The sequence below is a fragment of the Entelurus aequoreus genome, linkage group LG03 (assembly GCF_033978785.1).
Source record: "Entelurus aequoreus isolate RoL-2023_Sb linkage group LG03, RoL_Eaeq_v1.1, whole genome shotgun sequence".
Lineage (NCBI taxonomy): Eukaryota > Metazoa > Chordata > Actinopteri > Syngnathiformes > Syngnathidae > Entelurus > Entelurus aequoreus.
The window spans coordinates 27,264,477-27,336,565 of record NC_084733.1 but is presented as its reverse complement, the minus strand read 5'-3'; the positions used below and the strand labels follow the sequence as shown (position 1 = coordinate 27,336,565).

The 72,089-nt window shown below is 38.9% G+C and overlaps 2 protein-coding genes across 2 annotated transcripts; one reads left to right on the top strand and one right to left on the bottom strand.

Moving 5' to 3' along the window:
- Nucleotides 1-23,137: 23,137 nt before the first annotated feature.
- On the bottom strand, nucleotides 23,138-25,097 carry LOC133645625 (uncharacterized). The gene is made up of 2 exons (XM_062040476.1): nucleotides 24,020-25,097; nucleotides 23,138-23,198 (listed from the first exon to the last, which is right to left on the bottom strand). Exon 1 carries the CDS (start codon nucleotides 25,039-25,041, stop codon nucleotides 24,319-24,321), a length of 723 nt encoding a protein of 240 aa, XP_061896460.1. The 5' UTR covers nucleotides 25,042-25,097; the 3' UTR covers nucleotides 23,138-23,198; nucleotides 24,020-24,318.
- A 17,083-nt stretch (nucleotides 25,098-42,180) lies between these two features.
- sox11a (SRY-box transcription factor 11a) lies at nucleotides 42,181-43,415 on the top strand. Its single transcript, XM_062041575.1, has one exon. The coding sequence runs from the start codon at nucleotides 42,288-42,290 to the stop codon at nucleotides 43,356-43,358; it is 1,071 nt and encodes a 356-aa protein (XP_061897559.1). The 5' UTR covers nucleotides 42,181-42,287; the 3' UTR covers nucleotides 43,359-43,415.
- The last annotated feature ends 28,674 nt before the right edge of the window (nucleotides 43,416-72,089 follow it).

Sequence of the window (72,089 nt, the reverse complement as noted above, 5' to 3'; positions counted from 1 at the left end):
CCCCTGCTATACAGTATTAGGGTCAAACGGGACTCATTTCTCAAAAAAAATAAAATCAAAATGCATCTTTCAAATGGCACAAATGCTGCCTAGAACCTACACAGTGGACAAAAAAAAACACTATACTACACTTTTTACAAAACAAAACAAAAACGTTTTCTTTTTTAACAACTGTATTTTTATAGACATGACCTTACTTTACATGACAAGAGTGTGCGACCACCCAGGTCTGCATGACTGTTAAAAAAAAAGGGATGTTTTCATTCTAGCCCCCATGATTATGATTATGTTTAAAAAGTTGTGCCGTGTTTACGTGCCACCGCGGGAATGATTGTCCCTTACATCTTTCTCGACTCGCTATCCCTCAACGGGATGGAGCTGTTGGAAGTGCGACTAATTTCTCCTCGGTTTTAGGTGGTTATTTGTCACCATGTGGTTTGAGGAATTGATTTTCTCCCTCCCACTGCATTGATGAAACCCCTCCTGGGGGACTCCTATGGGAATTCATCGTGCGCTGATAACTTTGAGCTATCTTATCTGGTCACTGTTCAAACATGACTGAATGCTCAGATTTGCTTCAGGTGTTTGTCTCTCCGTGAGTTCATTTCTTCTTGTTTTTGTTTTCAAGGTTAAAGCCTGATTGATGCAGCAGATTTGCTCGGCTGTGTGTTACAACTTGACAAAATATCCCCTTTCTTCATCTGTTTTACTGCTTTACAAGGGGCAGTTGTCTCGCGAGCTATAGATTTACTGATTTACAAGCAGGGTTTTCCCAAACATAAGCCACTTTAAAACAAGTCCTGAAAGTGTAGCCCATTAGAGTCGTAAATAAATATGAGATCACATCTAATCATATGTACATTGTTTTCAACACAACGGAGCAAGAGAAGTGAGTCTCTTCCAGCATTACACTTTTTTTTTTTTACAAACGTTGTCCCCCTATGTTACGGCTCTGAGGCAAAAGGCAAATCAACTTTTATCTTCAACACATTTTGTTGTTCATGCAAAAAAAACAGCATAAAGTTGGAAAAAATATAGCTTTTTTTAAAGAGTGTGTGAAAGGGCATTGAAGTCGCGCAACTTTTTCAATACCGTCATTGAATGTTTTTTTGTTTTTTTTAGATAAAGATAATTTTTGTATTTAATATTTGTTTACTTACTTTGATTGATTGATCGATTGAAACTTTTATCAGTAGATTGCACAGTACAGTACATATTCCGTACAATTGACGACTAAATGGTAACACCCGAATAAGTTTTTCAAGTTGTTTAGAAGCCTACTGAAACGATTTTTTTTTATTCAAACGGGGATAGCAGATCCATTTTATGTGTCATACTTGATAATTTCGCGATATTGCCATATTTTTGCTGAAAGGATTTAGTGGAGAACATCGACGATAAAGTTTGCAACTTTTGGTCGCTGATAAAAAAAGCCTTGCCTGTACCGGAAGTAGCGTGACGTCGCAGGTTGAAGGGCTCCTCACATTTCCCCATTGTTTACACCAGCAGCGAGAGCGATTCGGACCGAGAAAGCGATGATTACCCCACTAATTTGAGCGAGGATGAAAGATTTGCGGATGAGCAACGTGAGAGTGAAGGACTAGAGTGCAGTGCAGGACGTATCTTTTTTCGCTCTGACCGTAACTTAGGTACAGGGGTTCATTGGATTCCACACTTTCTCCTTTTTCTATTGTGGATTACGGATTTGTATTTTAAACCACCTGGGATACTATATCCTCTTGAAAATGAGAGTCGAGAACAGTGACTTTTATCTCCACGACAATACATCGGTGAAGCACTTTAGCTACGGAGCTAACGTGATAGCATCGTGCTTAAATGCAGATAGAAACAAAATAAATAAGCCCCTGACTGAAAGGATAGACAGAAGATCAACAATACTACTATCAGGAGACACCGAACCAAACTCTGGACCTATAACCACACGGTTAATGCTGTGCCGCCTGTCGAAGCCTAGCAATGCTGTTGCTAACGACGCCATTGAAAATAACTTAGCTACGGGACCTCGTCAGAGCTATGATAAAAAACATTAGCGCTCCACCTACGCCAGCCCTCATCTGCTCATCAACACCCGTGCTCACCTGCGTTCCAGCGATCGACGGCGCGACGAAGGACTTCACCCGATCATCGATGTGGTCAGTGGCTAGCGTCGGATAGCGCGTCTGCTATCCAACTCAAAGTCTTCCTGGGTGTGTTGCTGCAGCCGGCTGCTAATACACCGATCCCACCTACAGCTTTCTTCTTTGCAGTCTCCATTTTTAATTGAACAAATTGCAAAAGATTCACCAACAAAGATGTCCAGAATACTGTAGAATGTTGCGATGAAAACAGAGCTGTTTGTATTGGGATACAATGGTGTACCAATACTTCCGGTTCAACCATTGATGTTTTTTGAGACTTTTATTAGTAGGTTGCACAGTGAAGTACATATTCCGTACAATTGACCACTAAATGGTAACACCCGAATAAGTTTTTCAACTTGTTTAAGTCGGGGTCCACTTAAATTGATTCATGATACAGATGTATACTATCATATATACTATCATCATAATACAGTCATCACACAAGATAATCACAATTAATTATTTACATTATTTACAATCAGGGGTGTGGAGGGGGGGGTTAGGATATGGACATCAAGTAGTGGACATAGATAGAGAGAGAGAGAGAGAGAGAGAGAGAGAGAGAGAGAGAGAGAGAGAGAGAGAGAGAGAGAGAGAGAGAGAGAGAGAGAGAGAGATCAGAAGGCATAAGAAAAAGTATCTGCATTTGATTGTTTACATTTGATTATTAGCAATACGGGGAGGGTGTTAGTTTAGGGTTGTAGCTGCCTGGAGGTGAACTTTTATTGCGGTTTTGAAGGAGGATAGAGATGCCCTTTCTTTTATACCGGTTGGGAGCGCATTCCACATTGATGTGGCATAGAAAGAGAATGAGTTAAGACCTTTGTTAGTTCGGAATTTGGGTTTAACGTGGTTAGTGGAGCTCCCCCTGGTCTTGTGGTTATGGCGGTCATTTACGTTAAGGAAGTAGTTTGACATGTACTTCGGTATCAGGGAGGTGTAGCGGATTTTATAGACTAGGCTCAGTGCAAGTTGTTTAACTCTGTCGTCCACCTTGAGCCAGCCCACTTTAGAGAAGTGGGTAGGAGTGAGGTGGGATCTGGGGTGGAGGTCTAGCAGTAACCTGACTAGCTTGTTCTGAGATGTTTTGAGTTTAGATTTGAGGGTTTTGGAGGTGCTAGGGTACCAGGAGGTGCATGCGTAATCGAAAAAGGGTTGAACGAGAGTTCCCGTCAGAATCCTCAAGGTGCTTTTGCTGACCAGAGAGGAGATTCTGTAGAGAAATCTCGTTCGTTGGTTAACCTTTTTGATTACCTTGGTTGCCATTTTATCACAGGAAAGGTTAGCCTCTAGAATGGAACCTAGGTAGGTGACCTCATCCTTCCTGGTGATAACAATGTCACCCACTTTTACGGTGAAGTCTTTGACTTTCTTGAGGTTGATGTGGGACCCAAACAGGATGGATTCTGTTTTACCCAAGTGGATGGATAGCTTGTTGTCAGCGGGCCAGGTGCAAGTTCTACAGAGCTCAGCACTGAGGATTTTCTCCACCTGTGACTTGTCAAGGCAGAGTCATCCGCAAACAAAAACAATTCACAGTCGCATGCCGATGACATGTCGTTTATGTATATACAGTAAAGGTCTCAATATACTGCCTTGGGGGACTCCACAGCTCACCGAGAGGGGGGGGGGGACACGGTGCCTTTCACGCGCAAACGTCATCATATCGAAACGTTTTCAGCCGGAAGTTTGCCGGGAAATTTAAAATTGCACTTTATAAGTTAACCCGGCCGTATTGGCATGTGTTGCAATGTTAAGATTTCATCATTGATATATAAACTAGCAGACTGCGTGGTCGGTAGTAGTGGGTTTCAGTAGGCCTTTAAGTTGGGGTCCACGTTAATCAAGTCATGGTACACATATATACTATCAGCATAATACAGTCATCACACAAGTTAATCATCAGAGTATATACATTGAATTATTTACATTATTTACAATCCGGGGGGTGGGATGTGCAGGGGGTTGGGGCGGGGGGGTTAGGTTAAGTTGCTATCAGCATACTTCAGTCATCAACAATTATATCATCTGACAAATGGACTACGGTTTATTATTTATTTATTCACTGTTCTGTTACAGAGAATGGGATACAATTGCTATGGTATGAAAAGGGGTAGGATTAAATAAGCTCAGCTTCTTCCTACTCCTTTTCGGACGTGCTGTAATGAAACAACTGGATATATGTGATGCATTACAATGTATCGTATGCATGTTCGAAATAAACTTAAACTGAACTGAACTGATAGGTTTGTCAACATATAAAGTGATAGCAGCATGCAAAAGTAACATCAATACCGCCTTCTTTTAGTACCATTCGTACTAAAACTGTGCACTTTTTTCCCCGTCAATTTCCGGGGGGCACGAGCACTGAGTCGGCGCCGACTTTGGAAAAAAAAAAATGGTCCAGTGTTTCCTATTGATTCATTTATTTGTGAAAGCCTGTCACAAATGCAGGTTTGGCAGTGTATAATAACTGTAGGTATGGCGCAGGGGTCAGGAACCCGCGGCTCTCGACCCTTCTCAGACGGCAAGAGAACTTTCGAATGTCCAGGTCAGCTGTGATTCTACTTACTGAAAAACGTTGTCCATTTGTCGAAGGAGAGACAACGAGAATGCGGGCTCCTGTGGATGTGATAAAACAAAGTAGCGTGTGCTTTGTATTACCTGGCCGTCGAGACTAACTACGGAAAACGGCGAATGCTTTTGGACTGGCAAAGCAGACTGTATCAGTTATTGTCCGTCATGTATGTCGCGGACTCAACGTCTAGATCCAGAGTATATAAAGTCACCAAAAACGAATGGACAATGAAGGTGAAGGCAAAAGAGTGAGGAGTGTCCTGACCAGATATCTAGATCCCGAGATTGATTGATGTAAAATGTTCTTTATCACATTGTTTACTTTCACGTGTCCAATAAAGATTTGATGAATTTATGATGGCTGAGGTGTGATTCACTACAATCGGGCCCCACAGCACACTGGATTCCAGTTAATTGAAATACCACAACACTGGATATTGTTCAGATAAGTTAAATTTAAGAACTTGCACACAAAGCAACACTGGAGGTGACTATGACGTGTGCATTTTACGCGCATGCGTAATAGGTCGCGTTACTAGGGGGTCTTAAACGACCATTGTGTGTGTGTGGAAAAGGATAAGGTTAAGTGGGATATACCCTGGATAACATTAGCCTAAAATGCTGTATGCTACTCTATTGATCTAAAATGTAGTCTCAAAGAAAGTATTTATTTTGTCTTCTTACAGGACAATTGTGGAGTTTTTTTTTGTTTTGTTTTTAAGTTTAGGAAGGACTGCTTTCATACTTTTCGAGCTCAGAAAGTAAACATTTTATCAAAAGAAAAGGTACCCTAAAAAAAACAACCCGTTGAATTCAATTTCGGGGTCATCCCGGCGACTCATTATGAAGTGATTTGTCCACGGGGCATAGATTCTCAATTTGTCATGCTGCTTTGAACTGTCACTATTCTTGAGATGGTGCAAAGATCATAAACCAGTAAAACTTCAGAGAACAGGATGCTGCTGAGGGTGACTAAGCACAGCGAGCCCCCCCACCACCACCGCCATACACACACACACACACACACACACACACACAACACTAGTCACTAGACACACACACACACACACTGGCCGGCAGTCAACACTATCTTATCTCGGGAAAAGGGGGCAAGTCTGGGCTGGCCAGCAGGAAAGCAAACCCACATGGCCTCAGCGGGAACCTGGCCATTCTTTTTTTTTAGAGCTCAGCTGTGAAATGTGATAAACACATCTTTTTAGCTTTGACTTTTTACAATCATATAATGAACATGGATATTCTGTAAACATTTCGGGATACTTTTTTTTTCTTCAAATGTGTTTGTTTGGCACTTCACAAATACTCTGTCCCTGATTGGCCCTTCAAATTTAATGGCCCAATCATGCAGTACATTTCCATGCACTAAATGTAGTCCGATTTTTTAGATAATTTATTTTTTTCCTATTTTATCACTAACATGTGAAGTCCCAGTTTACATGTTCTATCTCTAATGTGGCTGTTTGTCATATACTGTGTGCCTTTCGTACACTAGTGGGTAATTTTTAGCTTGTTTAGCTGTGTGGGAATGTAAACAGGGGAAGAGTATGTTACATGCTAAGTAACTACAACTGTCCTGTGTAGTGTTGTTAGTGATGTTTCAATTTGTTTAAATGACACTTGTGATTTTTATCATCATCAGAGGTATACGGTTCAAAATGATGGTTATTGTTGTAAACTGCTTTGGCTAATCAATATCAGAATCATCCATCCATCCATCCATCCATCTTCTTCCGCTTATCCTAGGTCGGGTCGCGGGGGCAGCAGCCTAAGCAGGGAAGCCCAGACTTCCCTCTCCCCAGCCACTTCGTCCAGCTCCTCCCGGGGGATCCCGAGGCGTTCCCAGGCCAGCCGGGAGAGATAGTCTTTCCAACGTGTCCTGGGTCTTCCCCGTGGCCTCCTACAGGTCGGACGTGCCCGAAACACCTCCTTAGGGAGGCGTTCGGGTGGCATCCTGACCAGATGCCCGAACCACCTCATCTGGCTCCTCTCGATGTGGAGGAGCAGCGGCTTTACTTTGAGTTCCTCCCGGATGACAGAGCTTCGAATCAGAATCAGAAATTATTTATTAATCCCAAAAGGGAAATTAAGAATTTCAGCACAATCCCATTCAAGAGCAGACAAACATTACAAGGAGACAGAACAGGATCGCTGATGGGTCTGCCAACTTCTAGCGCCCCTTACAAAAAAGGTGAGGCGGGGGTGAGAAAAAAAAAATCAATCGAAGCCTGGGCCCCTGGAGAGGGGATCCAGTATGAGGCTAAGAAGAAGAAAAAACTCATAGCCATAGCACACATAAGCATTTGTGTAAGAGGGAAACATCAAACATCAAAGAACACAAAGGACATTAAAGACATTAAAAGAGCAGAGCTGATGCAACCAGCTATTTCTACATGCAGCTACAAAAGTAAAACAACAACAACAAACGTTTTATAAAAAACATATACACTGTGGTGGCCTCTGCGGTGTGCCACGCCATCGTCTGCTGGGATGAGGGGAGCATGGCCAGAGACAGGAGCAGACCCAACAAAGCAACCAAGCCAGCCGACTCCACCCTCGGCCGCCCACTAACTCTCGGCCAGTGTCCAGTCTGCATGTATGAGCGAGGACGCGTCTAAGGAGACTGAGGTGTCCGATACCTGCTCATTCAGCCAAGACACTGTGAAGTTTGTCCGTCCCGGTGCTCAGCGCTAGCTCTGCAGCCATGTCTCTTTATCCGCATCTCCTCCAGTCTCCCTAAACGGACTCCGGTGTGGCAGAGACCCAGCAGATCCAGAAGTTCACAAAAAAGCACCGCAGAAGTCACGGAAGTGCCACCCCTTGTCGCACAGTCCCAAAGGGTCCCGAACCAAAAGGCATAAAAACCCTGCATGAAAACAAGAGGGAAACATCAGGAACACAAGAGGATGATAGAAGAGCACAGAGCTCCTTCCACTAGCAGCCACTACAGCGGCGCCATCCTGAAAAAAAAAAAAAAAAAAAAAGTGAAGCGTATTATTTTTAATTACTGGTTGATATGTCAATGGCGTTGTCCAAATTGTTGTATGTGGACGTGTAATTCTTAACATCACAAAATACAGAGTGGATAACAATGTTTTGAATGAATACGATCGAGACAGAGATGCTTCATGTGATCTAACGCTATTTATTATTGCTGTCTACTTATCAGTGACTAACGAAACATACAATTATTGTTTTTACTGTGCACTGCAAATAGTCTGTACTTGTCAAAGTATGGCTGTTTACAGTAGCGATAGGCAATACTGAGTATGTTGGTATCAACCCAATACCATGAATTGATTAACGTGGACCCCGACTTAAACAAGTTGAAAAACTTATTCGGGTGTTACCATTTAGTGGTCAATTGTACGGAATATGTACTGTACTGTGCAATCTACTAATAAAAGTTTCAATATTGCCATACTTGCCAACCCTCACGAATTTTCCGGGAGACTCCCGAAATTCAGCGCCTCTCCCGAAAACCTCCCGGGACAAATACTCTCCTGAAAATCTCCCGATTTTCAGCCGGAGCTGGAGGCCCTCCAGCTCCATGCAGACCTGAGTGAGGACAGCCTTTTTTCACATCCGCTTTCCCACGATATAAACATTTTGAAGCTCTCAGAAGCCAAGTTATGTTATATTCCTTAAGATTTATTTATGCAAGTTCGAAGTATCAATTATCTAAACACAGTTGTGTGTGTATATTTTCAGGATGTTTGTATATATATATATATATATATATATATATATATATATATATATATATATATATATATATATATATATATATATATATATATATATATATATATATATATATATATATACATATATATATATATGAAATACTTGACTTGGTGAATTCTAGCTGTAAATATACTCCTCCTGTCTTAACCACGCCCCCCGCCCCCTCCCCCCCACCTCCCGAAATCGGAGGTCTCAAGGTTGGCAAGTATGAGTATTGCCGATACTGATACCGATACTTTGACTTTAAATGAATTATGATCGTTGAATATTTTGTGAATGTGCCTCTAGTTAGCTGAATATTTGTGTGTGATAGCACAGGAACAAGAATGTATTCAATTAAATCTTAATGCAACTATACAAAACAATGCATTAGTATGAAATTAATTAAAAATAATTAAATCAATCAATAAAAGTTTATTTATGTAGCCCTAAATCCCAAGTGTCTGAAAGGGCTGCACAAGCCACAACGACATCCTTGGCTCAGATCCCACAATTTCCCTATGAAGTTCAAATGCACACACTTATTTTTAGACTAGGGGTGTCAAACTCATTTTAGATCGGGGGCCACGAAAAATCTACTCCCAACTGTGGCCGGACTGGTAAAATATCAGCACGATAACTTAAAAATAAAGACAACTTCAGATTGTTTTCTTTATTTAAAAATAGAACAAGCACATTCTGAAATTGTACAAATCATAACGTTTTTTTTGGTTTTTTTTACAGTTAATAGTGTTCTATCTTTATTTGTCGCTATTTATATTTTCTGAATAAATGATGTGATAATGTTCATCATTGGTGTTAATTTTCAATTTATCAAGATAAAAAAAAAGTGTATCAAAATCAAATTACAGTATGTTATTTATGTAGTTTGCTCATTTTCCTCGACTGATGTACTAACATCATGTGGTTTATTTTGTACATATGAGTAGCATCATCTACAAAGATACAAAAAATTGATATTGCGACATCCAGTGGACACATTTAGAACAGCGGTTTCTTTCATTAAACGTTTCAAGTTAATTTTTATACTTAGCAAACTCATCCCATACACTATCCATACACTTGGGTAAAACAGAATCCATCCTGTTTGGGTCCCACATCAAACTTAAGAAAGTCAATGACTTCACCATAAAAGTAGGTGACATTGTTATCACCAGGAAAGATGAGGTCACCTACCTAGGTTCCATTCTAGAGGCTAACCTTTCCTGTGATAAAATGGCAACCAAGGTAATCAAAAAGGTTAACCAACGAACGAGATTTCTCTACAGAATTTCCTCTCTGGTCAACAAAAGCACCTTGAGGATTCTGGCGGGAACTCTCGTTCAACACTTTTTCGATTACGCATGCACCTCCTGGTACCCTAGCACCTCCAAAACACTCAAATCTAAACTCCAAACATCTCAGAACAAGCTAGTCAGGTTACTTCTAGACCTCCACCCCATATACCACCTCACTCCTACCCACTTCTCTAAAGTGGGCTGGCTCAAGGTGGAGGACAGAGTTAAACAACTTGCACTGAGCCTAGTCTATAAAATCCGCTACACCTCCCTGATACCGAAGTACATGTCAAACTACTTCCTTAACGTAAATGACCGCCTTAACCACAACACCAGGGGGTGCTCCACTAACCACGTTAAACCCAGATTCCAAACTAACAAAGGTCTTAACTCATTCTCTTTCTATGCCACATCAATGTGGAATGCGCTCCAAACAGGTATAAAAGAAAGGGCATCTCTATCCTCCTTCAAAACCGCAATAAAAGTTCACCTCCAGGCAGCTACAACCCTAAACTAACACCCTCCCCGGATTGCTAAGAAATCAAATGTAAACAATCAAATGCAGATACTTTTTCTTTTTCTTATGCCTTCTGATCTCTCTCTCTCTCTCTCTCTCTCTCTCTCTCTCTATGTCCACTACTTGATGTCCATATCCCCCCCCCCCCCCCCCCGCACACACACACTCCTGATTGTAAATAATGTAAATAATTCAATGTGATTATCTTATGTGATGACTGTATTATGATGATAGTATATAAGATAGTATATATCTGTATCATGAATCAATTTAAGTGGACCCCGACTTAAACAAGTTGAAAAACTTATTCGGGTGTTACCATTTAGTGGTCAATTGTACGGAATATGTACTTCACTGTGCAACCTACTAATAAAAGTCTCAATCAATCAATCAATCCCGCGGGCCGGATAAAACCTGATCCGTACGTTTGACACCCCTGTTTTAGACAAATAACAACAACATTATAAACATGCAACACTGTATGTAACAATCTAAAAATGTCAACTAAACAACATAAACAACTTCCATTGCAGGCAGATATTTGTTAAAAAAATAAAGTCAGCAGTCAGTGGAGCAGGAAGAGGGAGGGGAAAAGTGTGGCTGTGTGAGGAGTGGAGAGAGAGAGAGAGAGAGAGAGAGAGAGAGAGAGAGAGAGAGAGAGAGAGAGAGAGAGAGAGAGAGAGAAACATGTGATGTTTGCACTGACAGGCCAGGAGAGATGTTGCACTCACATGAACTCTGTGAGGACAATCGAGTCATTTGCTGGACTTACAGACGAAACGTATCGATCTCATCATGCCAGTATCAAACTGATACCAATACTATCACATTTTCAATTGATATGCTTACTCACAGGTATCCCTCCACCGAAATGTGCTCGCAATTTTAAAATGACTTCTTTGAAAACATTGTGACACTTATTAAACGGATAGGTTTTGATTCTATCATATACTTAAAATATTGACTAATTTCAGCTTCTGTAGCTTTAATTTGTGTACTCTCTCAAATGTTCTTGTAATCAGACAATATTTTCGGTATATTAAAGTTAAAGTGCCAATGATCGTCACACACACACACTAAGTGTGGCGAAATTATTCTCTGCATTTGACCCATCACCCTTGATCACCCCCTGGGAGGTGAGGGGAGCAGTGAGCAGCAGCGGTGGCCACGCCCGGGAATCATTTTTGGTGATTTAACCCCCAATTACAACCTTGATGCTGAGTGCCAAGCAGGGAGGTAATGGGTCCCATTTTTATAGTCTTTGGTATGACTCGGCCGGGGTTTGAACTCACAACCTACCGATCTCGGGACCACTAGATGGAATCTTTACCTGACATGTGGTCAGGTGACCCTTCTGAAGAAGACTGCAGATGACAGTCGAAACATGTCAGGTAAAGATTCCATCTAATATACCGAAAATATTGCCTGATTACAAGAACATTTGAAAGAGTATTTATCATTTATTATAATAAGAAGACATAATGAACCCTTTTGAGCAATTTAATTTGTTTTTTTTTTTTTTGGTATAAACAGCTTGGTCTTCTTTTGTGCGCCTGTAAAAAATAAATGTTTACACGTGTAGTAAAATTATTATTTTGAGTCATTCTATGCAAATAATTTGGTTTTCTGTAATGCATGTAAATTAGGGGTGTAACGATTAATCAATTTATATTCCTTAGATTCAACTACATCAATCTGTGCTCGGCAAGTTTGCCTTTCGGAAGATATCGATCAAAGGTAAAGGTAAATGGTAAATGGGTTATACTTGTATAGCGCTATTCTACCTTCAAGGTACTCTAAGCGCTTTGACACTATTTCCACATTTACCCATTCACACACACATTCACACACTGATGGCGGGAGCTGCCATGCAAGGCGCTAACCACAACACATCAGGAGCAAGGGTGAAGTGTCTTGCTCAAGGACACAACGGACATGACTAGGTTGGTAAAAGCTAAATTCCTTGCAATAGCTCGTTGAGAAATGTTGTTCTTAAACTGTTCGACAATTTGCTCACGCATTTGTTCACAAAGTGGTGACCCGTCAGACCACAGAACACTTTTCCCCTTTGCATCAGTCCATCTTAGATGAGCTCGGGCCCAGCGAAGCCGGCGGCGTTTCTGGGTGTTGTTGATAAGTGGCTATCGCATTGCATAGTAGAGTTTTAACTTTCACTTACAGATGTAGCGACAAACTGTAGTTACTGACAGTGGTTTTCTGAAGTGCGCCTGAGCCCATGTGGTGATATCCTTTACACACTGATGTCGGTTTTTGATGCAGTACCGCCTGAGGGATCGAAGGTCACGGGCATCCAATGTTGGTTTTCGGCCTTGCGGCTTACGTGCAGTGATTTCTCTAGATTCTCTGAACCTTTTGATGATATTACTGACTGTAGATGGTGAAATCCCTAAATTCCTTGCAAGAGCTGGTTGAGAAATGTTGTTCTTAAACTGTTTGACAATTTGCTCACGCATTTGTTCACAAAGTGGTGACCCTTGCCCCATCCTTGTTTGTGAATGACTGAGCATTTCATGGAAGCTGCTTTTATACCCAATCATGGCACCCACCTGTTCCCAATTTTCCTGTTCACCTGTGGGATGTTCCAAACAAGTGTTTGATGAGCATTCCTCAACTTTCTCAGTCTTTTTTGCCACTCGTGCCAGCTTTTTTGAAACATGTTGCAGGCATCAAATTCCAAATGAGTTAATATTTGCAGAACAATAACAAAGTTTTCCAGTTTGAACGTTAAATATCTTGTCTTTGCAGTCTATTCGATTGAATACAGGTTGAAATGGATTTGCAAATCATTGTATTTTGTTTTTATTTATGATTTACACAGTGTTTTTGTAGAAAATGTGAAAGTAGGGAAACAGATCAATAGTTTGTAAACTGGTGTGTGTCTCCAGTCCTATAAACTGGCACTACTTCGGCTATTTTAATTTTGTTTGGGAATTTACTTGCACCTTCTACTTTGTTCCGTCTTTTATTAACATGCAAATGATCTTGTGTTGGTCTGACAGACATCTGATACACTTGCAAATGCGACTTTTCCCTCACTTCCCCCTCCTTCCTTCCTCCGTCGCGTCCTCTGGTGTGCTAAAGAGCGCAAGACCGGACCTGCAGCCATACGATCCATCAGCATTAGTCCCACACAGTCTCCAGACTAAACACACTCTCATTACAGAGGCTGCCAGCGCCTGGAGGGCTTCTACTCTACAAGTTTATTAACACAAGACACAATTGTAGACCCTAGGAGCGCTGGACTCATACAGTAAACAACATGTTTCCATGCAGCCGCTATTGCTGCTGTTGCTGCTATATAATTAAAGGATTTAAACGGGCATGGCTCAGGGATGACACGGCAATATGATTACTATGGAACAAGCTGTACGGCGTAAGCTCTAAGGATGATGTCATCTCTCTCAGGCCAATACACTGTGCTTTTTGGGTCAGTGTCTACCAGGACAGAAACACTGGAAATACTTTTCATACTTTCTCACAGGACAGTCAAACGCCAGCGACTTGAAAGCAAACTGGGTTGTCCAAAGTGTCCCAGCGAGGGCTGCATATAGAACAATTGCGGAGGACCACTTTTATATATTTTTGTGCATTACTGTAACCCAGTGGTCCCCAAACTACGGCCCGCGGGCCACATCCGGCCCGCCAGCGTCCAAAATCCGGCCCGCTGAAAGTCTCAAGTTAAAAGAAAAAAATAAATACAAATAATTATATATACTGTATATCTATATATATACATATTTACATTTTTTATTTTATTTTTTATTTATTTATTTATTTATTTTTTTAAATTAATTTATTAAATGTGTCCTTTCTAATCCATTTTACTACCGCTTGTTACTCTCAGTGTCTCCTAGCAGCATAGGCAAATCATAATGTCTAAAAATGCATTTTCATATATGTACATATACGTATAAATATATATATATATATATATATATATATATATATATATATATATATATATATATATATATATATATATATATATATATATATATATATACATATATATATATAAATATACATATATATATATATATATATTTATATATATATATATATATATATATATATATATATATATATATATATATATATATATATATATATATATATATATATATATATATGTATATGTATATGTATATATATATATATATATATATATATATATATATATGTATATGTATATGTATATATATATATATATATATATATATATATATATATATATATATATATATATATATATATATATATATATATATATATATATATATATATATATAGTCGAGGTTTCTGTGGTTTATCCGTTATACAGTGCTCAATACTGGGGTCAATACTGGAGTAGAGCGGAATACACGTTAGTCAGAAAAAACACAGAGGCTATATCATCCCTACAAGCCTGTTTTGCAGGTTTCCTTGCTCGTCAGGGGATTTTTATATATATATATATATATATATATATATATATATATATATATATATATATATATATATATATATATTTATATATACATATATATTTTTTTTATTTATTTTATTTATTTATTTATTTTAATTAACTTTTCTACCGCTTGTTACCCTCAGTGTCTCCTAGCCGTATAGGCAAATCATATTGTCTAACAATGAATTTTCATATATATATATATATATATATATATATATATATATATATATATATATATATATATATATATATATATATATATATATATATACACAGCCCACAGCCCGGCCCCCAGCCACATTTTTTTAACCCAATGCGGCCCCCGAGTCAAAAAGTTTGGGGACCTCTGCTGTAACCAATCCAATGTAGCATGGTAGTTTAAGCATCAGTACTATGCAAACGTTTTACATCAGTAATAGTTGTAATCTAATACTGCAGTACCTCAATTTTCAAGTTTAATTGGTTAGTTGAAGGAGCTCTTAACTCAAAACACGTGTATGTCAAATCAACATCTCCCATTCATGAAGTTGATTAAAAAACAATTGAATTGTGGCTTAGCCCCCCGCACCAAACAGAACAATTTAAACATGTAGCATGCCCTTTATAAAGAAAAACAACTTTCATATAAGAAATATTGTTATAAAACAATACAACAGAATATAATACAAGCAACTGCATTAGTTTTATAAAGTAATGTCATCATAATGTACAGTAGGGGTGCCCAAACTACAGGTAGGTCCCAAGTTTTAAAAAAAATTAAATCGTATTTATTTATTTATTTTTTTTAATTTTAAAAAATCTGTCCTTTCTAATCCATGTTCTACAGTTTGTTAGTCTCGGTGTCTACTAGCCACTCAGGCAAATCATATTGTCTAAAAATGCATTTTCCCATCGATAAAGTGACATTGTGCTCAGAATGTATATATATATATATATATATATATATATATATATATATATATATATATATATATATATATATATATATATATATATATATATATATATATATATATATATATATATATATATATATATATGTATATAAATACATATATATATATATCAGTGGCGTGCAGTCACTAGAGGCAGGGGAGGCGGGGCCTCACCTGCCATCATGGAAAGAAAAAAAAAGAAAAAAAAAAACATTAAATTGTTATATGTATCCAGTGATTATACTAAAGTTATCTTCCATTTAACTTCACCAGTTTTAGATTATTTTTATTTTTATTTTCACATTTGCCGTTCAAATACTGAGAAGAGACGGTGCGGTGTCAGCAGCCAGTTGAGGCACGTCACTCAGTTGTGCCTCAACATGGATTGTGCACAATGACTCGGCTAACTGCTGGCCTGCTGTGCAGTGAGACTGTATTGCTATATGAATTATATTATACATTTCCATAGTTTAGTTAGCTGAGGTATATAATGTACAGTGTATTTTGTCAACAACTGTATGTGTGTAACCTATTTTTAGTGCTGAGCATTCATAAAACTGCTGCCAAGACACACTGTGTGAGGCTCGTATCATAACCCCGCCTCCTGGTGCCGGTTAACACTCCCGCCGTAGAATGCATCGCCCGACGGGAGCGCCACACCAACCAAAGCCCACACCCAAACCCTCCACGTGCAAGACCGAATCCACCCAAAAAAAGTCACTTAACAAGAAGCCAAAAAGTGCAAAAACAACAAGGAGGAGCCGTGAACAGGGACACAACATTAGGTACACCTGCAGAATGCAGCGCGGGTTTCATATTTCATTCATTCACAACGCTCCCGCATTTATAAGTAAAGGTAAGACCATAATAACGTTTTTTTAATCAAATGTGCTTTATTGTGTGCTACAGTTTGTAAGTGTAAAGTTAAAGTTAGGTTAAAGTAGCAATGATAGTCACACACACCCTAGGTGTGGTGAAATTTGTACTCTGCATTTGACCCATCCCCTTGTTCACCCCCTGGGAGGTGAGGGGAGCAGTGGGCAGCAGCGGCGCCGTGCCTGGGAATAATTTTTGGTGATTTAACCCCCAATTCCAACCCTTGATGCTGAGTGCCAAGCAGGGAAGAATGCTGGTATGAGCTTTTAAACATAACCCGTTAACTGCTGCCAATCAAATGGTGAATAAGATACTCTTTAGGGTTCATATGTTTGTAAATCTGACTGTGATGAAGTCAGTGCCTCACCTGACATGAACGTCACATATATATATATGTATATATATATATATATATATATATATATATATATATATACAACACGGCCCCTGGCCACATTTTTTTAACCCAATGCGGCCCCCGAGTCAAAAAGGGACCCCTGATGTACAACATTCTTTTTGGATAGTAGACTTCTACAGTATCTCTTTCGAGTTGCTTCCCAGTCACACACACCATCAACAGCATCTCCATATTTTCATGGATAAATGTCCACCCTTTAAGATATTATTTCAATATCCTTAGCATTAAATTCCCCCTCCTTCAGTATGATGCAGACCAGCAGTGACACGCCCCAACTGCTTCACCCAGTTGGCTATGCGCTCGGTCATGTTTTTGATGATTTATTTCTTCAATTAAATGAATGTCATCCACTTCTTCTTCTCACCACTGTCCTTCACACTCACTGTCTTCCTTACCATGGATGGAAAACAAAGTTATGTAAATCACTAGCTAAAAGTTAATGCTCGCGAGTAAGACCAGATGATTTAGTCGGAACTTATGACGTTTACTGTGGCCTTTGCTATGCCAACTAATGGCGGGATGCTTGTAAGCCAAATTTGTTAAAGCCTAACGATTAGCTGAGAAGCTGCTCTTGTCTCAAAACACTCTTGAATTGGGACATTCTTAAGTTGAAGTACCACTGCAGTCAACCTCGAATTGTGTTAGTCATTCCGAATAAAAGGAAAACTGAATCTATTTTCCTATGATAAATCATGTAAATCCATTGTATACGTTCCAGACCCCCAAAATATTAACAACAAACATAGTTTTATGCAGATGAATTAAAGTTTCACATGACATGCATGACCAATTAAAAGGATACATTGTGTTGAATGGATAAACATTTCACGTTACTTTTACCTTATAATCTTGTTGGCAAAGACAGGGGAGATACAAACAGACTTATTTCTTTAATTTAAAAGCTGCTTAATCAAAGTGCTAGCACTCTCAATTTTTTTTGGCCCTTTGGTGGCCCAATTGTGTGAATGTGAGTGTGAATGTTGTCTGTCTATCTGTGTTGGCCCTGCGATGAGGTGGCGACTTGTCCAGGGTGTACCCCGCCTTCCACCCGATTGTAGCTGAGATAGGCTCCAGCGCCCCCCGCGACCCCGAAGGGAATAAGCGGTAGAAAATGGATGGATGGATAGATGGTGGCCCAATTTGTAGTTGTGCTCAATTGAAAAAAAGAAAAAGCAGCACAGAGACTGAGTCATCAATGTGTAGATTTATTTTCTCAAGAAATCGATTCTGCGGAATTATATAGCTTATTACCGTATGTACAACTTCAACGTTTGACTACAATTACGGAGACGGTAATTTTTTTTTCATCAGCGACATATATAAAAAATATAACTCAAGCAGTGATTTGTAAAAAAATAATAATTAGATATCAAGTTCTCAATAGTAATTAAATTCAGTGGGGTTGAAGGAATGATTTCCCCTAAAGCAGGGGTCGGCAACCCAAAACGTTGAAAGAGTCATATTGGACCAGAAATACAAAAATAAATCTGTCTGGATCCGCAAAAAATAAAAAGCTGTATATATGTGTTATAATGAGGGCAACGCATGACGTAAGTGTCTATATTAGCTATAATAGCCTACTATCAAAATGACTATGTGTCGCAGGCTGAAGCAAATCTTCGTTGACAGAAATGTTGAAATTTAATATTTATTCTACACATTTTTACAACATTATAAACCATTAGTTTATCTCCTCAGAATGTGAGTTAACTCCTGGAAATTACTGGCTTTTAATGGCCAAAGGTATAGATGTGTGTGTCCAAGTTAAAGGAAACTGCAGGCTGCCTTCTTTTAATAGATTTATTACAACCTTTGGCAAGCTAGGTAATATTTGCTGTGGTCTGGAACAACATGGCACACAAACAACTATCTGAAATGTGTCATATACAAAGAGGATATTAAATGAGCTCAAATATACCTACAAATGAGGCATAATGATGCAATATGTACATACAGCTAGCCTAAATAACATGATAGCATTGATTAGCTTGCAGTCATGCACTGTCCAAAATGCCTGATTAGCACTCCAACAAGTCAATAACATCTACAAAGCGCACAGTATAAAACTTGTGGTGGACAAAATGAGACAAAGAAGGGGTGGAATATTTTACATGTAAACAAACTATTGCGTCACAGTCCACACTGTGGTGAGTTCAAGAATCGCCGAAATTAGTAGGACAAAACGATGTTCACCAAATACTCATATTCAACATATTAAACAGTGGACTTTCTAAAAATTGGGAAGGTTTGTGTCATGTTTGTCCTCAAACAAAAAATATGCTAAAACAAAACAATGATTTTCCTTTTTTAAAAAGGCTCCAGGGAGCCGCGGGTTGCTGGCCCCTGTCTAAAGCGATCATGACTGAAAATAATTGAGAACCATTGGGTTGGACTGTGGTTGCACCCTCCTCTGTTGATGTGAAGAAAACGTAAGTTTAGTGGCAGGTGAGGCCTGATTTCGAGCAGTTTAGGTGTGATTGTATTTGGCCGCAGATCACACGCTGTGCAATGGCCTCGCGATCCATGGGAGTACCGTTCTTTACGAATAAAAGCAGGTAAAATGTCAATAAATAATTGACTAAGTGCTTCATTTGTTCAAATTTACTGCAAACATATTCCTAGCCCCTTCCTTCTCAATTATGGTGTTCCTCAAGGTTTAGTACTTGGTCCTCAACACTTCAATATTTATTTCTCTTGCCTTAGCAACATTTTTCGTCACTTTGGCTTCCACTGCTACGTTGACGTCACTTAACTGTATATTGCTACTAAGCCCTCCTCAACATCACAGAATTCAATACAAAATCCTCTTTTTAACTTTTAAAACTTTCCATAAGCTGCCTCCCATACTTATTACTTGACCTCCCCTCATAACCCGTCACAAATACCACTCTGTTCCTCCTCTGCTGCCCTGCTGACAATGCCTTGTTACAAATCACCACCCAAAACATACTTCTTCAAATGTGCTTAATTATATTCACTACTGTTTTTAATTTTTGATTGTTCCATCTGATTATTACTGCCTTATTTTACAGTGAATTATGTAAATGCCTATAAGGTGACCTTATGTGTTATATGTTTTCATTGTCAATTCATGTTTACCCTATATTTTTGGGCTGTGGAGCGTACTGGTATTTTAGAAGAATAAAACGTTGTTTTTTTGGGTTTTTTTTTTTTTGCATATAATATATAAACAAATTTGCATTTTCAGAAAAAGCATTCATGTACATTCCAGATTATGTCCAGGTCACTGAAATTAGGGAACACAACAACAGATAGCATACAATCTATAAACATAATTACACTTTCAAAATAAGCCTTTGAGGACTTCCCATCGTTTTTTATGTTTTTTGGCATCATTATTGTTTTCAACCATGTAACTTTCTAAAGTTAAAAAATACTGAATAAATGTTTTAAAGAAAGTAATACTAAGTGAATATCTGTTATTGGCCTTAAAAATAAACATTTTACCGAGTACTATAATTAAATTGATTAATGAATAAAACGTTATTAGCCGCACCAAACTATAAGCTATACCAGTACGATAGATATGGTAAATGTTTATTTACATACCTTAAATGCGTTAAAATGTAATATCGGAAATTATCGGTATCGTTTTTTTAATTATCGGTATCGTTTTTTTTTGTTTGTTTTTTTTGTTTTGTTTTTATTAAATCAACATAAAAAACACAAGATACACTTACAATTAATGCACCAACCCAAAAAACCTCCCTCCTCATTCACACAAAAGGGTTGTTTCTTTCTGTTATTAATATTCTGGTTCCTACATTATATATCAATATATATCAATACAGTCTGCAAGGAATACAGTCCGTAAGCACACATGATTGTACGTGCTGCTGGTCCACTAATAGTACTAACCTTTAACAGTTAATGTTACTCATTTTCATTAATTACTAGTTTCTATGTAACTGTTTTTATATTGTTTTACTTTCTTTTTTATTCAAGAAAATGTTTTTAATTTATTTATCTTATTTTATAATTTTTTTTTAAAAGTACCTTATCTTCACCATACCTGGTTGTCCAAATTAGACATAATAATGTGTTAATTCCACGACTGTATACATCACTTGATATCGGTATCGGTTGATATCAGTATCGGTAATTAAAGAGTTGGACAATATCGGAATATCGGATATCGGCAAAAAGCCATTATCGGACATCCCTACATACCTTAATTGTTTACAAACGGTTCCTGTAACACGGCAGCAAAACGGCTGATCAAAGAAAACAGAAGTCAAGCTCGCTCTCCAATCAGCTACACTGGGACGGCGTGGATCCGATGGTTGTGCCAGCAACTTGAGAATTCCAGGTTCGATTCCAGTTTCCGCCATCTTAGTCACTTCCGTTGTGTCCTTGGGCAAGACACTTCACACACCGTGCTCCCCGTGCCACCCACACTGGTTTAAATGTAGTTTAAAGATGTAGATAATGGGTTTCACAATGTAAAGCGCTTTGAGTATTTAGAGAAAAAGCGTTATATAAATATAATTCAATTCACTTCACTTCACAGACTCAATAACTCCACGGTGACGTTTTGGGGACTCTACGAAACTGAAACAATACTGTGGGGACGTGTGGCCGGCAGACCGACAGCGAGGCAGGGCACGCCGGGGCCGACTCCAAGATGGCGGCGAGGAGACGTGGCCGGCGCGCTAGCGGCGAGGCGGGGCACACCATTATCGACGCCGTGATAAATGTCAGGTGCGTGGATCGCCCACCTGGCCACAATTATATAATCTCCTCTCAATGAATAAAAGGGCGGCAGCCGAGAACGACGACAGAGAAGGAGTTGGAAAGCCAGCAACACATGCAGCGCGGAGGAGCCAGAGAGCGAGAGGCAGACGAAGACGACGCGGCAGGCTGAAAAGCGTACCTACGAGCGAGCAGGGAAAAGTAGCTAAAAAGCGACCCGACGAGACTGAGTATTGTTGAAAAATAAACGAAGTCAAACTGCTCGACGTCATGCCTGTCCTTGGTGGTCCATGGAACCCGGACGACAGCGGAAGACTTTCACAAATACAACAAAAGAATGCCATTGTAAATTAATAATACCAACACACACACACTTGTAAACATGCTAGCATATTTGCTAATGCTATCGACGCGAGCTTGATTAGATTACGGAAGCATGTACAAATATGCATGAAAACTCTACACTTGAGGCAGTTTAGTATGTGTGACTTGTTTTAGTTATATTGTAAAACTTATAAACTTTGCTTGGAGCGATGAATGAAGAATCATTTTGAGCAGAAATGCCTTGGACGGTTTTATGTCCGGTTCAAGGCACCACACCGGAAGTATATTTTTAACCCGCAGCACCTGCATTGAGCGAGTTCGTCCAAAAAAGATGCACACACAATAACACACCTTTTGAGGGTCTCTGTCTGTGTAATATTTAAACTGTTTGTTGAATACAAAACATTATCAATCCAATCAATCCAATCCACTTTATTTATATAGCACATTTAAACAACAAGAATGTTTCCAAAGTGCTGCACAGCCATGTTAAAAACAATATTAAAAACAATATTAAAAAACAATATGATGCTCCACCAATGACTGAATAAAAACAAAAAATAAATAAAAATAAAAACAATATAAAAACAACATAAAAATAAATCTGATTAAAAATTATTTTAAAGGGTAAAACCAATTAAAACAGTAAATAGATATCAAAATGTATTAAAAAAAAACACAGAGGACAACAGAGGACAGAAGACCACACGACTCACGTAGTGTTAAAAGCCAAAGAAAAAAGTGGGTCTTAAGACGAGAGACTTAATTATGGCCGTTGCGAAGACAAATCCATAGATTAACCGCACCGGTTTATAAACCGCAGGGTTCAAAGCATTGGGAAAAAAGTAACAGTTTGTAGTCTGAAAAATACAGATACAAATTAACTTTTAAACAATTTTCTTTCCAAGAATTGTTTTTAGTGATTAACATGCATCAAAGGAAATTCAAGTTACCGTATTTTTCGGACTGTAAGTCGCAGTTTTTTCATAGTTTGGCCGTGGGTGCGACGTATACTCCGGAGCGACTTATGTGTGAAATTTTTAACACATTACCTGTCAAGTTCCACTTATTGACTCCGTAAAGGACACCAGGACAACTCGGATTTCCAATTGATCAACTTTATTTATCCAACTTTTTGGCTTTGTTGGTTTCTTTTCTGTTGATCTTCATTCAATCAGGTTGTTAACCTTCGAACACAAAGAAACAAATGGAAAAACAATATATGTACAGGTATTTACAAAAAGGTTCAAATTCAACTGACTCAAACAGGTATTATTTTTAAAGTTAAATTTGCAAACTTTTAAATACCATTGTTTAAACTTTTAAATTATCTAACATTACTTTTCAAAAGGACTCTAGACACTTAGATTAAATGCATGTGAATGCACTGTCAAATTAACCAGTTTCAGTAAAAATGAAACAAGTAAATCAGAAAAGTAGTTTTAGTCACTTTAAAGAAGTCAAAATTAATTGATCATTTAATTTAATCAATCAATCGTTTAATTACTTAATCGTTCACTCAATTAATCATTTAACTAATCATGCAATTAAGTAATCAATCATGTAAATTCATTACCATGATGGAACTGAGTAAATCCACCAAACGGAGTAAAGGTAAGTAAAAGGTAAGTATAATTAGCTTAATTAATAAGGTAGCTTAATTAGTAAGGTAAGTATAAAGGTAAGTATAATTAGCTTAACTTTAAGCAAAAGTTTTAACATTTTTATCCTTCAACTTTGCTTTTATCTTTATTACTTTTAACTTTGAACCATAATCTTTGACTTTTTATCCCTTTAAATTGAGCTTATTTAACAATTCAATTAACTCAAGCTTTTTAATTATCAAACAGTAAGAAAATACCCAGATGCAATCAATGCTCAAGGTTGGAGTAAATTTGCTGTGGTTCAAACTAAAAACAATTTAAGACAGGTAAGTAAACCAACATGTCAAGGTGAGTTTTAACAAATAAGCATTTCAGCATATTGCAAAGTGGGTATATTCACCGACCATTGGTGTGTTGGAAGTCTTTTAAAGATGGATCTTGTAGATTTTTGCGTCTTGCCGCTCTGCTTGCTTGCATGAAATGAGACAGCACCACCATTCCTTAACAGCTGCCTTGAATCAGCCAATTGGTGGCCATCTTGACCTTGGTGTTCTGGGAAATGTAGTTCTTTCTGGTACTTCACCAAGGAGTAAGATTAAGGAGGAGACAGCTCCTTACTTCCAGGGCAGGGACACTTCATTCACACTGAGTTTCAACTCCACACCTCCCACTTGGCCCTCATGGTTTTCAAAACCCAATGGGGTCACACAGGTCCTTCCTTCCTTTGTTCTTCAATGGGAATTAGAATGATGAGGCGTCTGACATCCCTATGCAGGATTGTTGCTGGGATTTGATGTCTGAGCCTCTTGGTTTTCGTGGTCGGTTTTTCTTTGTCGCTTGTCTTCTTGATGGGGACAGGATAGCTGGGAAAGGTCCTCACAAGCACGTCTCTTACGATGCCTTTGCTGTCCGTATTGGCTCTGACTACTCTGGCCAGCTTGTACTGTCCTCTCAGGGCATTTTGGTCAGCCAACCAGACCACATCTCCGACAGAAACATTTCGCTCTTTGGTGTGCCATTTGTTTCTTATGAAGAGGTTGGGTCCAGCTAGTTGGCTCCATTTCTTCCAGAATTTGGTGACTTCAGCTTGAATTACTTGCAGTCTTTTATAAGGATAGCGATCAAACTGGAAGTCTCCAGGATCTCCCTTAGGGTTGGCACGCCCTAGGAGCAGAGAGTTCGGGGTGATGTATTCCACACAGTCTTCCCTGCTTTGAGTTCTTGCATCGATTGGTCGCTCATTTGCAAGGTTGGCAGCCATGTAGAGGAAGGTTTGAAATTCACCCCAGGTGAAGACACCATCTCCGCCGACATTGGTCAGGGCCCGTTTGACCACTCTGACAGCCGCTTCTGCAGCACCATTTCTGTGGGGAGAATCCGCAGGGTGGATCTTCCAGGACCATTCTGTTCCATGGTTGGCAGCCATGTCTTCGACTTGAGACTTGTCCAGTCGGTCAAGGAATGTGTACAGCTGTTCCAGAGCAGGTTTGGCTCCCACAAAATTTGTGCCGGGGTCTGACCAGAGCTTCCTGGGATGTCCTCTGAGTGACGTGAACCTCTGATAGGCGAGGAGGAAGCCTTGGGATGACTGGTCACTCACTAGTTCAGTGTGTATGGCACGGGAGGCCATGCAACTGAAGACGATTCCCCACACTTTCAGTCTGGTTCTTTTCTTGACTTCATCCTTCACTTCATAAGGGCCGAATAGGTCCATGGTTGTGAATTCAAAAGGAGCAGCTGGGGTGGTTCGCTCTGGAGGTAAGTCTGCCATGATTTGTTGACACTTCTTTGCTCTGTTCTTTCTGCAAACTATGCAGCTGTCAACTACTTTCTTGGCAATTCTCCGGCCCTTTATTATCCACGCTGTCTTCCTCATCCGTAGAAGGGTTCCTGCTACCCCCTCGTGGTTAGCGTCATGGGATTCTTGTGCCAGCAATGTTGACACCCATGCTTCAAATGGCAAGACTGGCACGGCTGTCTCATCTTCGTTAAATATCTGGATCCTCCCTTCTTGAGCTGCGAGGAAGACGTCTTCACGTGCACCTTCTAGTTCAGTGCCAGCCAATCCAGCCTGCTTGGGTGTTGCCTCCCACTTTGGTTGTCCTGGGTTCGACCTCCTCTTCAGCCACTGCTCGGCAGCTCGTCGTGTCCAGGCAACAACTCTGATCAGTTTTGTCAGGCTACTGAACCTTTTTACAACCACAAGATGTTTCACCCAGCTAGTGGGTTTTCTTCTTGGCATAATAGGTTTCGATTCTTCACAGGGACTTTCCTTTTCCGGAGTGGCCAGTGGGTCTTCTTTTTGCCGACTCATCTTAGCTTGAGCTCTGGTCAGTGCAGCAGAGAATGCCTTTCTTTGAAGCTTGTTTACACTCTCCCTGGCCTGGGCTGCAACTTCTCCAGCTGACTGAATAGGCCACTCCTCCACTGGCCACTTCAGGAACTCTGGTCCGTTTTGCCATGTGGATTCCTCATTTAAGTCTTTGGGATTGCCTCCTCTTGTTATTAAGTCAGCAATGTTCAGATCTCCTCTGGTCCACCACCAGTCTTGCACTGGCCCGGACATCTGGATTTCGCCCACTCTGTTGGCGAAGAAGGTTTGGTATCCGTATGATTCTCGTTGGATGGCCCCGAGGACTGTTTGACTGTCCAGTAGGTGGAACCATTTCTCAATCTTCATACGGGCATGTTTCTCCACGTACTTCCGAATTCTGGCAGCAAAGACTGCGCCACAGATTTCTGCTTTTACAGCATCTCCCTTTTGGTCCAGGGGTGTCAGTTTGGCCTTTGCTTCCACGAATCGAACTTCAGTTCCGTGACTTGTCTCCCATCTGACGTACATCACAGCACCATAGGTTTTGTCACTTCCATCAGAAAATGTGATGCCGTAGGGTTTCCCTTTCCAGTCGGGCGGTGTGAGGCTCCTGTGGAATTTCACCTGTCCAAGCTGGGCATATTCCTCGAAGAGCTGTATGGCTTCTTCCCTGAGTCTTTCTGAAAGAGGTTGATCCCAGGTTTCTTGGGTCAGCTTGCCACCCCCTCCTTCTTGGAATGCTTTACGGACGAGAATTGCTCCCTTCTGCTTGACCGGTGCAACTAGGCCGATTGGGTCGTACAGTGCAGCAACTTGGCTTAGGAGAGCTCTCCTCGTCAGTGGGTTAGGCGTTTCAGCTCTCACCTCCTCTTCAAGAAGATCTTTGCCAACTCTCATCTTTTTCTTCCTATTGGAAAAGTTAACCGCCGTCAGCATGTACAGTTTGTCTTTGTCCACCTGGTAGCCGATGCCCAGGGCTTTGTTCTCTCCTTCTCTTATTTGGTTTGGAAGAATCAAGGTGTTTCCTTGCTCTGGCTTTAGGACATCCGCTTCAGTTTCTTTCCTCCCACTTTGCCCTGACCTGACCCATGGTTTGAGGAAGAAGCCTCCAGCCTTTAGGACCTCTTCAACTCCAGCTGTGATTTGGTCAAGTCTGGTCAGGTCATTGTGGGAGGTCAACAGGTCATCCACGTAGCTGTCTTCTTCAATGACTCTGCGTTCATCCTGCAGGTGAGTGAAGTTGGGCAGACTTGCAGTTTCCCTCATGGCCAATTGAGCAATGCAGCCAGCAGGTTTGTCACCCATATTGACTCTGGTGACGGCATACTCACTGATTTCCTCTTCTGGGCTGTCTCTCCACAGGAACCTGTGCAGATGCATCTCTCGCTCTTCCAACCAGACAGTGTTATACATCTTTCTGATGTCGCCCAGAGCTGCGTTCACTCCTTCTCTGAATCGGAGCAGGACAGCTCTGATGGGGTTGAGAACATCTGGTCCTTTTAGGAGAAGATCATTCCTGCTCACTCCGTTGTATTTTTGGCTGCTGTTCCAGACAATACGAACTGGTGTAGTCACTGAATGGGGATTTGGCGCCACCAAGTGGCTGACATACCAAACTGGTCCTTTCCACTTCTCCATGACTTCATTGGTGAGTTTTATGGCTGCGCCTCTTTGGACCATTTCATGGATCTGGGTGGAATATGCAACTTTCCAGTCTGGGTCTTTGCTCAGTTGCTTTTCCATTCTCAAGAAGCAAGCTTGGACTGCTCTTTTGTTGTTGGGGAGAGAGGCTGGATTTTCAGTCCAGGGATATTTGGCATCCCAGTGTGGAGTTGAGGAGTGAGAGTCCTCCATCTTGTAGGTGAGTCCTCCTTTAATGATCTCAAACTCCCTCTCCTCCGCCAGGGTCATGTCCTTTCCTCCTGGAGGACAGTTTCCACACCGGCAGCTTCCACATTTCGGCTCACATGCAGCTCCGATGCTGTCCCAGTGCCACCAATCAAGAAATTCACGGTTACTGGCAGATGTAGTTGCGTGGGCCACATCGTCCTGCTGTAGCCGGCCTGGCTCAGACGCTGGGACTGTGATCTCTTGGTATCGGACAGCAGCGGTTCTCATGGAGCGGGCAAAGTGGGTTCTTGACTCATATGCTGCCACCTCCACTTCTTCGAGCAAGTCAGGGTGTGCTCCACCGACTGTTTTGCCCAGGGGGCTCTCCCATAGGACAAGGTCACCGATGACTTTTAGTCTTTGGGGTGCGAGTCGTCCCTCGCGATGGCTTATGAGGAGCTCGACTTCCTCTGGTCTTTCTAACTCCTCAAGCTGGACATCTGGGAAGAAGCTTTTCAACTTTTCGGGTTCAGTTGCTTGATGGACCTTTGCAATTTGCTCCAGGCCATAGCAGACCAGTTGATGTGCTCGCTCAGTCCCCTTGGGAGTCTTGACTCGGACCTTCAGGAGGTACCTTTTCGTCCTGACTTTCATTGTCATGCCTCCAACTCCATGTACGACCAGCGCTATGTCTTCACTTCTCAGGCCAAGTCTTTCGGCAGCTTTGTGAGTGATGTAATTTGTGTCGGATGCCAGGTCTATAAGTGTGCCAATCTTCTGACCTGCGTTAGCTGTGACCATCATCAACATCATCATCACTGGTAACTCAGCCAGCCCAGTTTCCTTCAGCAGTTCAGACTGGCCCGCTGATTTGAGAGTCATTGAGGCTCGGTTTGAGAATGCCTTTCTGCCCTTCTCTGCCAGTTCTGGGGCAAGTTGTGACAAGAAGGCCTCCTGTTCCTCAGTGAATTTACCTTTTCCTTCTTTTCCTCCTTTTGCACCTTTGCTTCCTTCTCTTCTGGCCTCTGCTGTTGGGCATAGGAAGTAGTGGTGGTCAGGTGTGCCGCTTGCCCTTTTGCAGTCTTGGTTTCCGCATAGGAAGGTGTCTCTGCAGTAGCCACCTGCGTCGTGATACCCAAGACACTTCCTGCACGCTCCCAGCTTCTTCAGGGCCATTTTCTTCTCGTGTAGCTTCAAGCCTTTAAACTTCTTGCAAAAGTAGATCTTGTTGGTGTGCCCACCACCACCACAAATGCCACAGACCTCGTCACCATCTTTACTCGTAGCCCTGGTAGATGCAAACTTTCTTTCTGGCTTCTTCCTGTCTGCTTCTTCCGCTTTGTCCACCAGCTTTAGTTGCTCGAGTCGTTCCAGTATTTCCTCCTGGCTCTTTAGGAACTTTAGGAGCATATCAAAATGGTTGTCTGGGGTTACACGGTTGGTGGGCTCAACCATATACATCAGCCAGTCTCTTTTTATGAAATCTGGTAACTTGCTTTCAATCGACCTGATGACGAGGGGGTTTCTGATGGCTCCAGAGTTTCCTAGCTCCGTCAGGTCAGCCAGGGCCTTCTCCACAGCTTGTATTAGGTCAATGACCTTCCTGGGCTGGTTCCCCTTGACTTGTGCCATCTTGTCCAGCGCTTCCAAGATTTCGACTGTGATCGTTGATTTGTTGCCGTACCTGTTTTCGAGGACCCTGAAGATATCTGTTGCTGTGGTGTAGGTGGACAGTCTTAGTTCCTTGGCAATGGAATCACTGACGCTCTCCAACAGCTGGATCTTCTTTACCTCTGGTGATCCAGTCGGCTCCCCTTGTTTCTGGAGGCTCTCCCAATCCTTCTTCCACCTGTGAAAGTCTATTTTGCTCCCATGGAAGACTGGTAGGGATGTAGGCTTTATCCTCACAATGGGATGTGTTGGTTGGCCAGGTCGTCCTCCTGCACCTTGATCAGCCAGCCTCCTGGATGTGGCGAATTCAGCTTTCCTCAACTTGAGCCTGTAGTGAGCTGCTTTCACTTGTGTTAGTTTGTCATCCATCTCGTCCTTTAAGTGCTGAGGGATCCATTTCTCCCAATGGGCCATGGTATGGATGGTAACACTCACCGTCTCATTCAGCAGGGTGAGGTAAACGTCATAGCCTTCCACGTTGTTGCTTTCAACTGCTACATTTTCAGCCCTTTGAATGGCGTCCTCTGCCTCGGAAATCGCTGCCTTCAGCTCAGTCTTCCCGTATCTTCCCCACAGGTTGGTCTGGACAATGTCCTTGATTTCTGCCATCTTATCTTCGGCATCTTTTATAGTTGCTCGGATGTCATCCTCCTGCTGTTTCTCGAGCTCCCCATCTGGGTCATCCTTCTTGACGTCAGCCTCCAGGCCAATCTTGAAGTCCTCGTTGGCATCCAGCAGTGATGTGAAACGGTCGGCAAACTTGGCAAACTCCTCTTTTAGTTCGGATTGCAGCATGGTGCCTGCTCCTCTGGAGATCAGGTTGGCCACTCTGGTCAGGTTCCTCTTGGCTGTCGTCCTCTCCTGCTTGAGGATCACGGCAGTCTTCCCCAATACCTCTTCGGCCATCTTTATCCCGTTTTCTCCGGCGTCCACAGCTCCCCTGGGTCTTGAGGCCTTTGATCTTCACTGTCCAGGGCTGGTCCGTGGTTAACAACTGTCAAGTTCCACTTATTGACTCCGTAAAGGACACCAGGACAACTCGGATTTCCAATTGATCAACTTTATTTATCCAACTTTTTGGCTTTGTTGGTTTCTTTTCTGTTGATCTTCATTCAATCAGGTTGTTAACCTTCGAACACAAAGAAACAAATGGAAAAACAATATATGTACAGGTATTTACAAAAAGGTTCAAATTCAACTGACTCAAACAGGTATTATTTTTAAAGTTAAATTTGCAAACTTTTAAATACCATTGTTTAAACTTTTAAATTATCTAACATTACTTTTCAAAAGGACTCTAGACACTTAGATTAAATGCATGTGAATGCACTGTCAAATTAACCAGTTTCAGTAAAATGAAACAAGTAAATCAGAAAAGTAGTTTTAGTCACTTTAAAGAAGTCAAAATTAATTGATCATTTAATTTAATCAATCAATCGTTTAATTACTTAATCGTTCACTCAATTAATCATTTAACTAATCATGCAATTAAGTAATCAATCATGTAAATTCATTACCATGATGGAACTGAGTAAATCCACCAAACGGAGTAAAGGTAAGTAAAAGGTAAGTATAATTAGCTTAATTAATAAGGTAGCTTAATTAGTAAGGTAAGTATAAAGGTAAGTATAATTAGCTTAACTTTAAGCAAAAGTTTTAACATTTTTATCCTTCAACTTTGCTTTTATCTTTATTACTTTTAACTTTGAACCATAATCTTTGACTTTTTATCCCTTTAAATTGAGCTTATTTAACAATTCAATTAACTCAAGCTTTTTAATTATCAAACAGTAAGAAAATACCCAGATGCAATCAATGCTCAAGGTTGGAGTAAATTTGCTGTGGTTCAAACTAAAAACAATTTAAGACAGGTAAGTAAACCAACATGTCAAGGTGAGTTTTAACAAATAAGCATTTCAGCATATTGCAAAGTGGGTATATTCACCGACCATTGGTGTGTTGGAAGTCTTTTAAAGATGGATCTTGTAGATTTTTGCGTCTTGCCGCTCTGCTTGCTTGCATGAAATGAGACAGCACCACCATTCCTTAACAGCTGCCTTGAATCAGCCAATTGGTGGCCATCTTGACCTTGGTGTTCTGGGAAATGTAGTTCTTTCTGGTACTTCACCAAGGAGTAAGATTAAGGAGGAGACAGCTCCTTACTTCCAGGGCAGGGACACTTCATTCACACTGAGTTTCAACTCCACATTACCGTGAAATATCAAATAATATTATTTATCTCATTCGCATGAGCGACGAAGCAAATGGCAGCCATCGCCACACACACGTCAGCAATCGTCACTCACACGCCAACCAGTAAGAATTCGGCGGGGCGGGTCACGGCAGAAGTGCATTGTGGGTTTTGGAATGCTAACTGCTATATGCTATACGCTACTGCCGGAGCTATTAAAATGGATCACATCAACATTGGTGGTAACTTATAAAAACTGAGAAGGACTGAACTAAAATGGCACCAAAAAGGAAATCATATACTGCAGATTTAAAGCTGGACATAGTGAAATATGCAGCAGAAAACGGCGATCGAGCAGCAGAAAGAATGGACGCTAGCGGGGCATACCAGGAGCGACACCGAGGAGGAAGATTTCATGTTATTTAGCGATCGGGAGTGACAGATTGTTTGGTAAACGTATAGCTTGTTCTATATGTTATAGTTATTTGAATGACTCTTACCATAATATGTTACGTTAACATACCAGGCACGTTCTCAGTTGGTTATTTATGCGTCATATAACGTACACTTATTCAGCCTGTTGTTCACTATTCTTTATTTATTTTAAATTGCCTTTCAAATGTCTATTCTTGGTGTTGGGTTTTATCAAATAAATTTCCCCCAAAAATGCGACTTATACTCCAGTGCGACGTATATATGTTTTTTTCCTTCTTTATTGTGCTTTTTCGGCCGGTGCGACTTATACTCCGGAGCGATTTATAGTCCGAAAAATACGGTAGATTAAAAAGGTATAAAAAATGTTTCAAAAACGTGCAAAAATGTTGTAAAGGTGTGGGGGATATAATAAAATTCAGTTTGGATCCTCAATTTAGCCCCTGCGTGGGACAAACATTCCAGCACAGTGTTCAAGCATCAGCTGTTTACATTCACAACAAGATACTCCAGTCTCAAGTATCTGCTAAGCATCAGACTTTGGAGACACAGAGGCCACATCAAGGAGGTCAACAAAGAACCTGACACCTGGGAGACACATTTGCATTGAATCACCCATGCAAAGCAACAACTGGGTGGGGAGAGGTGGCCATTAAAAATGGGCCTTGAGGCTGCAAACACTCAACAAGCTCCCAACTGCTCCTCCTCGTCTTATCTGGAGCAGGCGGGAGGAGAGGAAGACGGCGGGAGGAGAGGAAGACGGCGTGACGCGTGAGGAATGAGATCGTATAGCGACAGGCAGGCCGCGGAGCAAATTGCGACGAGCGGCTGACAAAGCGGGTTTTAGTGTCATCTCGCAAGGCGAAGACGCGGGCCCAAGTGGTGGCGACTGCCTTGTGAACTGTAAATCATCGCATTTATAAGGAGAGATTAGGTTTCCCTGTATACACGGGAACACTTTAGGTCTTTAAAACTTCTGGAACTTGTTAGATAAATCCAAACACGTGGCGAGCGTAAGTGCGCCCACTATACGATGGGCTTGAGAAAAAGGCACTTGTAAACATTGTAACTCGGGCATGGGCGGGATGGTCAACAATGTGAAGTGAAACAAAAAAAAGTTCCTTCGCGCCCCCCTCTCCTCGCCCATTGTGAGGCCATCAGATAGCGGCTTGCAGGAGCCCACGCCTGTCTCAGGGCTATGCAGAAGAGATGGATCCGTGCATTTTCAGTGTCAGATAGCATCCAGCCAGGGCTAGTATTGATCTAACGCTGCACGGTGCTCTTTGTGAATGCCCCAGCTGCTTTGGGGGGCTTTTAGATAAGCAATGCAATGGGAATTGTTTTGCAGGGTTTTATTCTGCCTAAAAGCCTCTTTCAGTGTTCCTACGTGAAAACCATCACTTAATTCAACACTCCATCGCTCAGGAATGAAAAGTCCTTTCCCTTGACGCAAGGCGGCAAATAAGCATTAAAACATCCGTCTTGGGGGGGGGGGGGGGGGGGGGGAAGCGAAGTTTGCTGTGGTACTGTGGAGTATTAGGAATCAAATTGTGAAAATATAATAGCAGCACTCTGGGTTCTGTGTGTTATTTATTTATGTGGAATCTCTGGGGTGAAAATTAAAAACATGGTTTAGTATTCGTGTTACTCTTCCTATCACCCTGATCAGCATGATGCAGACATGGCAATGAAACATGTATCGGCCCCTCCAGGAATGTTGGCGCTCAAGCGTGCACATAAACAGTCTAATAAAACGTATATTTATTTCTAGTGTAGACGTAGCAGAAACAGCAACGTGTAACAAATATAATAACTCTTTATTGCTGTCATCTTGCCGCGTAGCTAAGACCTACTTCCAGTTCCTGTCTACAGCGAAGTATTCTGGGTGATGTGTATAAAAACATCCTTGTGTTTTCCGGACTATTAGGCGCACTTAAAATCCCTTTTTTTTCCTCAAAACTCGACAGTACGCCTTATAACCCGGTGCGCCTAATGTAAGGAATGAGTTTGGTTGAGCTTACCCACCTCAAAGCTATTTTGTTTGGTACATGGTGTAATGATAAGTGTGACCAGTAGATGGCAGTCAAACATAAGAGATATGTGTAGGCTGCACTATGATGACAATATGTCTCAAGTAAACAACACCAATATTTTAAATGTTCCATTGAAAATATAGAACATTACACACGGCGCTCAAAAATCTATCAAAATGTTTTAGTACGACTTTGGTAAGATATGAAACTGCACCGCTTGGAGGATTGTCGGAGCATTAAACAGATTAGTATTATTATGGTGTGTGAATAAGGTACAACATATTATCTGGCGTTGTGTTTCACAATATTGTGCAAAACCAACTTTTCTTACCTTCTGGTACCTTCTGATGTGTATATGGGATCTGCGTAAATCCTGAAAAATGACACACAAAGTCGATAATCTTCTTCTTTTTCTCTATCTTCTTGTTATGGGACATTCATTGCAATTTCTAATATAAAGTAGTGTAAAGGTCTTACTTATATCTGTCAGTAAACTCGCCATGAAAGCGCTAAAACATACCGGTGTAGTGAGTTTACATTATTCACCCAAGGAACTTTAGTTATTAGAGTTCCGGTCGGACGGTTTTTCACGGGACACATTACCGGTGTGTTTGTTTCCGGATGAGGAGATGCTGCTCTGTTATTGATTGAAGTAAAGTCTGAATGTCATTAAAACAGTTAGCTCCATCTTTTGACACTTCTTCCACTCCCGTCCTTGCATGCTACACCGCTACAACATAGATGACAGGGAGAAGATGCTGCCGAAGGTGAGCCAAGTAAATAAGACCGCCCACAAAACGATGCATCCGGAAGCGACCGTCAGAAAGCGGCTTGAAGATGATCTGTAAAACATAATCTATGCAACATTTTGACCAAAGAACTACCATTACATGTTATGTAGACCAGTGTTGTTCAACCTTTTTTGAGCCAAGGCACATTTTTTGCTTTGAAAAAATGCAGAGGCACACCACCAGCAGAAATCATTAAAAAAACGAAACTCAGTTGACAGTAAAAAGTTGTTGTCGCAATTGTTGGATATGACTTTAAGCCATAACCAAGCATGCATCAATATAGCTCTTGTCTCAAAGTAGGTGTACTGTCACGCCCTGTCACATCACGCCCTGAATTATTTGGAGTTTATTGCTGTTTTCTTGTGTGTAGTGTTTTACTTCTTGTCTTGCGCTCCTATTTTGGTGGCTTTTTCTCTTTTTCTGGTATTTTCCTGTCACAGTTTCATGTCTTCCTTTGAGCGATAATTCCCGCATCTACTTGGTTTTAGCAATCAAGAATATTTCAGTTGTTTTTATCCTTTTTTGTGGGGACATTGTTGATTGTCATGTCATGTTCGGACGTACATTGTCCTTGCTCCACAGTAAGTCTTTGCTGTCGCCCAGCATTCGGTTTTTGTTTACTTTGTAAGCCAGTTCAGTTTTAGTTTCGTTCTGCATAGCCTTACCTAAGCTTCAATGCCTTTTTTGGGGGGCACTCACCTTTTGTTTATTTTTGGTTTAAGCATTAGACACCTTTTTACCTGCACGCTGCCTCCCGCTGTTTCCGACATCTACAAAGCAATTAGCTACCGGCTGCCACCTACTGATATGGAAGAGTATAATGTGGTAAATCTGCCGATCTCAAGACAGTATAGAAACTCAACAACAACACATCATTTGCAGACTATAATTACTGGTGAAACTAGATAATCTCCCACGGCACACCAGACAGTGGTTGAAAAACACTGATGTAGACCACAATGAAGTGTTTTACATTTAGAAAAAAAAAATTATAGTATGACTCCTTTAATGCGCCCTATAATCCGGTGTGCCTAATGAAATGAAAAAACATCCAAAACAGACCATTCATCGGCAGTCCGCCTTAAAATCCGGTGCGCCCTATGGTCCGGAAAATACGGTACCAGAAGCTATAATCTTCCTGAGAGATCATAAAATTGGTTGAAAAATTTGGCAGGAGTCTTTAATCAAATAATACGTTATTAAATACATTAATACATAATGCTGCAGTGTTACATATGTAAAAATGTAACTATTTTATATTTTGAGGTGCATTGCATACATATTTTATGTTGTACTGTACTGCTCTATAATTACGTACTGCATGTGCAGTGAATTACAATGCAAAATGGGAATCGGCGCTCCTGCAAGCGTGTTTCAGTTAAGCACCGACTCTCCCCTTTATGCTAATCATGAGCCAGTCAGGTGGGTGAAGCATCAGACAGAAGCGAGGGGTGGGGGTTGCTCTGTGTGTGAGGGAGACATGGCGATGGGCCCCTCCCTAAAATGACTCATAGGCTGCATGGGCTGACACCACACCTCATTCACAGGCAATAATGAGCAATGCTAATGAGCTGGACAGCCACCCTGCATGCTCATCATTAGGCAGGAGTCGTGATACATGTCCGGCCTGGAAGCATCATCAAGAGATAAGGATGGGAAGCATTATGCACAGATCACTAAAAAGGCCCTTTTTTTTTTTTTTTGCCTAATCCATATCTTTCTGGGATATTTATTAGGAATATATATTTTGTGTAATTCAAAGACAAAAACACAGTTTCATATATTTTACCCCCAAATATAAAACATAACATAATGTGAAATTAAACATGTATGTGTACTGCATTCACCAGCCTTCTGCCGGGCACATCAGATAAAGCTTAATCAGCATGCAGGGTTATGATGTTGCATTTCAGTCCTATCTCTGTCTGAGAGCTAGACAAAAAAACAAAACAAAAAAAAAGCATATATCTCCTATGCAGCGGTCTCCCCCTTTTTTTTTTGCACCACCCCCTTCGTCTTCTTCCTAAGCCCCAGCTGGGGGAAAAAAGAAGGTTGCAGGGTGTATGTGGGGGGAAGGGCTGCAGAGGAGTAAGTGATTGCCCTCTAGGGGACGAAGCAGGAGAGAAAAAGAGAAGGGCGCCTTATCGGCCCCCAGCCTCCTCCGGCAATGCTGACTACCACCCAGTGCCAGGGGTGTGTGGGGGGCTGGGGGGTGCAGGGTTGCCTGATGTGGGTGCACCGAAAGCGACCAACTGCATGATGCTGCTTCTTCAGCCTGCTGGTATGGCGGGGTTTATTTAAAATGAGTCAACCATTACTGTTTGTTTTGTTTATTGGCAAGATTACACATGCACAAATATAAGCAACTGTATCGGTGAATAATGCATTTATTTTACATTTTTGGCCTTGGTGGAGGTATTTTATTTATTTATTTTGTCACTTTTATTTTAAATTATATATTATTTTAAAATGGGTTTTCATTATTTTTCTGAAATTGCCTTCCACTTTAAAAACTGAATCTTTAAACTATTCTGCAAGTTTAGTTCTTACACTTTATTTAATTTGTATCTTGCAAGTAATTACTGCCCGATTTTTCATGATAAAATGTGTACATTGGTCCAAAGGCAAAGGTCTTACAGTGTTTAGTGAGTATCATTGTTGTTACAACCATGCTCTAAACCACAAGTATCAAACTCAAAGCCCGGGGGCCAGACGTGGCCCGCCACTTCATATTATTTGGCCATCGAAAGCCTGGAAATAATATGTATCAATAAAGTACTGTAACTTTTCTTACTAAATGTATTATTTATTTCTATTTTGGGAGAAAAAAAATATATGTACTCCATGTAATCGCAAATTATGTTAACTTAAATGTTGTCTAATTATGCAAAAATATATGATAAAAATTTCAAACCATTATTTTTATAGAAATAAATAGTAATAATAATGATTTCAAAGCAAGTTATCCATCAAATTGTGCAATGTAAAAAAATCAGCAATAGATTTCATGGTAAAATTGTGAAACGTACTGTGGTTTTTACAGCATTTTTCTCTAAATTAAAAAAACAGTACTTTTTTTACTGTAATATACTGTGGTGTCATACACTGAAAAATTTGCGGTAAAAACAAATGAATAAACTGGCAGCTCAGGTGCCAAAATTTTACTGTAGAATTGCCTTTGTTTTATTTACAGTAAAAAACAAATGTACATTTTACAGTAAAATTCTGGCAACTGAGCTGCCTTTTTTTTTTAACATAAAAACAGCAGCACTTTTTTTCCACTTACAGTAATATACACTACATTTTGAGGTGACATTTTTGCAATTTACCATATTTTTTTTACATTTTAGTTTAAAAAAAATCTACCAATAAAATGCATTAAAACATTGTGTAACAATAGTATTCACTGTTAGAAGCGGCCCTCTAGGGCGAAACATAACTGAGATAAGGACCTCAGTGAAAATGACTTTGACACCTCTGCTCTAAACAAATGTGAATCCTAGCATTTATCAATTAGAATTTGATTGACCAACATGTTCCCTTTATCACTGTATGCCATCATTGCCGCTTCATGTTTATTCAGTAAATAAAGCCCAGTCTAAGTGGGAAAAAATGCAACCATATCCATTTGTTATCGCTGTAAAACTGTGCAATGATTCAAATTAGGAATAATTGGGGAACGTCTGTATCAAATTTGATTTTTTGGCACGTTTTTTTAAATCAGTCACTTTCATTTTCCATAACGTCTCAGCGAATTTGATATAAAAACCTAATAAGAGATTCTATCAACTGCTGTGTTTACATCAGGGTCTCAAACCTAATTTATCTAGGGGCCCACTCGAGGTAGATTATTTAGAATCATGTTTTAATCATGTGACTAAATGCGTCAGCTACTCCTACCAGCAGCTATAGTGACCCTGAGCTATGGTAGGCTTTAAGTCATTACACGTATGGAATTGAAGGAAAAACATGTTTATATTTTGACACCAATTGGTTCCACGTGGGATGGTCTGAGACTCTACCGCTTGCTTATAGGAAGTTGCTTCGTGTGTTGCGCAACGTGTGTTTTTTGTGCTGTCATGTTGTGTTTGTTATTGGAGTTGGATTATTTCCTGGTAAACACATTATGTAACATTACGTTGCTATTTGTACCCAAGCTAACATTTAGCAATGTTGAACTTAATTATTCTGCGAAGAACTTGAAAAACCATAAACATAACACATTTACATGTTTTGTTTTTTTTTACCTTTCAACGAAAATGTAAATCAACGCCTTCCATCCCACATATTTATTTGTCGTGAGTTTAAACCTCGGCCGAGTCATACCAAAGACTATAAAAATGGCACCCATTACCTCCCTGCTTGGCACTCAGCATCAAGGGTTTGAATTGGGGGTTAAATCATCAAAATGATTTCCGGGCGCGGCCACTGCTCCCCTCACCTCCCAGGGGGTGGAACAAGGGGATGGGTCAAATGCATAGGGTACTTTCACCACACCTAGTCTGTGCATGACTAACAGTGGCACTTTAACTTTTTAACTTCAGAAGCAAAATAAATTAACCTTTTACATTGTTATGGTATGGTTAGATTAAGCTTTGACAATTTATAATATAACAAATCTTGATAATTAAATCCTAGAAAAAAAACCTTTTACAGCTTCAAATCACCCGCTGACCCATATTTGAAAGCACATTTCATAATTATCCTGCGAAGAACTTAAAAAAACCTTAAACATAACACATATACAAGCTTTTTTTTTTTTTAACTTTTCGACAAAGACGTAAATCGACCCCTTCCATCCCTCGTATTTATTTGACCCACATTCGTTTTGATTAGCATTGTGCAAAATAAAATGGTACACGCGGTTATGCAGCTTTAAAAAAATGCTGTACTACTGACCTTCTTGCTGCTCAGTAGCCTTGTGGTTAGAGTGTCCGCCCTGGGATCGGTAGGTCGTGAGTTCAAACCGAGTCATACCAAAATGGGACCCATTACCTACCTGCTTGGTACTCAGCATCAATGGTTGAAATTGGGGGTTAAACCACCAAAATGATTCCCGGGCGTGGCCACCGCTGCTGCTCACTGCTCCCCTCACCTCCCAGGGGGTGGAACAAGGGGATGGGTCAAATGCAGAGGGTACTTTCACCACACCTAGTGTGTACGAGACTATCAGTGGCACTTTAACTTTTTAACTTCAGAAGCAAAATATATTAACCTTTTACATTGGTATGGTATGGATAGATTAAGCTTTGACAATTATAAAATCATCTAATCTTGATAATTAAATCCTATAAAAAACCTATTACAGCTTCAAATCACTCGCTGACCCATATTTGAAAGCACGTTTCATAATTATCCTGCCAAGAACTTAAAACATCTTTAAACATAACACATTTACATGCTTTTTTTTTCTTAACCTTTCGACGAAGACGTAAATCGACCCCTTCCATCCCTCGTATTTATTTGACCCACATTCGTTTTGATTAGCATTGTGCAAAATAGAATGGCACACGTGGTTATGCAGCTTTAAAAAAATGATGTACTACTGACCTGCTTGCTGCTCAGTGGCCCTGTGGTTCGAGTGTCCACCCTGAGATCGGTAGGCCGTGAGTTCAAACCCCGGCCGAGTCATACCAAAGACTATAAAAATGGGACCCATTTCCTCCCTGCTTGGCACTCAGCATCAAGGGTTGGAATTGGGGTTTAAATCACCAAAATGATTTCCGGGCGCGGCCACCGCTCCTGCTCACTGCTCCCCTCACCTCCCAGGGGGTGGAACAAGGGGATGGGTCAAATGCAGAGGGTCATTTCACCACACCTAGTGTGTGTGTGGCTATCAGTGGCACTTTAACTTTTTAACTTCAGAAGCAAAATAAATTAACCTTTTACATTGTTATGGTATAGATAGACTAAGCTTTGGCAATTATAAAATCATCTAATCTTGATAATTAAATCCTATAAAAAACCTATTACAGCTTCAAATCACACACTGACACATATTTGAAAGCACGTTTCATAATTATCCTGTGAAGAACTTAAAAAACCCTAAACATAACACATTTACAAGCGTTTTGCTTTTTTTTTAACCTTTCGACGAAGATGTAAATTGATGCCTTCCATCCCTTGTATTTATTTGACCCACATTGTTTTAATTAGCACTGTGCAAAATAGGATGTTACACGTGGTTTTGCAACTTTAAAAAATGCTGTACTACTGACCTGCTTGCTGCTCAGTAGCCTTGTGGTTAAAGTGTCCACCCTGCTGCTCACTGCTCCCCTCACCTCCCAGGGGGTGGAACAAGGGGATGGGTCAAATGCAGAGGGTACTTTAAACACACCTAGTGTGTGTGTGACTATCAGTGGCACTTTAACGTTTTTACTTCAGAAGCAAAACATATTAACCTTTTACATTGTTATGGTATGGATTGATTAAGTTTGGCAATTTATAATATAATATAATCTTGATAATTAAATCCTAAAAAAAATCCTTTTACAGCTTCAATTCACCCGCTGACCCATATTTGAAAGCACGTTTCATAATTATGCTGCGAATAACTTAAAAAAAAAACCTTAAACATAACACATTTACATGCTTTTTTTCTTTCTTTCTTTCTTTTTTTTTTTTTTACCTTTCCACGAAGATGTAAATCGGCGCCTTCTATTTATTCGACCCACATTCGTTTTAATTAGCATTGTGCAAAATAGGGATGTTACACGCGGTTATGCAGCTTTTAAAAAAAAAAAAAAAAAAAAAAAAAAAAATTGCTGTACCACTGACCTACTTCTTTTAGTCTGATGCACACATGCGCGCGCACGCACACAGACCAAATACAAAATAGCTTGGCGGGGGCACAATAACACGTCTGCAACAGTGTCCAAGCGCCACCTTCAGTATCCAACCTGAGGGGAAGGGGGAAAAAAACGCAAATAATCACCCCTTTTTTTTTTTTTTTTTTTTTTTTTTTTTTTTTTTTTCATGCAATGTAAAACCATGGTGGGCATTTGCGCATTTTACGCGCCGTAATGCGTAAATGTGTTTTTATTATTATTCATATTAAATTATTTTTGGTGTGTTTATTATGATCGTCTCTGGCTGCCCCAGACACTAGTGTGTGTGTGTGTGTGTGTGTGTGTGTGTGTGTGTGTGTGTGTGTGTGTGTGTGTGTGTGTGTGTGTGTGTAAGGAGGGAGGGTGGGGGGTTGGACTAAAGGGGTTAAGAGGAGTCTTGGATGGAGTGCAAGCAACCTGATTGGACGTCGCGTCGTGACGCAGGGGACGCGATAACTAGTTAAGAAGGGCAGTTTGGAAGTCTGCGAAAAGAGTGCAGACGAGCTTGGGGAAAGAGGCAAAACAACGGAGAAAAAAAGCAGAAGTAGAAAAAAGGGGTTTCGAGAACCACGAGGTGGCACCCATGGTGCAACACACCGACACCAGCGAGACGGACGGCGGCATGTCGCGGGAGGCGACGGACTCGGAGGAGAGTGAATTCACGGCGTGCAGCCCCGTCGCCATCAACCCGGACTGGTGCAAGACGGCCACCGGCCACATCAAGCGGCCCATGAACGCCTTCATGGTGTGGTCCAAGATCGAGCGGAGAAAGATCATGGAGCAGTCGCCGGACATGCACAACGCCGAGATCTCCAAGCGGCTCGGCAAGCGCTGGAAGATGCTGAAGGACGGCGAGAAGATCCCGTTCATACGCGAGGCGGAGCGGCTCCGGCTCAAACACATGGCCGACTACCCCGACTACAAGTACCGGCCCAAGAAGAAGCCCAAGCTGGACGGCGCCAAGTCCGCCTCGGCGGCGCCGTCGCCGGAGAAGTGCGGCAAAAAGACCCCCGGCAAGAAGTGCTCCAAGATGAAAAAGAAGCCCTACGCGGACGAGTACCCGGCTTTTAAAGTCGCCAAGGTGGTGAAAAGCGAGCCGAGCGACGACGACGATGACGACGACGACGACTACGAGGAGGACTATAACCGCCATCACCACCACCACCACCACCATCACCACCACCACCACCGCAAGGAGGAGCGGCTGCGGCCGTGCAGCGTCGCCAAGGTGCCGGCCAGCCCCACGCTCAGCTCCTCGGCCGAGTCGGAGAGCATGTACGAGGAGGTGAGAACCGGGAACAGACTCTTCTACAACATCAAGAACATCTCCAAGCAGGGCGCGTTGCACGCCGCTTCCTCACCAGCATCCTCCCGGTCCGTCTCCACATCCTCCTGCTCATCCTCCTCCTCCTCAGGCGAGGACGCGGACGATTTGCTCTTTGACTTCAGTTTGAATTTCGCCCCCAGCGCCTCCGGCTCGGAGAATTCAGGGAACCTGTCGCTGTCCCTTGTGGATAAAGACCTGGACTCGTTCAGCGAGGGCAGCCTGGGCTCTCACTTTGAGTTCCCCGACTATTGCACGCCTGAACTCAGTGAGATGATCGCGGGAGACTGGCTGGAGGCGAACTTTTCCGACCTGGTCTTTACATACTGATTTGAAGAAGAGAAGAAGATGAAGAAGAAAAAAAAAAAAGAAAGAAAAAAAACAAAACATGTCCTGATCAAGTTTGCCTCCTTTGTGTGAAAAAAAAGGAGGTTTGAGATGCTTATGAAGCCGGTGGTAGCAAAAAATGTACAAAAAAAAAAACACTATTTTTTTTTTTTTAATATTTGGCAGCATGACAGGGTTTTATGGATTTTCCCCTGCATGGGGGAGGAGAAAAAAAACACTTCTATGCATCTTATCCTCTTTTAGACAAACTGCAGGGAGATGGAAGTCAATCTGTGAACTGTTCAGGATGCTAAGTATTTTTTTTTTTGTTTTTTTTTTTGTAAACCGATTCCTTTTACCTCCTCCGTCCCCCGTCTTCAGCAGCAATGTGCGGAGAGAGGAAAAAACAAACAAAAAGAACACATTTTGATACATAACAGACCTCATCTTTTTAAAAGAAAAGATATTTTCAGGCATATTTTTGTACAGTCCAAAGGGAATGTTCTTACTGGGCTTTCAGTGAGTTTCAGGCACTTCTTCCCTTTATTATGATTTTTTTTATTTTTTTTAACGCATGCAAGGGAGTCCTGGTTTGAAGGATTAAGTTAAATTAAAATCTTGCATCAAAAATTGCCTTGTGATTTTCAACTGGGTTCTTTTTGTACAGTTGTAGAGCAGATTTGTCGAGTATTTGTAGACACATTAAGGCGTCATGGGGGAACACATACCTCAGAGCTGGAACTAGTTTCAAGATTGTATATGTACTGTATTATAGTAAAAGTTAGGAGTTTATGTATATCATACTCGTGATATGTGGATGGGTCCCGATCGCAGGTGTGAAACTGGATTTTTTAACGGCACATACTGTCTTTTTTTTTTTTTTGCCCCCCTTTTTTTCTCTCTCTTTCTCTCTCTCTCTTTTTTTGTGCAATATAATACTCTTCCTTAAAGATACAGACCATCAACAATTGTAGCAAGTGATGGAGAATTTGAGCAGACTTGTGCACTGTCAACATTGTTTTGATGCTGAAAGCCTGTCCGGGCTGCAGAGAAATAATAAAACAAATCAGCTGGAACTGATGCAAAAGTTTAATATGGCCTGATGTGATGTGACGATACATGCATACACATTGATGTCCCTGTTTTTTTTTGGAATGTTATCGGGAATATTATGGGAACTAGTTGACTGATCATTCTGCAAAAAAAAACAAAAGGGCATGATGTGATAACAGTGGTGGTCAAGCAAGCAAAAAAGTACATTCCATAATCTTGTTTCATTAAATGAAACTTTATTTTAAAACAGAAGACTGCCTTCTTTTTTTTCTTTTTTTTATCATAAACCATAAACCTGTATTTTTATTTCTTGCACTTGAAAAAGCAGTTTATTTTTTATGTGGGTCTCACATACTGTTTGATAACAAAATAACGGGCAGTATAGTTACTACACAATCCTGAGTGTGAACCTGTCATCTTCACAAAAGTAAATAATTAAACGAGAACCTACCACCCATCCACTGTCCTTTTCAGTTTGTGAATATATGTACACAACTGTGTGATTTGTTTGGGGGGGAAAAAAAGTCTGATGCCTATTTTGTATTAGGCGGCTACTCTTTGAGAAATGGATGGGCTCAAACTAACATGTGAATTCACATTTAATAAAAAAAAGGAGAAAGAAACTAACTGCCAGTGTTGATTTACTACCACAAAAGCGGACGCTGCGTCTTTAAGGAATTGAATCGCCCGCTCTGCCGGCGCCGGGCGTTGTGATTGGTCGAGCCGGCCGGTTCCCTTGGCGACCGGGATGGAAACAGGAGCCGCTTCCCCCCTCCTCCATTCTCCCTTGTCTCTCTCGATCCCTTCCTCCTTCCCTCCCCAGCATGTGGGAGCACTCAGTGTGTCTGGCTCCCATTCAGAAAAGTAGCTCCATGCTCAGCACTGAGCGGCTTGAGAGGTGGGTGGGGGGTGGGGAAGAAGAAGAAAAAAAGCACTGCATGTGACATATGTTGAATCTGTGATGAACGCATATTCCAGGCAGATCCAGTGGTTTTCAAACTGTTTTTTTTTACCAATTATCACCTAAGAAAACTCTTCAAGTACCACCATAATGACCAGCATTAACATACAGTAGCGCAGTAGGCCTAAGTATTCATTAAAAAAAGGCAGAGGTTTTATTTCACAATAATATTTGATATTTTTGGCCACTGTACTATTGCACACATTGCACAAAAATAGTCAACAATGATACTCCATATAGAGTACGCATTTACAGACTTCTTCGGCGCACCACTGGTGTAATCTATGAAAATGTGTTGTTGGCATCATAATTATACTGTAGAAATAATCACTATGGAGGGTAGCGACTGATTTAATATGTGGCCTGCAGCACATTCCCTCTTTAGATGGCTGATAGAAGATATTATGAACTAATAAAACACTATGATTAGATAGTGAGGAGCATTAGAGCTGCGCTGGAAATTATGATATTGCACATGACGTTATGGGAATAAAGACACGTTTTCTGTTCAAGCCTGTTTCTTTCTGTAAACATAATAATAATAATAATAATACCTGGGATTTATATAGCGCTTTTCTAAGTACCCAAATTCGCTTTACATGTTAAAAACCCTTGCGAGAATAAAGAAGCATATGGCAATAGTTGTCTTTTTATGATTTAAAAACCAAAATACATGTTTAGAGTTTAGGAATTAAAATCCAAAATAGAATGAAAAAACACTTGAAAAAAATATAAAACAATATATAACCAGAAAATGCTAAAAGACATTTTATTGTATGTGAATAACATTTTTTTATATAATTGTATTACACATTTTAATCAAAAACAAATCATTATAGTAAGAATAAAACAATATTTTAATTCCAAGAAAAACTATTGATCCTCTTAGAATTAAGTCATTTTTAAATATTTATGTATGTTTTCATTATTATATATCTCTACACCAAAAAAATCCTAATGTTACAAAATAACGCTGTATTTTTTTCCAAGGAAAAAATCCCAATCCTATGAAAATAAAATAAACATTCTGAATGCATACATCCTATTTTGATGTTAAATAATCCCATTGTGACAATAATGAAGTTGTATTATTTCAATGAAAACAACTGCAAATATAATGCGTAAATATACATAAACTAAAGCATTACTTTTTCAAATTATACATATTTTACATTCATTATATGACAAAAAAATCCTGATCTTACAAGTATGTTTTTTCCAAGAAAAAAAGTTTAATGTCTTGAGAATAATACAACAATATATAATAATAATAATAATACATATTATTATTACAATAATTTATATTTGTAATTAATTTGAGAAAAAAACACATTGTTACAATAATAAAGTAGAATTTTTTTCAAAGATAAATCAAATAATCCTAAGAAAATAAATACATGTAAAAAATATATTATATATATATATATATATATATATATATATATATATATATATATATATATATATATATATATATATATATATATACACACTGTATATACTGTATATACTGTATATATATATATATATATATATATATATACACATGTATGTGTGTGTGTATATATATATATATATATATATATATATATATATATATATATATATATATATATATATATTAAAAAAATATAAATAAAAAATATATATATATAAATATATATATATATATATATATATATATATATAAATGTATTACATGTATTAATCATTTCAAATCATGTGTATTTTGGCGCACCACAGTTTGAGAATCTTGTCTATTTTGTCTGGAAAAAGATGGAATTAAGTAGTATTTCTTTGAGAATACAGTATTATCAGGACAATTATTTATTTATATATTTATTAAAAATTAGTTATCTTAAAAGAGAAAAGTTGTAATTTTACCAAAGACAAATGTATTTATTTATCATTTATTTTTTTTGATAAAATATCTTCTGGGAGAACTATCTGTTTTTTTCGTTGTTTTTTTAAATACATCAAAAAAGTGTTAACTTAGAAGAAAAAAAAGACATTTACAGGGGGAAAAACAACTTTTTTATTTAATTACAATGAGACTAAAGTTATTAAGAGTTGTATTTTTTGGGATCCTGTTCTTGCAAGATTCTCATTTTTTCTTACAATATTTTGACTGGGTTCCAGCACCACGTATCTTGTATTCTCTTGCAGTTTTCCTATTTTCATTGTACCCTTAATACTTCTTCATCGTGAAACATCTATAAAGTGGTAAGCATTAAAAGTATTGCAGTGCATCATAAATGTGCATAGCTACTGTATAACATAATCCCACAGCAGGGCCAATTATTTGAGTTGAAGCATGTTGTCATCGGTGAAACTCACTTGTAACGAAACAACCTGTAAGTGATATCACACATTGGTACGTCAAATAATGTAGAATTATGAACTTTTAAGTGATTACGTCTTGCATTTTTTTTGGTGTCCAGCGAGGCGTGGCTAAAGAGGTCCACCTCTCATAGATCATATGAGCCACACATCTGCAGGGCCAAACCAAAGAGAGATTTGTGTTCATTACAGCAATAGGATCTCATGATTAATATTTGCCATGCATGGCCGCACAGGTACTAGCCCCCCCATTAAGTCCGTTTGCAAATCTGTAATAAAACATTTATCTAGCTATTACTTTAGCTGACCTATTGGTCAAAGTTGCTAATGGGTTCCTGGGTTATTCCCTGCAGAATCTCAACATTGATTTTGTGCTCCTCTGAAATATCTGCTCAGGGCTAATGCCACGGCTACATGTTGAAATGAAATTAGTGACCCTTTGAAATGCGCTTCTATTTCCTCTTTGAATAATAAAAAATAAAAAAAAGAAGTGGGGTTGGGAATGCTAGAAAATCATTTTCCATTCTGTGACCATTGCAATCCTTCATCCATTTTAACTCTAAGGCAAAGGTATATTTACCTAAATTATTTTGGAAGCCACATTTCCAGAAAGTCTTCTCTCCAGTATTTGATTTCTGGTCGACTTGTTTGGTCAGAGTTGCAGGAGATCTCTTATGTTTTAAGAATCTGCAAACACATTACTCTCTTGCAAGTTTTTGGAACTGAATTCACTGGCCACCAATTAAATAGCCCACATGATGAAAAAAAGAGCACTTAAAATGGAACCTTGAGGGACACCACTACTATCCATCCATCCATTTTATACCGCTTGTCCCTTTTGGGGTCGCGGGGGGTGCTGGAGCCTATCTCAGCTGCTGACGGCATCTGAAGTAAACAAGTTAAACCAACACCTTAGTTACATAAATAACATTACAAAAAATAACTGTCAAAAAGGAGAGGACTTCAAGGGGTTCCTTCAGGAGCGCCTCGGTTTTCTTAGCCACAAGTTTATACCCCAGTGTTCTATGTTGGCGAGCAAGGTTAAAATGTCAATGCAAGGATCTGCCAATGTTTTCACAGTGGTCCAAGTTCCTTTACAGGAGGGTTGCATGTGACGTCACATCTGTATACCTTCTTTGCGGCTTAATTCACACGATGGTCCAGCAGCTAGAAGGTAGTGTTAACCTCTAAAGGCCTTAGTGGCCACATGAGTGGACAGCACCTTCTAGCTCTTATTTCCAAAATGGTGTACACTACTGAATTGGGGACTTATGCCGACATATGGACACTTATACTGCTATCTGGTGGTGTCAGAAGAGTATAACATACAATGGAATTCGGAAAAAAAAGTGTAAAAAAAAAAATTTGTATGTCACTACACATGAAGTACACGTTTGTGTACTTATGGACTAAGTACATCATATAAAAAATATGATTTTTAGTTTTTATTCTAATTAGGGTCCAATAAGCCCAAATAGCAAAGAGAAATAAAAAATCATGTAAACAAACAGCTTGGGCCTTAAGAGATTAAAACAAAGTGAGAGTGAGTGTAGAGTTTGATCAGAAAATGCTGTATTGCTGTTCTTTTCTTAGGTGTCCCAGTGTTTTAAATAGAGAGATAGGAAAAAGCTTTCATAGAGTCCCAAAAAAAGTGGTTCATGAAGGCAATAAAGTCGGGAAAAACGAAAGTGCGTCGAAGAAAATGGCTCTTTAAAAAAAATAATTTTCACCATCTTGTGGAACACGATCGGACCATGCTCGTGTCTACAGTGATCACTTTGTAAAATGTTTGTTTTAACATTTGATTTGTTTGAGAAACTGTCTGTGATGATTCTCTACTATATAGTTAGTGTTTGAGATCAGAACTAAATGTAAAAAAGGACAAGAGATTGCATTAGTTTGTGTCCTTAAGTGGTTACTATGCCTAACTATGACTACCAAGAGCTGGTTGTGCAAATAAACTAACGTCATGTTAAGTCCTAGTAATAAATATTGTGATTGTTGGTCCAATCCACCATATTTTCATGGTCGATTTTCATAACAGAATCTAAAAGCTGAGCTGTTGTTGTTGTGCAGGAAAACCAAGTGCTTTATTTAACACTGACAACCACATTATAGCGTCTTTGGTGATATTTGTTAGGATCAAGAAAATATCTTTAATAGTATTAATAAACTAGATGAATACATCTCTCGTAGGCTCAACAGCATATACTGAATGTTGATATCGCTCACAAACATTGAACAACAGGGACATCTATAGCTAAATAATGAGACAAAATATGAACTTCACACCATAAAAACCACTACAGACATGAATTGTAAATGAGACTAATATTCATAGCAGGAAATCAACTTCAAACAAACTTATCCTTTTTTCTCATTAGCGTCACGATCACAGCAGCACCGCGCTCGTTATGTCAATCAAATACGTTACTTAGCGATGCACAAATAAATCCAACTTTGTCTTTCACAAATTAATGCTAAATCTGTGCACCCCTCCAGATGTGAAGACATTATGTGCCTCCAATTCTTTGTTCTCTAAATACCGTAAGTGTCAAGTGAAGTGAGGTAGCAGTTACGGTGATGATAAATGGTTTAAATCTTTAAAAAATATATTTTTCTTAAGAGTGTAAAAATCGATCTCATTTTTAAAATATTTTTTCATGATCCCTTTTATATTTGCCTCTAAAACTTTCCAAAATAAGCCTAAATCTGCACAGATTCAGGTGAATAAACGGTACCCTAATGGGGCTTTGACCCTTGTGGGTGCCTCGAGGTCAGTGTTTTTCAACCTTTTCTGAGCCAAGGCACATTTTTTTCAGAGAAAAAATGTGGAGGGACACCACCAGCAGAAAACATAAAAAAATGAAACTCAGCAGCCGATATTGACAGTAAAAAGTCGTTCTCGCAATTGTTGTATATTAATTCAAACCATAACCAACCATGCATCACTATAGCTCTTGTCTCAAAGTAGGTGTGCTGTCACAACCTGTCACATCACGCCGTGACTTATTTTGAAGTTTTTGGTGTTTTCCTTTGTGTAGTGTTTTAGTTCTTGTCTTGCGCTCCTACTTTTGGTGGCTTTCCCTGTTTTGTTGGTACTTTCCTGTAGCAGTTTCATGTCTTCCTTGAACGCTATTCCCCGCACCTGCTTTGTTTTCGCAATCAAGACTATTTAAGTTGTGCGGACGCTATCCTTCTTTGTGGGGACATTGTTGATAGTCATGTCATGTACGGATGTACTTTGTGGACACCGTCTACTTCACACACTGTAAGTCTTTGCTGTTGTCCAGCATTCTGTTTTTGTTTACTTTGCAGCCAGTTCAGTTTTAGTTGCATTTTGCATAACCATCCCTAAGCTTCAATGGCTTTTCTTAGCGGCACTGGCCTTTTGTTTATTTTTGGTTTAAGCGTTAGATACATTTTTACCTGCACGCTGCCTCCCGCTGTCGTCTGCATATTGTGATCAGGACAAACATCTACAAAGCCATTAGCTACCTACTGATATGGAAGAGTATTACATGGTTACGCTGCCGAGCTCTAGACAGTGCAGACAGTCAACAACGGCACATTTGCGGATTATAATTACTGGTTTGCAAAAAAATATTTTTAACCCAATTAGATGAAATTACATAATCTCCCACGGCACACTAGACTGTATTCCACAGTGGTTGCAACCCACCTATACAACAGGAGCACTCTAGTCTTTTTTTAGGAATTTGCCTGCAAAAATGTTTGTCTCCCAAGTTTTGAAATGAACTCGGGGGCCCATATGGTGTCATTCTAGGGCAGTATTTGGCCCCTCGGCCACCATTTGAAAAAGCACTGCTCTCAAGGTTGCGTAAAGCGAAACATATCCGAACGCAAACGTCTTTTTTATCTTCTTTGTATTAAACCCAAAGCCTGTTATGGTTTCCTCACATCTTCATATAACATCACCCCCCCCCCCCCCCCCACCCCCCACCCCTTGCTGACTCTCATCCGGTGAGCTCAGATGCATTACATCATGCTTAAGCATATGCCGCTGCGCAGTAAGATTCCATGTTGTGTCATCGTTGATCCACGTAGGCTCCTCTTTCTTACCCCTAGAGGGAGGCTTGTCTAATATTGCTTTGGGAATACTGGAGCCTTTCATAACGACAACAACAACGCCTATATTTCAACATGCTGGCTGTCTGTTAATTGACCAGTCGCTTGATTTACGCACTTTAACAGGTAAATACGCTGTTTGGACTGCATATCATTAATTAGATCTGCGCGACGATCACCATGGTGCTCTTTGCTGATAGTCAGTATGATTGCCTGCCTGATCTTAGTCCCTGTGTCCTCCATTGTTGGCCACCCCCTGGGGTGACTCCTCCCCCTCCTGCTGCCGCTGCTATTGATGGCTATCCATTTGGTGTGGTCTCCTTGCGTATGGGGCTGGGAGGTAGAGAGGGAGCCCCATCTGCCATGCTGATATCTACTATCCCTTCACATTTGTGAGACAGAAGCACCCCCAACGGTGCTTCAGCAGGCTGTTAGAAAGCCGTATGCACATGTGCATGTGCTGTAAATGGCATTTGTGGCGCCCTCTATAGGTTACGCTCAAAACGCGTTGGACAACTTGCTAAAATACATGCAACATAGTACATAACCTCAAAGTTATATAATCATTAGACCAGGGGTGTCAAACTCATTTTAGCTCGGGGGCCGCATGCAGGGAAGTCTATTCCCAAGAGAGCCGGAATGGTAAAATCATGGCATGATAACTTAAAAATAAAGACAACTCCAGGTTGTTTTCTTTGTTTTACTTTAGCAAAAAATAGAACAAGCACATTCTGAAAACGTACTAATCACAACTTGTCACAAGGGGGTTTTGCGGCTCACTGCGAGGTCGTTCTCCCGGGAATGCAGAACGGACAGCTCCAGACGACAGCGTGAGGTAGGAGATGATTTTAATCTTCTCAAGAAATCTTGGCAGGGCATGAGGTAAACAAACAAACTATGGCGTGGAACAAACACGAAACTGTGGCATGAAACAAACAGCATAAACTATGGCATGGAACAAACACAAAACTGTGGCATGAAACAAACAGCATAAACTATGGCTTGGATCAAACACGAAACTGTGGCATGAAATAAACACGACTTACGTGGACACGGCAAGAATCGAACAATGACGCCAGGCCGACTGACTGGCAAAGGCAGGCTTAAATAATGCCTCTGATTAGTGCTCGCGAAGCAGGTGAGCGGGAAAACACTAACCAGAGCCATGACACAACTAATCCTCTGCACAAAACACTTCAAATTAGTTGAAAATTCAGAGGAAATTGGTGCAGTTTCAAAAACACAATGAGCTTAGACTTAGTCTCAGTGAATCTACAAAGCCAGGATTGAACTTTAAGTCAAAGTCTTTCTGGGATTGAACAAAAACACGTGTAAACTCTTCTAGGTATCAAATACCTCCTTTGTCATATCCACATATCAATCCAGAGCTAACTCAACAAACCGTAAGAAACAGAGGTAAAGACTATTGAAAAGGGTTAAGTTCACTTCTCTCGTGTTTGACAGAGATATTATGGGGGAGAAAGGGTGCCAAATGAACATGTGTTCGAAGCAGAAGACATAAAACGGCAGGTTTTAATTTTCATGCGGGTCGAGGAGGAGTAGCCACAGTCCCCCCTAAACCGTTTGCTTGCCTAACATAATTGCTATTGTGACATCCAGTGGACACATTTAGAACAGCAGTTTCCTTTGTTCAAAACAAAAAGTAGCTAATTTTTATACTTGGCAAACTCATCACGCGGGCCGTGATTAGACAAAACGTATGGCCAAATGGTTGCTGAGTCCTGCATGCCCGTGCAACCACAAATACATTTTTACTTGATGATGGTGAAGTTTTTGAACCAGTTTTGCTCAAATTTCACGCACATGTGCGTATTAGTGCCCTGAAGTTGTATATTCAATTCAGTGGTAATTCGGCTGAAACTTTAAGCTAAAAGACCCATAGGGTCCAGTTGACCAAAATTTCCCTACAAAGTTATTATTTATTGCTCCTGAAAATTAATCTGGCAGTCATTTCGCATAATATCAATTATTTCCATCACCAGACTCGATACACCGCGCCCTCTTAGTGTAACGTCATCCACAGAACTGGGGATTTCCCCACAGACAATGTGGAAAAAAGACATGTAAAACTGTTATTTGGATCACTTAATTGCATGCTTTTCAAAAATCATTCAAAATCAATACGTTTAGCATTTTGAGTAAAAAATAAAAATCAAAGAATCGTCATTTACGGACATCCCTGCCATTCCAACTCTTCTCCCATAGAAACCATAGCCTGTGTTTCCTCATGCTATTTCAGCATTTCCTCAAACATATTGAGGAAACATCAGTAGAAGAGGACACGACATAGAATACTAGCAGCTTACCGTCTTTTTCTCTGGTTTTTGAGCTCTGGATCTGCTCTTCATCCTCTGTTTGTTTTCAAGTTATGACTTTGTCTTTCTCTCTTCGAGGGTGCTCCTGATTTTGGGGATCACATTTTGAGTCTTTTCATCTTCTTAGATCCAAATTTTGACCAGAACCCTTCTTCTTCAAAGTCCGAAACATTAAAATGATGACTGAAAATTACGCTCTTCTCGCTTGGATTGTCCCCTTTTGCAAAAACCAGTTTGACTAGAGAGGTTCATACATTGCAAGTGGCGTCATTTGGAAACAAATGCAGGCGGATCCCTTCTTTAGTTGTATTGCTACAACCTGCAACACTGCATCTGGCAGGCATATTTGATAATTCCTATCGAATTCCTATATAATTATTTGAAAATTAGAACATTTGAAAATATCATGATTCGAGATGAAGATACTACCAAAACACATACTACACAATTTTAAATTGCCTCCAGCCTTATGTGAGGGACGTCAGCAGGCTGATGCTATGGGGTGGTCAATGTAAAAGTCCAGTCACTTTTCTCAGATTTAGCAAATTTTCATAACATTTAGGTTTAAATTAAATGTTGACACTAAATATTGTATCTAAATGTTAAATCTAAACCTAAATCTTAAATGTAAACCTATATGCTAAATGTATTTCTGTTAAGGCCCTGTGATGAGGTGGCGACTTGTCCAGGGTGTACCCCGCCTTCCGCCCGATTGTAGCTGAGATAGGCTCCGGCGTCCCCCGCGACCCCAAAGGGAATAAGCGGTAGAAAATGGATGGATGGATGGATTTCTGTTAAATCTAAATCTGAATGTGAGCGCTAAATGTCAAATCTAAACCTAAAGTGCTTAATTTAAACCTAAATCTTGAATCTAAAGGTGAGCACTAATTGTTAAAATGTAAACACAAATGTTAAATGTAAACCTAAATCTTAAATCAAAATCAAAATCTAAATGTGAGCGCTAAATCCAAGTGTAAAAGTGAATCTTTATAGCAGGGGTCCCCAAACTAAGGCCGGATCCGGCCCGCCAGGGTCCAAAATCCGGCTCGCGGGAAGTCCCAAATGTTATAGGTCACACTCCTGCTGCTTCTCCTCCTGCTGTGCGCTCTGCTGAGTACGGCGCTTACCACACCCACGGGCGTTTCCTCTCAGCTGCGGGCTCGCCTCCACGCGGCTGCAAACAGTCAGCAATCAACACACCTGGCCGTGATGAGCGACCAGCCTTCATAAGCCAGCGCGTCTTGAGATCCTGTGCCAGAACGTGGCTTCTCGTACCCCGTACAATAAGCCAACACGTCTCCAGTTTACCATGAATTGATTAACATGGACCTCGACTTAAACAAGTTGAAAAACTTACACTACCGTTCAAAAGTTTGGAGTCACCCAAACAATTTTGTGGAATAGCCATCATTTCTAAGAACAAGAATAGACTGTCGAGTTTCAAATGAAAGTTCTCTTTTTTTGGCCATTTTGAGCGTTTAATTGACCCCACAAATGTGATGCTCCAGAAACTCAATCTGCTCAAAGGAAGGTCAGTTTTGTAGCTTCTGTAACGAGCTAAACTGTTTTCAGATGTGTAAACTTTATTGCACAAGGGTTTTCTAATCATCAATTAGCCTTCTGAGCCAATGAGCAAACACATTGTACCATTAGAACACTGGAGTGATAGTTGCTGGAAATGGGCCTCTATACACCTATGTAGATATTGCACCAAAAAGCAGACATTTGCAGCTAGAATAGTCATTTACCACATTAGCAATATATAGAGTGTATTTCTTTAAAGTTAAGACTAGTTTAAAGTTATCTTCATTGAAAAGTGCAGTGCTTTTCCTTCAAAAATAAGGACATTTCAATGTGACCCCAAACTTTTGAACGGTAGTGTATTTGGGTGTTACCATTTAGTGGTCAATTGTACGGAATATGTACTGTACTGTGTAAACTGTACTGTTTCATATAATGTATTCTCTTCCTTTGCAACCTACTAATAAGAGTTTCAATCAATCAATCAAGCATTCTAGCAAGTCCATTCTCTCTGCCTGTGTTCCCTCCCCGTCGTGTTCATTGTCTCTCCTGTTGTGTTGTCCTCCAGCTTCCTGTCACCCTTCCTCGTTGTCGAGCTGTGTCTCTCGTCTCCCTGGACCCCCTGTGGATTTCCTCTTGCCTTTCTGGACTTTGACCTCACGCCTGCGCACTGACCACGACGCCTCTCTCCTGTCCTTGACCATCCGCCTGCCTTCCGACTCCCGAGCCTGCTTTGCCCTTTTTGGACTTCCGCCTCGATCTCAACACGCATCCTCAATACCCTCTGGTAACCACACTCATACAATACTCACACATAGTCACACTACATATATTTGGGTTGATCACACACAGCACTCACATATTGTGCTGTCAATAAAAACGCTGACAGCTAACAATGTCATCGACTCTCTGCCGTCTTCTTCCGCTGCACCGTCACACCAAGTTTAAAAATATATATCTTTTTTAAAAATCTGTCCTTTCTCATCCATTTTCTACCGCTTGTTACTCTGAGTGCAGGCAAATCATATTGTCTAAAAATGCATTTTCTCATCGATGACGTGACATCATCATGCTCGGAATATATATATATATATGTATATATATATATATATATATATATATATATATATATATATATATATATATATATATATATATATATATATATATATATATATATATATATATATATATATATATATACTTACAGCCCGTCCCCCGGCCAATTTTTTTTAACCCAATGTGGCCCCTGAGTCAAAAAATTTGAGGACCCCTGCTTTATAGGATGTCAACAATCCGACGCCTCTAATCCGTGCCCACATCTCGACGCTCCTACGTCTTTCTTACTATGGAAGAACGAAAATGACAGCTGCTTAATGACTAATAATGCCAACAAAGTTGCATATTTTAAAAAATGTTATCTCCAAACGTGTGAGTGTGCATGGTGTGTTGCATAAAGACAATTAGGCACTCAAACACGTTGACGCTGCACTTCCGCGTTTGTCAATGACTGGAATTGATTCTCATACCGAAGGATGCAGTCTGTTGGAATACACATATTTCTATTTGTATGGGTCTTTCATCATTTCGCTGCGCTCTTACTTCAGGATTGTGTGGCATATGAACTGTACTATCGCTGTAAACAACACGGTCACTGTCATATAAGTGTGATGCAAGCAGCAGCCGCTGACAAAATGACTTTGGATCGGTTCGAAAGAATATTTCTTAATTGTGAGCTAAATGGTAACAACATGATCATAGTGGATGTGACTTAAAGTCATCTTTCCTTCATTTTACTTCCTCTTGAATGACGCATCTCGGCTCAATCAGACAGTGGTGCTGCGAGGAGCAGGGAGATGGAAAATGAGCATGTTAAAAGGCGAATACCGACATGTGCCAGTTCTAAACCTCTGACCAAATGATGACGTCACACTCACTATTAGGGATAGAAATCGAAAACCGGTTCTTGTTCAGAACCGGTTCCCAGTAGATCAGTGGTCCCCAACCATTTTGTAGCTGTGGACCGGTCAACGCTTGAAAATTTGTCCCACGGACCGGTCGGGGGGAAGAGGGGATGGTATTTTTTTGTTTTGTTTTTTTGTTTTTTGTCATAAAAAAATACAATCATGTGTGCTTACGGACTGTATCCCTGCAGACTGTATTGATATATATTGATATATAATGTAGGAACCAGAAATATTAACAACAGAACGAAACAACCCTATTGTGCGAATGAGTGTTAATGAGTGTAAATGGGGGAGGGAGGATTTTTGGGTTGGTGCTCTAATTGTAAGTGTATCTTGTGTTTTCTATATTGATTTAATTAAAAAAAAAAAAAAAAAAAAAAAAAAAGTATTTTTTTATTTAATTTTTTTCTTGTGCGCCCCGGTACCAATCGATCCACAGACCGGTACCGGGCCGCAACCTTATGGTTGGGGACCACTGCAGTAGATCAATTCCTTGGAATCGCTTGCCATTTTTTTTTCAAACAGTTCCCTTAACTATTTTTCTGGGTGGGGATGTCGTCATTATGCAATGTGCGTAGTGACGTCAGATTGTGAAATGGCCGTGCCCGGGCGCAACAAATGCTCTAAAGTTGACTACATTTTACAAGAAAAGATTGCAACAGCGCTACGCGGAGAGGCGTCAATTGTTTCAATATTGACATCCTATAAATATTAATTTTTACTCTTGGCGAGAGATTTAGCGCTCACATTTAGATTTAACATTTGGGTTGAGATTTAACATTTAGGTTTAAATTTAACGTTTAGCGCTCACATTTAGTTTAGTATTAGATTTAATATTTAGGTTGAGATTTAACATTTAGTGGTCACATTTAAATTTAGGTTTAACATTTTGCACTCACATTTAGATTTAGGTTTAGATTTAACATTTAGGTTTAGATTTAACCATTAGCGCTCACATTTAAATTTAGATTTAAGATTTAAGATTTAAGATTTAGGTTTGGATTTAACATTTAGGACTCGCATTTAGATTTAGATTTTAGATTTAGCACTCACATTTAGATTTAGATTTAAGATTTAACATTTAGGTTTTAATTTAACATTTAGCGCTCACATTTAGATTTTGATTTAACCTTTAACATTTAGGTTTCAATTTAACATTTAGCACTCACATTTTGATTTAGATTTAACATTTAGGTTTGGATTTAACATTTAGCAGTCACATTTAGATTTAGATTTAAGATTTAAAATGTAGGTTTCAATTTAACATTTAGCGCTCACAATTAGATTTAGATTTAACATTTAGCACCCACATTTATATTTAGGTTTAGATTTAACATTTAGGTTTAGATTTAACCCTTAGCGCTCACATTTAAATTTAGATTTAAGATTTAGGTTTGGATTTAACATTTAGCACTCACATTTAGATTTAGATTGAACATTTAGCACTCACATTTAGATTTAGATTTAAGATTTAACATTTAGGTTGGGATTCAACATTTAGCGCTCACATTTAATTTGAGATTTAACATTAAGCGCTCACAGTTAGATTTAGGTTTAGGTTTAACATTTAGGTTTAGATTTAACATTTACCGCTCACATTTAGATTTAGATTTAACATTAAGCGCTCACAGTTAGATTTAGGTTTAGGTTTAACATTTAGATTTAGATTTAACATTAAGCGCTCACAGTTAGATTTAGGTTTAGGTTTATCATTTAGGTTTAGATTTAACATTTAGCGCTCACATTTAGATTGAGATTTAACATTTAGGTTTATATTAAACCTTTTGGTTTAGATTTTAGATTTAGGTTTAGATTTAAGATTTAGGTTTAGATTGGACATTTAGATATCATATTTAGAGTTAACATTTAATTTAAACTTAAATGTGATAGAAATGTGCTAAATCTGAGAAAAGTAAATTCAATCTGAGAAATATGTCTGCTAGAAAAGTGTGACTGAACTTTTACATTCTGCCCCCCATATGATGCAGGCTCTCACACATTTTGAAACTAAAAGTGGGTGTTCCAAACTTAAACTCGCCAAAAACAAACCTGCACACAACATTTTTAGGTCCAGAACTATGAAATAAGCGCCAATATTGTCAACATTCGAATGGCCCTTTCAACTGTCTTATAGGTCAGACTTTGGAGTTTAATAATAATAGTGTATCTGATGCAAAAATAATAGCGCAGACAAAACATATGCTATACTTGTCAGATAGCAACCGTCTCAGCTCTAGCAAGACTATAGTTTTGCTTAAAGGGACCTGTCATGCAAAACTAAATGTTCTTACCTACTGTGTTGGCACCTGTTTTTAAGTTAAAGTTAGAGTACCAATGACTGTCTCACACACACTAGGTGTGGTGAAATGTGTCCTCTGCATTAGAGATCTAGAGATCTGCATGAGAACATTTGAAATCAAACCATGGAGGCATGGCAGATACATTTATAAAACGATGTTGCCTTTCTTCATACTTATTCCGAACGAGTCGTTTGGAATTTGCCCAATTCGTGACATGTTTCCCAGTTGTAATGTCAGCCGATATTTCCATAAAGGGTGGACATTTGTGTGAGTTTGCCATTGTAGTCCGACGCTCTAGTCAATAAGCTCCTTCTTTTTCCTCTATCCTCTTGTTGTGGGGCATTTCTACTATACTGTATAGTTCGAACTTGCGGTAGACTCGATATGGAAGCGCTAAAAACTACAACATGGCTGATGGGGTGAAGACACAATCGAAGTGGAGCCGAGAAAAAAAATAGCCGCCCTGAAAAGACAGTCAGAAAGCGGTTTGAAGATGGTATTCAAGAGTTCAAACCCCGGCCGAGTCATACCAAAGACTATAGAAATGGGACTTATTACCTTCCTGCTTGGCACTCAGCATCAAGGGTTGGAATTGGGGGTTAAATCACCAAAATGATTCCCGAGCGTGGCCACCACTGCTGCTCACTGCTCCCCTCACCTCCCAGGGGGTGGAACAAGGGCATGGGTCAAATGCAGAGGGTAAATTTACCACACCTACTGTGTGTGTGACTATCAGTGGTACTTTTTTAAGACATAATCCATGAACAATTTTGACCAGAGAAATACCATTACATGTTATGTAGACCACAAGGAAGTGTTTTCAATGTAGACAATCTTTTGGCCTTTTTTTTTTTACAGTTGATCAAATTTTGGCTGTCTGCCACTGTTTTGTTGTTGTTGTTGCCCACACACTAAAAGAAAAACATTTTTAGGACTGTTTGAAGGATTTAAAGCAGGGGTGTCAAACTCATTTTAGATCGGGGGCCACATGAAGAAAAATATACTCCCAAATGGGCCGGACTGGTAAAATCACGGCACGATAACTTAAAAATAATGACAACTTTAGATTGTTTTCTTTGTTTAAAAAAAGAACAAGCACATTCTGAAATTGTAAAAATCATAATGTTGTTGTTGTTTTTTTTACACTTACATGTTGCGGTTAATAGTATTCTATCTTTATTTGTCGTTATTTATATTTTCTGAATAAGTTATGTGACAATGTTTATCAGTCAACTCATTGGTGTTAATTTTCAATCTATCAAGATAAAAAAATTATATCAAAATCAAATTACAGTATGTTATTTATGTGGTTTGATCATTTTCCTCGACTGATGTACTAACATCATGTGGTTTATTTAGTACATATGTAAAATCATCTACAAAGATACAAATAATTGCTAATGTGACATCCAGTGGACACATTTAGAACAGCGGTTTCTTTCATTAAAACATTTCAGGTTCATTTTTATACTTAGCAAACTCATCCCGCGGGCCGGGGTTAAACCTGTTTGCGGGCCTTATCCGGCCTTCAGGCCGTACGTTTGACAAACCCTGATTTAAACCGACATGCTAACAGTGTCCTTTTCAGACTTCTCCTACAAGACCCCCGTTTGCATTTTCAGACTTTGAAACACAATTGCCATTTAAATTAACAGTCAAAACAACACTTGAAAAAAAAAAGCATTTTCATTCAAAAACAGTGTTGCGTAAACACTCCTTTAGTGTAGAGGAGCTGATAAAGTTCTCAGCTAGTTCTCATGGTAATTTAAGAACAGTAACCATTAATGATTCTCTTGTACATTGTAACAAGTAAAGTCAGCCTGCTCCTAATCTGAAACCTTTTTAATACTTATGCAGTCTTCATGTGACAGGATGTAAATTTAGTCACTTGTAGAATACAGTGATTGTAAGTAGCAGAGTAAGCTCTTGAGTTGTATTACTAAGTCATTTAATGTTTGCAATCTTACATTTTTTTTATTGTTAATGACAACAGTAAAGCACAGTAATTTGTATTATATGGAGCTAATGTTATTGTAATGCCAGCATTAATAAGAGCCATTGTAGTACTGGAGGGCTCCAGCAGGGGGTGCGTTGTGCTGGGAGCTATACTAGGGGACACCTGACTTCCTCCTTGCAGTCATTACAGATGTGCGCAGGTATACTCAAACATCTCCCTTCTCAGGTACAAGTGTCTTTATGTAAATCCTTTTACCCCTGAGTGTATCTTTATAGTGTTCAAACATGTTTGAAAGGGTATATTTTTATGATATGTGTCTTTTCAGTCGACGAGGCTTTATACAAGATCTAGCTAATGCTAAAGCTAATTGAACTGCCGATGCTAACTGCATCAATAGTGTTAAAGGCCTACTGAAATGATTTTTTTTAATTTAAACGGGAATAGCAGATCCATTCTATGTGTCATACTTGATCATTTCGCGATATTGCCATATTTTTGCTGAAAGGATTTAGTAGAGAAAATCGACGATAAAGTTCGCAACTTTTGCTCGCTGATAAAAAAAGCCTTGCCTGTGCCGGAAGTAGCGTGATGTCACAGGAGGCAATATTCCTCACAATTTTCCTTTGTATACAATGGAGCGAGAGAGATTCGGACCGAGAAAGCGACGATTACCCCATTAATTTCAGCGAGGATGAAAGATTCGTAGATGAGGAACGTTACAGTGAAGGATTAGAGAGGCAGTGATGGACGTATCTTTTTTCGCTCTGACCGTAACTTAGGTACAAGCTGGCTCATTGGATTCCACACTCTCTCCTTTTTCTATTGTGGATCACGGATTTGTATTTTAAACCACCTCGGATACTATATCCTCTTGAAAATGAGAGTCGAGCACGCGAAATGGACATTCAGAGTGACTTTTATCTCCACGACAATACATCGGTGACACACTTAGCTACTGAGCTAACGTGATAGCATCGTTCTCAAATGAAGATAGAAACAAAATAAATAAATCCCTGACTGGAAGGATAGACAGAAAGTCAACAATACTATTAAACCATGTACATGTAACTACACGGTTAAAAATTCTCAGCCTGGTAAGGCTTAACAATGTTGTTGCTAACGACGCTAAGGCTAATTTAGCAACTTAGCAACCGGACCTCACAGAACTATGATAAAAACATTAGCGCTCCACCTACGCCAGCCAGCCCTCATCTTCCCATCAACAGCCGTGCTCACCTGCGTTCCAGCGATCGACGGCGCGACGAAGGACTTCATCCGTGAGTTTGGCGGCATGCATTGGCTAGGCGTAGTAAGTATTGTACTTAGCCGCTAATACACCGATCGATCCCACCTACAACGCTCTTCTTTGCAGCCTCCATTGTTCATTAAACAAATTGCAAAAGATTCACCAACACAGATGTCCAGAATACTGTGGAATTTTGTCGAAGAAAACAACAGGTTTCTGTATCGGGTTCGACGGGGTCCAACCAATTCCGTGTATTCTGTGACGTCACGCGCATAAATCATATCCAAAGGAGTTTTTCAACCGGAAGTGTGGCGGGAATTTTAAAATTGCACTTTATAAGTTAACCCGGCCGTATTGGCATGTGTTTCAATGTTAAGATTTCATTATTGATATATAAACTATCAGACTGCGTGGTCGGTAGTAGTGGGTTTCAGTAGGCCTTTAAATATATAGAAAGGTACTGTGCGTAGTTAACGATTAATCTGTGTATATTTCTGCTGAAATGTGTATTTACTACAGTTTCTGGGACTAGTTCAGTGTAGTCTGTTTAATATTAAGGAAGGATAAGTGACTTTTGGTACTAAAGCAGTACAGGCCTACTCTGTTGGATGAACCATGAATTGATTAACGTGGACCCCGACTTAAACAAGTTGAAAAACTTATTCAGGTGTTACCATTTAGTGGTCAATTGTACGGAATGTGTTCTGTACTGTGCACATCTACTAATAAAAGTTTTTAAAAAAAACTTCTGTATTTACTTGTTGAGACATCGTCCAATACTGTTACACTAAGGTAATGTCTATCAGTGCAGAGAACAGGAAAACCTACTCAATTGTTATTTGAATGTATATTCCTATAATAACACTGGAGTGCATTTTATGGATATTTGTTGCAATGCTGTGTACTTTTACATGTTTGGTATTTGATTTATTCCTGGCAGTCATTACAGACGTGAGCGGAACAAAGTTGTGTCCTCGTATCTGTATACTCAAACATCTCCCTTCTCAGGGCGAATACATTAACAGCTATATATGTCAGAGCAGGACTTAGTTGTTGAGTTGAGTTGAGTTTGAGTTTGTTTCCAACATGCATGCATACAACATGATACATCACAATGTTCAGTTTTTTTATTCAACATGTTCGAAAATGAGTGGGAAGAAGCAGAGCTTATTTAATCCTACCCCTTTTCCTTTACATAGCAGTTGCTAAAACTTTTGTTCACTTCCTGTTCTCAATTTATTCACCATATACTCCATAAGTAATAACAATAAAAATAAATAAATAAATACATAATAATAGGTGAAGTAAGTTAGTTATATTTCCTATGGTGAGATAAGTAAGATTATCTTCAAAATGAACGGATGGATGAGATACATTCAGAATGTTTATAATGGTTCTTCTTCTTTGTACTTTGTAAACACTTTAAGTTTGACGAGTTTCTTGAAGTGGATCATATTAGTACATTGTTTGATTTATTTGCTTAATCCATTCCATAATTTAATTCCACATACTGATATACTGAAGGTCTTAAGTGTTGTACGTGCATACAAATGTTTCAAATCAACTTTTTCTTTAAGATTATATTTCTCCTATTTTGTTGAGAATAATTGTTGTATTCTTGAATAGCAGATTGTAGTTTGCTTTGTGTATACTTTTAGCTGTTTGCCAATTCACTATGTCGTGTAATTTCAGTATTATTGATTCAATAAATAAAGGGTTTGCATGTTCTCTATATCCAACATTATGTATTATTCTAACTGATCTTTTTTGTAACACCTTTTGTAGTTATTTCCCCATATTTCTACACAATAACTCAGATATGGTAACACTAGCGAGCAGTAGAGAATATGGAGTGATTTTGGGTCTAGAACATGTTTTGCTTTATTCATTATTGACATGTTTCTTGCTACTTTATGTTGTGTATTTTTTACATGAGGTTTCCAGTTAATTTTACAATCTGTTATTATACCCAAAAATGTGTTTTATTTTACTCTTTCAATATATACTCTGTCTATTTGTATTTGTGTTTGACTTTCTCTTCTATTGTTACCAAATAGCATTATTTTAGTTTTACTGGGATCCAAAGATAGTCTGTTTTTGTCAAACCATCTTTTTAATTTGTTCATTTCTTCTGTTATTATTTGTATTAGCTTCTGTGTGTTCTCTCCTGAACAATATGGTAGAACTGATGTTAACGTTGCAGGGAAGTCTGCAGAATTCTTTCCATCTTCATGCGGTTTCATCTGCCTCTTATCCACCAAAAGTCCAAGAACGTTTAGTCCCTGCAACACTGGCTTAAACTTGTAGAAACACTGCTTATCAGTGTTCAGATGCCCCAATAGTTCTAGAAACTATTGGACGTTTCCTTTAATGGCCGCCTGGAGTTAGGGGAACCGTTTTACCTTGGAAGTTTCTGGGGGTGTTTCAAAAAACAGGGTAAATTGGAAAGATTATTATTTAGAATCAAGAAGTTTAACGGGGTTGCTGCTTCAATCAAAACCTAGCAAGTTGTCGGTGGTTGTATTGTCTCTCCCGACATGGGAACAAACAGTTCAATCAATCCTCTTCGAATATGTTCTGACACGTGGGAAGATCTCATTGGGATAAGGTCACTTTTCTGTGGGGAGCTGCCGGAGGTCGTGCATCCGTCATGTGAATTATCTGTTGAGGGGGACAGGAACTCGGAGAGGTGCACCTGCTTCTCTTTTCAGCTCTCAGTAATCTGATTAATTAAACAAAGTCCTTCCGCCCATTTGGGGTTCAATTTGGGTTTGCACTGAGAAAAAAAATTAAAAAAATGTCGAGACCATTTTATAAATCATAATAAAAAGTGTTTAGCCTAGAGAGTGATCATAAAGGTCACTCAGCGTGAATGTGGTCGGTTTGGGATTTACAGAGTCGTGTTCGCAATTAATTGTGACTCACGTGTTCAATATTTACTGGTAAAGCAGCTACGGGAGCAAAGCTTACATTCCGAATGAGAAAAGTGAAAATAAGTCTTTGTATGATTTTATAGTAGTATTAAATGTATATGTTGTGATCTTCATCCAATTTAGAGAGCAAGAGTTTAATAGGTAAAATATCAATTTTTTGAGTGATTTACGGATCTACTTTATTATTATTATCATACCATATTACTACTAACTTTACTAAACTTCATAATCAAAAGAGTTATAAAATGCTCCGATTATTTTTCATTTGTGAATAGTGGAATCTCGCTCGCCTGACCCACCCTGACCACGAAAAAAACTAACAAAATACATACGTAAATGAGTATAAATAAAAGGACAAAATAACAGTAAGACGTAGTAAAATGAATACACAAAATTTGAAAGTCAAAAAGTGGGAGATTATATTTCAATATGAGAATTGAAAATATTGAATTCCAAAATATTTGATTCAATAAATAAAGGGTTTGTATGTTCTCTATATCCGACATTATGTATTATTCTATCCGATCTTTTTTGTAACACCGTTTTTGAATGAAGCACACTTTTGTGATTGTTTCCCCATATTTCTACACAATAACTCAGATGTTTTAACACTAGTTAGCAGTAGACAATACAGAGTGATTTTTGGTCCAGAATATATTTTGCTTCATTCATTATTGACGTGTTTCTTGCTACTTTATGTTGTATTTTTTTTCTTTTACATTCAGTTCATTTTATCACCTATTACTACACCCAAAATTGTGTTTTCTTTTACTCATTCAATGTCTACTCTGTCTGTTTGTATTTGTGTTTGACTTTTCCATCTACTGTTACCGAATAACAATATTGTAGTTTTGCTGAGATTCAAAGATAGTCTGTTTATGTCAAACCATCTTTTCAATTTCTTCTGTTATTATTTGTATTAGCTTCTGTGTGTTCTCTCCTGAACAAAACGCAGTCGTGACATCTGCAAATAAAACTAACTTTGTCCTTTGTAACTTTACAAATGTTGTTTGTATAAAGATTGAACAATTTTGGTCCCAGTATTGATCCCTGAGGTACGCCACAAGATATTTTCAGCTCTGTAGACGTGTGTTCGCCTATCTTCACGTATTACTTCCTGTTGGTTAAGTAGCTTTTACCCAGTTCAAGTCCAACCCTCTGATGCCATACCATTCTAATGTGTTTATTAAAATATTATGATTAATTGTGCCAAATGCTTTTGTTAAATAAACTGCAGCAGTACATTTTTTGCTATCTATTGCATTGGTGATCTATTCCGTTATTTCAATTAATGCCATTGATGTTGAAATGTTGGCTGTGTATCCGCATTGGTTGTCTGTGAGTGTTTCATTTTTAATTATAGAATTGTCCAATATGTTGTTAAACAGCTTTTCAATAATTTTAGAAAATTGTGGAAGTAAAGAAACAGGTCTGTAGTTTGTAAACTGGTGTTTGTCTCCAGTCTTAAAAATTAGTACGCCTTTTACTATTTTCATTTTGTTTGGGAATTTGAAATGAGAGGTTACTGATATATGTTAAAGGTTATCAATTCCATTACAATCGGTTGAGGTCTTGGATTTACATTTTTTCACAATATTGCTTATTTCCTATTTCGTCACACCTTCGAGGAACATCCAAGTTGGGATTTCTGTCTATAGTGCCTTTCAAGTCGTCAACATACTCTGGATCTGAAATCTTTTGGTGGAATGTTCACAAAGTACTTATTGAAGTTTTCAAGTACTTTGTTCACATTGTCATTTTTTTACACTTCTATCTAAAAAGTATTTAGGATAATCCTTCTTTGCATATTTTTAAATAATGCTATTTAGGATGCCCCATGTTGCTCTCATATTGTTTTTGTTCCGGTCCAATAATTGACTGTATTATTATTTCCTACATGTTCGTAGTATGCCAGTTAGCTTTTTCTTATACGTTTCGTACTTCTTTTCTGCTTCTGTAGATCTTTGTGTTATAAATGTTCTATATAATGTATACTTCTTGGTGCAAGCTGTGTAATAAACAAGCTGTAGCGACATTGTTATTGTAAGAGTTAACACTGAACACTTTTTCTAGCATAGTCACACAACAGTGTACTTTGGTATTAGCCGTGAGAGCTAACTACGGCAAAATATATAGCTTGTGTGATGACTGTATTATGATGTTAGTATATATTTGATAGTATATATCTGTATCATGAATCAATTTAAGTGGACCCCGACTTAAACAAGTTGAAAAACTTATTCGTGTGTTACCATTTAGTGGTCAATTGTACGGAATATGTATTTCACTGTGCAATCTACTAAAAATAACGTCAATCAATCAATCAATCAGGTTTCTACGACAACACAAAATGCGTTTGATTTTGTAATGCACAACACTGCGATACAACACCATTTTGTACTGACTGAAAAACATGAACAATCATATTACAGTATCTGTAATGTATCATCCCACATTTCATTTTTTGTTTGTACACAGCAGAGCTAGCCAGCCAGCGTATGTAATGTAGTTGTAATAACACGCAGGACATGCTGTGTGTATCATGATCAATATAAGGTGTGACTCACTCGATGGACAGTTGTTTCTCTGGTCCAGCTGGCAAGGGACGTTTCCTGTTGATTTTAGGTAAGCAATCCATTTACGTCGATATAGCTTGTCTCCAAGTTCCATATTTATAGCGTCAAAATTGCTTTCATCCGCCTCTCCCGGCTTCTGTCTGCTCCAACTTCTCACTCTTCCTTGGTGCTAGCTTTTAGCTTCAAAAGAATAATGTTGTAAATCCTCTTTTGTGCAAAAATAGCAGTTTTTGTTGTCTGTTACCAAGTCTGCCATGATTAGAACACACACTCATGTTTGATTCCGGAAGTAGGAACAGACATTTGTTGCCAGAAGTCAGACGTGCGCTGCTATATTTATAAATATATTTATTTATATTATTTATATTATTTATATTATTTATATTATTTATATATTATATATATAATATATAATATATATTATATTATTTATTATTATTCTTGTCTATTGTGAGCGAACTGTGGTGCTGAATTTCCCCCAGGGATTAATAAAGTACTTTCTATTCTATTCTATTCTATTCTATTCTATAAAAACAAAAATCAATGTGCGAAATAAATCGGTCTCGGTAATCATTGAAATGATCAAAATACGGTACATTTTTAACATGTAACATATTGTTATGAACATGTCTGTTACTACATTATTACATTATATATATATATATATATATATATATATATATATATATATATATATATATATATATATATATATATATATATATATATATATATATATATATATATATATATATATATATATATATATATATATATATATATATATATATATATGTATACTGTATATATATATATATATATATATATATATATATATATATATATATATATATATATATATATATATATATATATATATATATATATATATATATACTTGGAGGGTTGGAGGGTTTTGAAGTTGTTTTACAGGGCTTTGAAGGCTGCAACAGTCAGCTGCATCTTTCAAGCGTTATTTTTAATCATCTTTAAAATCGTTAAAAAAAGACGTGTGTTCTTGTCTCTCATAGGCAAATAGGCAAAATTCCAAAAGAAAATGCAGTTCCCCTTAAAAAACAAATACTGAAAAAAAAAAAAAAAATTCCAGTAAAAATGTTCTTTAAAAAATAAAAATAAAATAACAATTTTACTAAAAACGAACTATACAGTATATTTTTTTAGGATTAACAAAAATTACAAGAAAAAACTTTAGCGAATTATATAACTATAGGAGGGAAAATTTGTGTTTTTGTGGAAAAAAAGGTTGCTTGAGAAAATTATTTTTGGAGAAAATTGTTGGAAACTTACAAAAAGAATGTTATATTTTTTTGTGTGATCGCTTATGTGAAATTCTTTGCTAGCCTAAGAATAGCAGGGACGAAGTTGAATTGTGACTTGTAAAATCTGCATTTGAAAAAATGGCCCTATTTACAGTATGATCGACCAGAATATTAAAAAAACAAACGTTAATCCAATACTTGTTTCTCCAAAAAGTATTTTGTCTGTTCAGATAGCAACTTTTCACGTTATTCTAGTATTTTTGTTTCTTATTCCATTATTATTTGAGTGTGGCTCTAATATCCCTGTGTTCATATTTACTGTGTGTATATATTTGGCTAGATAATGTCTTGCCCTCTAATGAAATGAACGTTGTAGTACTTTAGTGCTCTATCATTGGAGTTCAGTGCTCTCATTACTTGCTGTTGAGGAAAGTCTGTTTGGCGGTGTGCCCAGATGGATGTCTTTAAGGCTACAGCAAAACCTCCTCCCCGCTGTTGAAGCTGGGGTTGTCTGTTGAAGAGTTTATGTGCGTGTAAGTGTGTGTTTGTCTGTGGTGTGTGAGATGGGTACATTTGATAATAAACTTACTTAATATGGTTCTTGCTGTTATTGGCTCAATTTGGTGTGTTTAGGTGTCACCTTAGTTCAGGGGTGTCCAAAGTGCAGCCCGCAGTACAATTGTTATTGGCCCGTGACACATTCTATAGACAAACTACACAGGTCCCAAATTAGAACAAAAAACTATGAAAAAATAAACGGGACCAAATCCCCCAAAAATGGGACCTGAAAACGGGCGGTATAGCTCGGTTGGTAGAGTGGCCGTGCCAGCAACTTGAGGGTTCCAGGTTCGATCCCCGCTTCCGCCATCCTAGTCACTGCCGTTGTGTGCATGGGCAAGACACTTTACCCACCTGCTCCCAGTGCCACCCACACTGGTTTAAATGTAACTTAGATATTGGGTTTCACTATGTAAAAGTGGTTTGAGTCACTAGAGCAGGGGTCACCAACCTTTTTGAAACCAAGAGCTACTTCTTGGGTACTGATTAATGCGAAGGGCTACCAGTTTGATACACACTTAAAAAAATTGCCAGAAATAGCCAATTTGCTCAATTTACCTTTAACTCTATGTTATTATTAATAATTAATGATATTTACACTTAATTGAATGGTTTGAAAGAGGAGAAAACGCGAAAAAAAATGACAATTAAATTTTGAAACATAGTTTATCTTCAAATTCGAATCTTTAAAATTCAAAATTCAACCGAAAAAAAGAGGAGAAAAACTAGCTAATTCGAATCTTTTTGAAAAACTTAAAAAAATAATTTATGGAACATCATTAGTAATTTTTCCTGATCAAGATTAATTTTAGAATTTTGATGACATGTTTTAAATAGGTTAAAATCCAATCTGCACTTTGTTAGAATATATAACAAATTGGACCAAGCTATATTTCTAACAAAGACAAATCATTATTTCTTCTAGATTTTCCAGAACAAATTTTTTTTAAAGAAATTCAAAAGACTTTGAAATAAGATTTAAGTTTGATTCTACAGATTTTCTAGATTTGCCAGAATATTTTTTTGAATTTTAATCATAATAAGTTTGAAGAAATATTTCACAAATATTCTTCGTCGAAAAAACAGAAGCTAAAATGAAGAATTCAATTAAAATGTATTCATTATTCTTTACAATAAAACATAAAAAAATTACTTGAACATTGATTTAAATTGTCAGGAAAGAAGAGGAAGGAATTTAAAAGGTAAAAAGGTACATGTGTTTAAAAATCCTAAAATAATTTTTAAGGTTGTATTATTTCTCTAAAATTGTCTTTCTGAAAGTTATAAGAAGCAAAGTAAAAAAATTAATGAATTTATTTAAACAAGTGAAGACCAAGTCTTTAAAATATTTTCTTGGATTTTCAAATTCTATTTGAGTTTTGTTTCTCTTAGAATTAAAAATGTTGAGCAAAGCGAGACCAGCTTGCTAATAAATAAATACAATTTTAAAAATAGAGGAAACTCACTGGTAAGTGCTGCTATTTGAGCTATTTTTAGAACAGGCCAGCGGGCTACTCATCTGGTCCTTACGGGCTACCTGGTGCCCGCGGGCACCGCGTTGGTGACCCCTGCACTAGAGAAAAGCACTACATAAATATAATTCACAAAACCAAAATG

Excerpts from the sequence above, each read along its gene's own strand:
- LOC133645625 (XM_062040476.1), bottom strand. The coding sequence starts at position 25,041 with ATGGCTGCCAACCATGGAACAGAATGGTCCTGGAAGATCCACCCTGCG.
- sox11a (XM_062041575.1), top strand. The coding sequence starts at position 42,288 with ATGGTGCAACACACCGACACCAGCGAGACGGACGGCGGCATGTCGCGG.